The sequence below is a fragment of the Taurulus bubalis genome, assembly GCF_910589615.1.
Source record: "Taurulus bubalis genome assembly, chromosome: 4".
NCBI classification, from domain to species: domain Eukaryota; kingdom Metazoa; phylum Chordata; class Actinopteri; order Perciformes; family Cottidae; genus Taurulus; species Taurulus bubalis.
This window is the reverse complement of record NC_136592.1, coordinates 7737145-7809233: the sequence shown is the minus strand read 5'-3', so window position 1 is coordinate 7809233 and position 72089 is coordinate 7737145. Positions and strand designations below refer to the sequence as shown.

Sequence of the window (72089 nt, the reverse complement as noted above, 5' to 3'; positions counted from 1 at the left end):
GGCAGCTCATTCTATAAGAGTGGAAGGTGGAGCGTCTGGCAGCCTCATCTTCAGCCTCTGGTGCCTGTGGCAGCATGGCTATGGGATGTTTCATCAAAAACAAAAGTTCCAGATTGATGTAACACAATGTCCCTTATGGCTGTTCTGCTAAGTGGAAAGTAGCACACATGACTTTTAAGATTGGGTTTGTGTGTATACAAAGGGGCTGTACAAATGATGAGCATGTCATTTGATATTCAAGAAAGACATGTTTGACAGTCTGCCTAACTCCATACCTGCGATATTCTTTCCAAAAAAATCTTCCCAGGCGTACATCTTGATAAGCTTGACACTGTTGAGAATCTCATTCATCGTGCGAACACGGCCGTCTGTCATCAATATGGTTCTCCCTCTGAACGTGTTAATGAGCCTGGCCAAGCCAAACTGAAAGCGCAAACATTTGTGTCAATTGAAAACAAGCCGCAAAAAAAACAAAATACATTAGTGTTGTCCACATTGATGGCTAATTTAATTAGTTAGAAGGCTTAACATTTTACTTGATTTAAAAAAGGCATTTTTGTTTGTAAGCTTTGATTCTTGCAGTACCTTTTAAGCTCTGATTGTAATGTGGCTTTGAGTAAATCTGAATCTATTCATTGTACACTGCTCATGAAAATGTCGATTAATAACCGTTTGTGCGGTTTCTAACATACAGACCTGTGCTGGGATGAAGATGAGGAAAACGCTGACCCCAATGAGTGCGGTGTAGCCCAGAATATAGCAGGCATAGGCAATACACACAATAAAGAGTAATGGGCTGGACAGCACGAAGCTCCCAAACAATACTGCGTCAAATAATTTGTGGCCTTCGTTGGTCAAAACACCAATCATCTGGATGGAGAGAAGGAGAAAGACTGTTACTTTAACTAACGGACAACCAAGTGAATTCCACAGGATGTGTATGACAAACAGTTTGGCCTTGTAAAACATTCTCGAAAAAAAGGTTATGCAGGAAACGAGAACACATATACCCACAAGGGGCCAGTCCAGGACCCAGGGAACTGGCTGTGTGGCTTCAAAGTTGATCATGTATGCAGCCTTTCATAATTTCACAAAGTCTAACCAGTCATACGTTGTGACATTTAACCTGGTTTCAACAGCTTAATCAAAAATATCCAGTAAGTTTGGTGATATTCGGAAAAACTGTCATTGAGTCACGGCCATTTCTAATCCGATGTGGGTTGTGCCACGCTCATCTATTGCATTTGAAGCGCCACCTATAGTTTCAGTGTACGTTTCAGGTACTCCTGTAGACATACATACCTGTAGACATATCATCTTAACATAAGTTAAGATGATTGGCTAAAACATTTGCCGAGTTGTTGACTTAACAAGGTTTTGATCATTTCTTTTAGCTTGGTCCAATAATGAGCCACAGAAGCTTTGGTCGCAATCAGATAGATTTGACAAACATGCGTTTAAAAGATTTCTTGGAAGCGCATGCTGTCCAGTTTTTGGGGAAAGTTTATATTTCTCACATGGAATCCCTTTGGAGCTAGAACGCTAAACACGCAATAATAGCGACTAAAATGTTTGAGCAGCATACAGACTTAAGGTTTTATCGCTAGTTCCCCCCCAGCTAGAACATCCAGCTCAACATTTCCTTCCTCGAAGCACTGACGCTAGTCATTACGTCTGTGCGTCGCTCACTCTGAATATTGTTCACAACAGACACTTCATCTTGAATGCAACTGCCGTACCTCCACGATGAGTTTCAATAATCAAGAATTGTTCATTAAAAAGAAGTTTGGGCCGATTATGATTTCCAAAACAGGCGCTCAATCAGTAACTGTTGCTTAGTAACTGGTGAGCCATAGCTGGCTGATTTTATGCATATTTTGACCGATCCGTTACTTGTTTGCTCTTGCAGACAGGATAACTTGCCTCAGATCAGCCTGTTTCTCAAAAACAATCCAGTCACTTCCAATAGTTCCCTTTGAGACTAATGATCTGCACTGGTTTTTGTGAACTTGTGACTTTATGGGCTCTGTTCAAATATACCTGCAGATTAAATTCCTCATGGGGAAATGCTGATGAAGACCAAATACAAATTGCGTAATCTTTCCTTCTAGTCTGAGCAGGGAAATGTGCCACACAAACAAAAAAGAAACAATAGAAAGCCTTAATAACTATTATCCAGCAAACAGACAGCTCAACAATGTTAAAATGATACTTTCTGGAGTTTACTGCAACAGCTTAAACCTTTTGAGAACTTTTCTCAGGATGGTTGCTGTCATAGGGATTACCAAATCCCTCCTTGAATATCAAATTATTAATATTGATTATTTACTTGGAGTGAGCTTTGCTTGTAGGAGAGCAAGGGACATGTAGATACATTTTTATTTAAAAAAAACATGGTATTTATAGCCATACGGTTGTAAATTAAATAACTTTAACTGCATGTCAAATTTGGGGATTTAACTTCCTACATTAGGTCTTTTTATGCTCTTAATCACTCGGTCTCTCTGGCTCCTACTCCAGCAGACGACTATGAGCCATTTCCCAATCATACATGTACCGTCAAACTTGAAAGACCTGTTCTCGTATCTGCTGTCATTTCAGTACGAACCGATGAGACACTCCTCCTCATCGCATACGGTGGATTAAATATACATCCTATGTGTCTCTCACCTCCATTCACACGGAGCTCAGTCCTGTTACACATGCCACCATCTAGCTTCAGCCTGCGCCTCACTGCTAAAATAAGCTTAGAGTTGAAACCTTCAGCAGAGCTGTGCTAATCTTTCTCGGATTCAAACCCCTGGCTACGGATTACAAGAGTTAGTCACATGACAAGGACAACAGAATAGTTTGAGATGGGAGCAGAGCAGTAGATTGCGGCAGCTATGTTTTGTTGAAGCAGCTTCAATCCCTATTTTTGCATTTCATAATGACAATGCATCACACTTATCATGTAAAAGTGGTCGCCGGAAGTCATCATCCAACTCTGCATTTCCTCTGCGGCATTTTAGCTCATCGTTTTGATTTCCCGACCCATACAGACATGAGTGGTATTGAGCTTCTCAATGGACTCATCCAAAAAATAAAGACTATACCAAATTATTCCTTTAAACTACAAATTTAAAACGGAGGAATATTGAAAATATTTCTTTACACTATCGTCAACAGTTCACCAAGAGTAAGAGGACGGGCCAAGTGATTCTGATGTACGAGATCGCTCTGCTAGCCTTTTAAAGACCAATCCCTTCACTTTATCAAAGTCGAGCTTTGCAGACAGAATGTTCACATATTGAGCTATGATTTGGGTTAGAGTTAGACCTCACAGCTGCATCATTTCAAAGAAATAATCATTCTGAAAGGAATTTTTTTTCTAGGCGGACCTGAAACCTCTTCATTTTTTTCTGTGTGTCATCTTCATTTACTCTTAACCAGTAACATATAGACAGATATTTACACTTCTGAACAAAATCTCACATGTGTAGCCTTTTATTATAACACCAAAAGTATTCAAATAGCCCTAGTGGTTGAAGAAATACACGCTCTTTAGTTTGGGTATGCAATTTAAGGAAAGAGCCTAAAAATAGGTTGGTTTTTAAAAGGCTAGAGAAATGCAGGCACCCTGTATTAAAAAAGCATGAACTATATGTATTTAACTTTACCTCTCCCATTGAAATGCCGCTGTGCAGCCGAAGAGAGATGACTTTCTGAAAGGCCAATGAAGAGTAGGCTCCCTTCAGTCTGACTGCAGTGCGCAGGTTCAACGCCCACAACAAGGAAATCATGAAGGCTTTGGCGAACTCTGAGGTGAACAAAGCAAAGGACAGACCAACGCCGTAGGTAACGGTGGACTGCTCCGGCTCCTCAGCGTAGTTCAGCATCTCATAGACCAGAACGGCCTGAGAGGACAGACAAGTTTGGAACACACGAAAGAGGAGTAAATACTAAACAACCAATAATTATATCAACAATACCTTTCGGTTATTGGCCATTTTTCTGCATAATGAGAACTTTTACTCTTCAGTACTACCGGTACTGATATTCAGCTTAAAATGTATTTACCGGGCCCAAAAACGCTGCCACCATGGCAAGCATGCCAACAATGATGGACAGAATCAGCCTGGTTCTTTGAAAGCGAAGGAATACTCGACCCACAGAGGCCCTCTCCAGGCCCACCCTTGCCACCTCTTCCTCCCAGAGTCTGTTGAGCCTGTGCACAACGTCAGCCATATTCATTTATTGCTCCTCAGGTAAAACATTACACACGTTACCTCTTAATCATTTCCTAGCATTTTCAGTCCTAGTCCTTTTCCAGATTGAAAACAGAAGCTAGACTAGTCATATCTATAAATATCTGCAAATCTATAAATATACTGTCCTGTATTTAATTGCGTCAAATGACGGTAGAGAAATGTGAGTGCGTCCATAAATCAGCAGGAGTGTCAGACCTTTCTCCGCTGGTGTCGGCTATATCCAAAGGTGACAGGTTGAGAGAGCTCATGTCCATCTTATCCCTAAACATGGCCCACATCATGGGGATCATCCAGACAAAGGTTGCAAAGGAGAAGAAACCTGCATTGTCCAGAGGGTGGGCCCTAGAAACATCATATATATGCAATGTACAGTATCTGTTAACATGTAACCTCACATTTATCCATCAAATAAAATATAAGAGCATCAAAACAAATGATATCATTGATGACACTGACTCAGATGATGAGGTGCAGCGGAAGGGTTTGAGGGTCTGAAAGCTCTGGCTGTATTTTCCAAAAAGGGTCGGGTAGGATTTTCTTCTGTTGTCCAAATCAGTATGTTCTGGACTGGATTCCACAGATCCATTTCTCTGTCGGAAACCATTTTCCTGCTGAAGAGTCGTAAACACAAAGAGAAAGTATAAGTGAGAGAGCAAGAGAGAGAGCACCTATTGTCAATATTCCAGCTAAAGACTCTCAAAAAGTGGATCAAACAATTTACATCAAAAACACAGGATGCAGGAGAAACAATAGAAGAGGAAAAGATCTCAGGCAGTGAACGCTACATGTGAAGAGACCGGGGCTCTATGCCGTTTGTTCTAAACTTACATAAGAGGTTTCTTGACTGCCGTTCCTCTTTAGAGAATAGTCTTTCTTCATTTTGTCCTGTACCAAGGTAAACAAACATGCAGCATCAACACCATTTTAGATTTTAAGTAGAACTATATACATCCTATGTGCCTCTCACCTCCTTCACTGTGTCAAAGTTCCAACAGCCAAATTAAATGAGGGTGTACCAAATGAGTCCATGTGACCCTCGTTACCGCATGGTAAAAAACACACCTATGAAATATACTTCTGATCACGTGTAACATCACTGTGTGTAATCATTTATTACGAGGATGGTAGATCTAAAACCGCAAACTTCTAAACAAACACAAATCCACTGACAATCAAACCAACAGGGAACAGTATTGTTCCCTATTTCTTTGCTCCGACTACAAAACAAACCCTTGATACAAACTAGCATCTATTTGTAAAGAGGACTTTTTACGACCTCAAGCTTGAGAAACCCTTTAAATAGAGTAGTCCTCTCAGTCATCCGACTGGACACAATCAAGCTTTTGTGGCAGGCAATTTTCAAACTTTAGTGCATGTAAGAAAACAGAATATAAACTAAACTTGAATTAAACTAAAAAAATATTAGTTTAATTACACTAAAATACAAAGACTACAACCAAAACAAATTCAAACAGAGCCGAATGAAACAGTAAAGTAGCAAAATGAAACAATACCTCTGTGTGGAGGACAAAGATGACTTTCTGCAGCTGCTTGATACAGACTCTGACGCGCACACTGGAGCAACATTTTACTCTGCATTGCATAAGTCACATTTAAAGAGAGATCAAAGGTTGGCGTGTTCAGAGGTAAACGCCCTGCCTTACGGGGGAACTTGTTTACAAGCAGGTCTTGTGCAAAGCATGCATTGGGTGACTGGGGGAGTCAAATAGGATTTCATGACAGATTGTCAGGAGCAAACAGCGGGCGGTGACTTGATCGACCAGAAGGAACATTCCTCCTGCTTCCACCCCCCAAAAAGATATTGAGAGGAGGAGGACCAGTCCTGGATTCCATTGGAGAAATCTCCAATGGAATCCTGACGAGCCGTTTGACCCAATAACAAAAAACATTTAAACTCGGTGAGTCGGGAATAGTGCACGTCGACCTCTTTGATGAAAAAGGGGTCAAAGGAATACCAGGTACCTCCACCTGAAGGACCCAATGTCAGTCATGACGAATAAGTACGGAGAAATCAGCTGTCAACATCTAAATGAAATGGGTTAATAAATGTGTTTTTTTCTGGACAAGAATCTTTTAGTTTAGGACAAATCGAAAAAGTACAGGAACACTAAATAAATAAATATATAATTGGAAATCATAGAAAGTCACAAAGGGTGTTTGGAAAGATGAAGCAGAATGTAGGGAAAGTAGATGTGTAAAATGATGCCTAAAGAAGCCAAACAAAATAGGAACCACCACTAGGAGACAAAGTGGTCAACCAGCAATGACCAGTCAATCAGATTAGCCTAATGACAAAGACTGGGGATGATGGTGAATATTACATTTCTTTCCAACTTTTATTCTTAACTTCATGAAGTTTCACGTCATCAGTATGCTGTACCATAACTTGCGGTGCAGTTGTTAGATTACGTATTTTCTGAACGGTTATACCTCTTAAAAGATAAGTCTGTGCTGCATGTGTGAGCAGCTGGAAGAGACCGGCAGGAAGCAGACAGGAGAAGAAGGAATGCAACAGCTGTGTAATATACAGGTAAATGAAAAACCCAGATAAACTGCCGTCTGCTAACGAGGAGTCAGTAACTTACTGAGAGCTGGGGTGGCGTCACTGGGTTTGTAGCTGAAGGGTCACCAGGAATCATTTTTCTTTTCTGTCTGGAGAAAGATGTGATCACTAGGAGCAAAAGCAAATACTCACTAAATGTAAGCCAAATAGTTCAGCTTGAGGGGTTAACGAAACTGTCATATTTGAATATGTTATTCAAGGAAACTTAAGGAAACTTCAAGGAATGTTGAACTCCTCCCACATGTCAAACACCTCGTGAATATTTGTGATGTTACATTGGCTTACTTAACATAATATCATTCACGTTTAGTTTCTTGTGTCCCGTGTCTTTTGGTGTAGGGTTCAACTTTAAAAAGGTTTAATCCCTCCCATTGCAGTGATTTGATTGGTTAAACTGTCAAATTTGGGAGAGGTTAAATGATGATTGGATGCCAGCTTTGACCTTTGCATGTCATAATTTAGCTACCAGGCTTAAGTCATGACTCCTGCAATGGTAAAAGCATGACCCTCACTACTTTATCTCTGTTGGTACTTTGCCTTCGTTAGGTTTAGGCATGAGTAGTGGGAGCGGTTAGGGTTGCACTGTAAGTCCATTAAAACTGCTCAACATTAAAAGCCAAATAATGGTGCAGATTATAACAACCTCAACACAAACCACAAAATAAACCTTATGGAAAACCCAGTCCTGTTGTGAATGTGAAGCAATGGAAAAACCCACAAGCATAGACACAGCAAAGTTGAGTAAAGTCCAAAATCTTAAATTAAGTAAACAGGCTGAGGTCAAAAAAAGGCAAACAGATAAAGAAGGCAGACCAATCACGGTTGCAGGCATGGATGGATGGATGCAGGCAGGCATGGAGGCAGGCAGGCAGGCAGGCAGGCAGGCAGGCATGGATGGATGGATGCAGGCAGGCAGGCATGGATGGATGGATGCAGGCAGGCATGGAGGCAGGCAGGCAGGCATGGATGGATGGATGGAGGCAGGCAGGCATGGATGGATGCAGGGAGGCATGGAGGCAGGCAGGCAGGCAGGCATGGATGGATGGATGCAGGCAGGCATGGAGGCAGGCAGGCAGGCAGGCAGGCAGGCATGGATGGATGCAGGCAGGCATGGATGCAGGCAGGCAGGCAGGCAGGCAGGCATGGATGGATGCAGGCAGGCATGGATGGATGCAGGCAGGCATGGATGGATGCAGGCAGGCATGGATGGATGGATGGATGGATGGATGGATGCAGGCAGGATCAGACTAGGAATGCTGAATGCAAAAGACAACCTGGCAGTGGGCCGGTGTATATACTACTGGGGTCATCAGAGAAATGGAAAGCAGGTGAGTAAGTGGGGGGAGCAGTCAGGTGGGGAAATTGGCAGAAAATGGGTGTATTTAGCAGATGCTGTAGCATATAGAGCAGGTGGAAGTGGCTGTGTCCAAAATGTCAAGAGAAAGAGCAGGTAGGATCAATGACAGAGGTTGTATGTTATCGCTACATTCTCAGACGCATTTATGGAGAATTTAAGTTCAAGATGTTTTTTACTCTGTCTGGCAGATTTGGGCCTCAGCAAGGGTACATTTATATTGTTGGATAATTACCAGGATCCCATTTATGTGACAAAATAATGAATGACTAAAGAGGCAAAAATGTAAAACCATTAAATCTAACTGAAATACTGCTAACGATGCACCAATCCACCTTTCAATCTCGTATTGCATTTAACCCTCACTCAACCGTGACCCAGATATCTGGTCTTCCACCAATTTCCGGCAGAGAACCATGACCTCAGATTTGGAGGCATTAACTCTGGTCCCAACCAATTCACACTTGACTGCAAACCATCCCAGTGCATACTGCAGGTCCCGGTCTGGAGAACTCAGGGAAAATCTCATCTACAAATGGTGCCTTGCCGCTGAGGAGCTAACCAAATCCAAGGCCTTTGCCAGGGATATTCGTGAGGCTTCCCCTAAATCTTCAATCTCTGGTTGGTTCAAGATTAAGTAGGTAGGATTACCATGAAATGCGGATTATAAACCGCTACTTGTTTTTGTTTTTTTTCTCCACTTTGACCCATGCGGTTTAAATATCGGTGTGGCTGATTTGTGGATTTTTCCGATTCTAGATTTAGCAGAAGTTGCAGAGATATATGGTACAAAATTCACATGAAAATATCCTCCCCCGCCCCAAGGTGCCTCTCACCCAGCCACCCCACTTGGCTCTCAGCCGGCACCCACCGACGATGCCACCACTCACCTGGGGAAGCGCTGCAAAACAGGTCTGACGGCGAGGGACGTGAACCCCTGCCTCTCCCACCACTGGCACAGCGCGCGAGCTAGCGAGCTAGCAGCGCAACGGGCTAACGAGCTAGCTCTCCCACAAGTGTGGCTACACTGTTTGAGTAAACACTGAAAATTCAGCACAAAAATAAAAAAGTGTTGTCAGCGCTAAACGTATATTTAATGGCTGTTCATAACAAATAGTACATGTAGGGACTTAGGACCCAGGTGGGAAGCACAGCCAGTGACCGGGCTGCAGCGTCGCTAGGTCAGATCATGGCGGCCTGAGTTACAGTTGAGAGCAGTTTGTTCTCACATCTCATGTGTAGTTAAAACACGACAGCTAGCTCCCCAACAACCACCGAAAGGTAGCGGGACCAGCCCCGGCGGACAGGAGCAAGCAGCGGCTTATAGTCTCAAAGTCAGCTTTAATGTCAAATCTTCCATTTGTGCAAACATACAGAAGTGAATTGTAATAATAAAGTGCAAAAAAAGCTAAAAAAGAACATTTAGACAACATATAAATTAAGAAACTATAACTGCTGCAGTTCTTTTTGCAGTTTTAATGATTAAATACAACATTTTCTTTAAATTTAGTAGCGCCTTTATTTACATTTCATTTAGCTGACTCTTTTATCCAAAGCGCCTTACATTTTTGCTCTATACACACCGTAGACACAGCAACGGGGACCTATTCGGGGTTAAATTACTTGCTCAAGGACGCAAGAACTAGCGGAGCCAGGGCTTCGAACCACCGATCCTCTGACAGGCATGCTAACCACTGAGCCACAGTCACCCCTTATAACCCACATTTTACGGTAAATAGGGATTTATGTCCCTACAGTGATATTTAGCTGCAGAAGATCATTATATGGATTATTTTGATGACTAATCAAATGAAACATTATGCACGGAAAACATGGTGACAAAAGTGAATAAAACTAATTCAGTAATCTGCTCTTATAGTATATTTGACCTGCTGCTCTGATTTTAACTATATATTGCCGGTCCCAGTCATTAAACGTTCTCCACTGAGGAAAACTCGTCAGTATTCCCAAAGTGTCAGTGGGTCATGTTTAAAAAAGATGAGTATAGTGAATGCAAAAGGCCATGATTTTTAACAGCCTCTAACACACTCAGCTACAATGTATAATAATGAATTATTTTAGTCCCATTCCATTCTGCCAATGTTACAAAATTACCCAAAATATGCCTTTGATACATATCTTTGCGTTTCAATAAATCTGTTGCGCTGCTGGGCTTACCGTATGTACAACTGAGCTCTCTGTGTTCTCTATACGGGAGGTTGATCAGATGATCCTCAACCTGGAGCTGAACGCTCTTAAAACTGTGTTGTGGTGGAAAATCTTCTAGCCGCTTTGAGTGAGTCTTTTAGTGCTGAAATGAAGAATATCGAAACAGAGGTTGTCTTCGGAGTATTTATTCTTTGTGCAGAAAAAGTTCAATCATCAGACAGAATGCGAGCAGTCTGAGGGAGGATGAACAAAGTATACAGGAAACTCACTCTCTTTATACAGAAAGAGTGCAAAGGTGGGGGCCGATGGCCAAAGTTACACACATTTTATATCAAACTGCTTCAAACAACAGCCTTGGGCGTACAGAACCGTCACATTTATCTTTGCGCACAGGCAAGAGGAGAATTCTTCTTTTGCAACATCACAAAAGATACATGTGGGCATGTACACTAACACAGTGGAGGTCAACTGAGTTTAGAGCAAAAGTACAAGCACTTAAGCATTGACACAATATACTAAGTGTAAATTCACCATTACGGTATACTGTGGAAGTTTCTGGGATCCGCCATCTCCGGGGACCCCGAGTGGATTTCCAACATAGACACCATGAGGAAAAAGGCCCTGCAGAGGATGTACTTCCTGTGCCAGCTTAAGGACTGCTGATACACTTCAACCCTGTATTGATCCAGTCTGTTCTCTGCACATACATCGCTGTGGGGTTTGGATCACCCGCTAAACAAGACAGGAAGTGAAAAGACTGCAGAGAAAGTAATTGGTGCCAACCTGCCCTCTGTTCAAGATGTACAGGAAATGTGCAGGAAGCATCACTGCAGATCCTTCACCTGTTTCAGCTTCTCCCCTGTGGGTGGCGCTGCAGAACACTGTACGCCAAAACATCCAGACTCCAGAACAGTTTCTTCTTTCACCTGTCAGTATGTATGAATGAATGTACAGTAAATATTCATCCTGTTGTTTTATTTATAACTTAAAGAACATTTGACTTTTACATGAATGTTTTCCTTTTTATTTTATTATTGATAATTGGTGCTTTTTGTTTATATTGATTTCATATTTATATTCACATCATTGCTGTGTTAGCTCTAGAAATGTGACCAGGCTTTGCTGTCATTGTTGCAGAGTCGCCACAATCAGAGCTGCCTTCACAGCCATTACAAAAGAAGCGTATCAATATCAATATAGTATTTTGTACCATTCATGGGAGCAGCCAGGGCTTATGGTCCAGGGTGCTGGATGTGATTTCCGCCAGCCTCGCCTGCCGTCTCCTTTCTGTCAGGAAGTATTTGATCCACCGACAAAATACTTGCAAGCTGTAGTTGCAGGATGTCGTGCTGTCACTTGTTAACTGCATCATCCACTGACCTGACCGCCCTGGTCAATGGGGAGGGGGTGAGTGTGAATGCAGATGTTTGCTTTCATATTTTTTAAGGATTCAAGAGCCTATAATTATAATTTGAATGGCTTTTACGGGGTTATTTAGTTATTAGAAGGTAGTGGTTCCGTAGTCGTACTCGTTTTAAAAAGGTACATTTCTCTCAGTTTAATTCACTGCTTATGGTAAAAACATATTTACACTGCTGTACAATAACAACTTTGCAACAAACATTCCCTATTTCGAAGAGGAGATGGGCCTATTTTTCATGCTGGGTGGTGCTGAATGTTTTCATGGATATAGGCCCCATAACTTTATATTCCAGGGGCTGCAGAAGATGTTTAGATAATATCTGACATTCACTATGCTAAATTCATTCAACTTAGATCTTCATTCAATTTTACCCGATGAAGGGCAAAAGACCGAAATGTCACCAAAAGTGCAGGTGTGCAGGATCCTTCTCAGTCTTTTGGTGCTGTGCACCAAAAGTTCTTATAAGTTCTTATACAATCTGTGTTGTTAGAGATGAGCGTCAAAACTTTCTCAATTCTGTTAAATTAGTAAAGATTATATATTCTTGGATGTTTGGTAGATGTTTGATAGTCTCTTTGCTACATAACACTGCTTTTGTCGGGGCCAGAAACTCAACATACTTAAATATGTATGGTCGGCAGTCACTATGATGTTTGCACAACTTTACTGCGGATGACACTGTGGCTGAGAGGCACAATGCCATATTTGGGCTGTTTTGATTTGTTGGCAGGCTACCTGTTCTCCCAGTACACCAGGTGTTAGACGTGTCCCTCATCCCTTTACAGCCATCCTACGCGTCTGAGCCACTGCACCGCCGTCATGCTGGTCTGAGATCGTCAGCAGGGATTTGTGGTACGTCTCTATTCAGACAGCACTCTGCCTTGTGGTATCAGTCTCATGCAGCAGGGCTGTGGTGGTGACAGGTGATGTTATGTCATGTCATGACAGTTAGTGTGATGTCTGTACTCCCAACAATGTCCTCTGGGTTCGCTACCGTTTTGAATTGGAAAAAATAATTATCCTGAAACACACTATCCCGAGAAATATCACTTGGAGTCACTGCTACGGTGTCTAAAGCTGATTTAATTGCAAGTCAAAATTATTCGTTTACAAATTCATCTAAATCATGCCCCAACATATAATCTGATGGTTTGAAAAGGTAATAATAATAATAATAATAATAATGTGACACAAGAGCCAAGCAGGTATAATTATAAGTGCATTTATTTGTGTATAAACACTTTTATCTTAACACCTTTTCAGGATATGCTCTGAAATACAGTATTTTCTCCAGAAAAATCACTCAATGTCTTTTAGATCATTTTGAATATCCTACTTTCCCTTTAGCTTTTCCATGTCTACCTGGTCTGTACCGTGTAACATTGTCATATGTGCCCAGCAGGTGGCAACATTGGCTAAATTCTCTAAAATAGCCCTAATCAAGCTAAATAATGCAACTTTCTCCAATATTGGGTGTACTTGTTCATCTATTATACCAGTTGGCATGGTCTATAAAACCCTGAGACACATTTAAAAATACAAAACAGATACAAAATCTTTATAAAGATTATAAATCTTGGCTTTCTGACTATCCAGCCGGATGTCAGGCATATTTGGCCACGCTGTCAAAACTGCTTCGTTATGCTTTTATCTTTCACTGCAATCTTTGTGTCCAAACCAAGTTTCCTTGCAGGACAAACACATTTGAAGTGACCTTACCCAAACTACTATTGCCTCCCCTTCACTGTACATCCTGGCTTCTACCAGAGAAATGTGCTTACAAAGTAGTTCAATACAGATATGAGTTTGTTACAGAGGACGGTTCAAGTTTTAAGCTTTCATCTCCACAGTCTATCTTGCCATTATGAGTGAACACACCTATGGTTTATGGATTAAATAATCTTAACAATAGAAATCCAGCCCATGCTTATGCCTCTCGTCCAAGGGGTTGTTTTGGTGGTCTGAGTCCGACTTAAATATGGACCTTCTCTGGAGCCCGGGGCTTTGCTGAGAGGTGAAGACGAGAGGCCCGGAGCTGTGCGTTTGATGCCGGGTGGCTGCGGTGGCCTCTTCTGGAGCCCGGGAAGGCCGGCCAGGAGCGGCGCTGCCGTGGAGCTCCGCACTGAGCGTCGAGTCCAGAAGAGTCTCTCTCATCTGTTGGTTCTCCCTGGTTGCTGCCTGCCACACCACCTCCAAGTCTTCCTCTACTTCCCTGGAGGAGCAGAGGCAGGAGAGAAAAGGAGGAGTTAGTTAAGTCATGTGCAAGCTGATAGGGTGATGTAAAGGAAATAAAACATAAATACAAAACAGAAGAAAGTTCTGAGAAATTAAATTGAACAATTACGCAAAGAGAGAAAAAAACACTTATAACGTGTAGGCTGACAAATGTAGCTAAACCCAAATGAAAGGTGCTCTTGGGTTGAATAACAGGTGGCATGCAGCCTTGATGCCGTCATGGAGCTCATTCATACATCACTGCGGCTGCAGGACTGCCTAGTCCTCACTCCTCTTTATCAAAAACACTGAGCTCCTGGGAACACCGCTGCATGCGTCATCTCCTCTCCCAATTATTTCTTAAGTAGTGCCTGGAGCATTGTATATTTTTAAATGAAAGAGAGAAAGGCTCATATCAGCAATGGGCATCAGAATGTGATGGAGCACAATCATGGCTGTAGTTGCTTTGGTTACATTTCACAGTGGTGGGAATATGAAATGAAGAGTTGGTCGTGTGCAGTAAGATTGAAGGAGACTAAATCAAATGTATTCCTGTCATGTCAAAGTTGTTGAAGTACTGCAAGTACTACCAATCAAACTAACGGCCAGATTGGAAAGGGTTGTGCACCCCAGGGTTTCTACGCCTGGATTCCAGTGCGTCATTTATCCATGCACTTAAAGAAGCGTCAGTTCTGCATCGAAGCGTGATGGTGGGAAACTGAAAGGAGTCAAATATGAAGATCAGAAGACCTGAGTGACATTTGTAAGGATGTCACAGATGAACGATGCTTGTGTTCAAGCATCGTTCATCTGTGGCACTCTACCTAGAGCAGGCACTGCCAACGCTTGATGCTGCACTGATGCCTCGCAGTTTACACACCAGCTAAGTTGGGAGGAGATGCTCTTTTTTCTTCTTCTTTTTATATCTCTACCTGTGTGTTGCTGTCAGGGATATAAATCAACAAATTTAAACAAGATCAGACTGAAATGTCGCACCAGTTCCTTTGATTTCCTTCTGATAATCTGGGGTTTTCACCTCACTTTAGGGTCCATGCTTAAAAAAAAACTGTATTGAAACCTAGTAAAACAAACCCCATTTAGGATTAAACCTCATACATCTCTCACGACACAAAAACACATTCAATTGTGTCCAGAATAACCTGTTTCAATTAGGATTTATAGATTAAAACATTGTGGTTTTACATTCGACTGGCCACAACATTCACCCTCGCGTTAGTAAGGATCCTTGAGCTACCAGATGAACTGGCACAATGCAGGAACAAGTTAAGTGTTTCTAAATAAAGAAGCAATCAATGGGCTCTGCGAGGGTGTTACACCGCATCCAGATCATATGGGAATAATTGTCAGAGCGGTAGGACTTGGAAGCATCAAATGTTTTTTTTTTCTTCTTTGTTTTCTTTACTTTCCCTCAAGATCAGTTTCTTAACACTAAGAGGGACGAGGCTATTTCAGCATAATCAGCACATTGAGAGCTGTGATGACTTTTGAGTTCGTATCACCGTGGATTTAAAAGGGCCTGTGGTGATAAAAATAAAATCAAATCTGTGTTGCGTTTCCAAAAATGTGGCCTTAAGATTTTCGTTTCAACAGACCATTTTTATAAGTAATTTAACAACTTGACTGTTTAAATAGGCCATACCTCACCATAATTATGATCCCCAGCAAAACCTTTTTGTTATATTCTCAATTCTCTTGATAATGTCTATTTTAGAAAAAGGAACACTTTACTTGACACCATTACAGTAGTCGTATTATAAAGTAATACTTCTGTTCTGAGTCATGCTTTGGTTTTATTGAGGCCCCGTCAGACAGATGAAGCTATAGCGCAACTTCAGTCGGAACACCATACTCTTGCAAGCCCGTCATTTATTTCTCATACATCTGCCAACCACTTCTCACGCACGCTCACTCATTACTCACTTGCTCTCATTGTTCGGGCCGTCAATAACGACACCAGCTGTGTAGATCAGCTGGTCTCCTCTGACCAATAAGCACCACGAAACAATTATGTCCTTAGCCTGTCATCTTGCTGCTGTCTCTTTAGATATGACTGTCTCTCTACCTTCAGTTCATTCATGTTGCTGTTACACCCCTCCACCTCCCCATCTCCGCCCAGTCTTCATCAGATCAACTCATCATTCTATCAGCCATCATCATCATTATCATCATCACCAGGTCTGGACTCTGCGGGGGATTTATCTTGTTGCTGATCTTGTTGCCCTCAATTACAAATCTCCCTGCAGAGTCCAAGCGCCAAAGATTCTGAGACTTCATCATCATATATCATCTGTTAACAATAAACAATGATCCTTCATTCGACTGGTCTCTCCTGATTGAACTGTTGTTGCACTTTTTTTGTCCTCTACTTTTGCATACGATAGTCTAAATACTGTGTCCACCAGCTGCTGTAGGTTCTTCACCTTCACTATACCGACCACGACACATAATCCCCGTTTCAGAGTTTGAGCTTTTGCCACATTCTTGATAAGACTCTGCTGAATGTATTTCCAAACCAAGCACAGTGACAGGAACATAAACAACAGCCATGACAGTGATGCTGAACGACTTCAAGGTCCAGAAATGTGTCCATTCAACACATCAATCAAAACTCAGCTGGAATAAAAGCCGTGACTGAAGCCAATTAATATTTTTTTTTTTCCGACCAAAAGATCACGGTTTGACATTTCTCTGGCCATTTACAGACTACTGATAGATTACTTTGACCCTTTTCCCAGTTGACGCTGCCGCGCCTGTCGAGACCCGAGTTCCACACTTGACAACCGGGCCAATTCCCTGACAACTGAGCAAACTGTTCGCTAATTAAGGGCCGTGAGGTGCGTTGTAAAGCTTCAGGAAAAGCAAACTAAAGCACCGTAAACTGAGATTATTTATCACGGTCAAGATTGGACTAATATTGATATTCCACGTTAGTGTTGACATTTTAGTTAATTAACAACTCAAAAAAACAATGTTGGCCATGATCTTCTCATTATATGTACGCGTGTTGGTTTCACCAATCAACTGCCTGCTATTCACACAGAGACAAAAGGAGTGATAATGGCATACCAGCTCCATGGAGACAGCACTGCAATTACCTGTGTGTGCTGCTATTATTATAATGGCTGATGGATTAAAGCTCTTTCGTCACATGCAGTTGACGCGTCAGCAACTGAGGAGATCTCCTGCCGTGTCTGGACTCAGTTTGCCGCTTGTTACAGCGGAGGGAACATCAGCTTAACTGTACAACTCCAATATTGTTCATGTGCATTTGAAAGGAAGTGACAGGCGGAAGAGCCTCGTCTTCAAAGGAAGCGACGGACTTGTCTGTGTTTGCTGGCCAGCTGGTTGGAAGAGCATGAAACACTGCACCACCAACTTCTGGCTCAAAGCTAGAAGAGGGCAAAATTAAGATTAAACACGTGTTATTACTTTAGAGTAATGAATACATTTAGCTGGATGCAGCAGGTACACAGTAAAAACACACACAGGGGATTGGGGATATGCGTTTGTTGTTGTTTTTCTGTCTTAAAGCAGTGAAACATAAGACAACCCTAATAGTCTACAGCCACGCTAGCAGCTCTGCTAGGCTGTAACAACCGTAAAAAACATTTGGAAAAAAATAATTTAATCAGACACTTATTATGTTAATTCATTTCCAAGCATGCTGCTCAGAGTAAACACACCGACCGCCTCGTCTGCTTATAACAGAGCAAAGTGATGCGCATTGACTGTTGGATGGATTGACACCAGACATTCATGTACCTCTGAGCATGAATCCTGATCATTTTGGTGATCCCCTAACTTTTCATTCAATGCCATCATCAATTTGAGAGTTTGTGGGCAACACAGTATTATTTCAAGCCTCAGCTGCACTTTGTGTTCAGCGCTGATGAGAAAATGTTCACATGCGAACACGCTGAACTAAGATTGTATCAAATCAGAACCAGAGCCATTCATTGCCAGGTATGTTTCACATACGAGGAACTCTTGGTGGGTGGTGCATACATCAAACAAACAATCAATAACAATCAACACAGTGCAAGAAATAGAAACATATTCAATTTACAATAGAATATAAAATAAAGTGCACAGACAAACAGATAACAGTACTGTAAACAAGTGTACTGTGAGTGTGTGTGAAAGTGTAATGGGAAAATGTATTTAAATATGAATGAATGGTATCGGGATAAACCCTTTGAAATGTATCTTTTTGTTTTCTAGGGGGTCCCACTAGTACGTCACGAGGTAATAAGACATTTTTCTGTTCAGAATGTAAAATGACTGCTTGAACAGGGTCTCTAAAGTTTTTACAGGATGACAAAGGTAGTTTTCTAATCTATTCGAGTGGTTTCAGTGGCAGGTCAGGGAAGACTCATATGAATAGTTTATAATGGTCGAAGTGAAACCATGTATTTAGTTGTTTAGGTGTGGGGACCTGATCCTTAAAAACTCACAAGATTGATGTAGAGGGGGTTTGAAATAAAGTATTTTCGACTAAATCTAAAATCATCGAGTCACTCTGAGAGCCAGCTGTATCTTGAGCGCATTGACTCAACTATGTGGGGAAAAAAGGAGAAAAAAGCTCTCATTCTTCTACAATAACTAATGATGAATGTTTCTTTGAGGGACTAACAACACTTTACTCCATCATCTGCTACTTACCTCTAGCCCAAAAAGCATGCATATATATATATATATATATATATATATATATATATATATATATATATATATATATATATATATGTGTGTGTGTGTGTGTTACCCATGGCAACCACTCTGCATTTCTTCTTTTGCAGCTGCTCAGACAAAATAAAAAGATAAATCTTGGAGGTGGAAAATTAAACAGGAGTGTGTCTGTCGTGTGTAAGTGTGTTTTGCCGTGGTGACCAGTAGGTTGCACAGCTGCAATCGGACCCAAAAGGCTCAGCAGCAGCTCTTCTACCTCAGTACGTCTCCATTACAATTATAGCTTCAGGAAGCTGCAGCCATCTTAGGATTCGGTCTATCGCTCTGCAACAGAACTCCCCCTTCCACATCCTTGTCAACTCAGACACGAACATTATTCAATGTTATCTGAGCAGCGGGGTTTATAAGTCTGGCTGGGAGCAGAAACAGGGAGCCACATGAGACATGAGCGTGAGACAATCCGTCCTTAATTATCACTTCAATAAAAAGTCTTTGTCCTTCTGTTCCCGAACCGCAAAAGAAGTGTGTCATTTCGCAAATACACACAGAGAATGTAATAGCCCTCGAACCAGAGAGATACTGCAATGGTCAACTGTAACATTTACACGTCACCAGTTTTTCTAAATTCAATCTGGCTATTCTCAGATCCATATTTTAGGAGAGTTTTCAATGTGCCTTCCAGAGTGTGCTTTGGGTGGTACTCGGACATCTTTTTAATTTTTTTAAAAAAGAGGTCGTGGATATAATCTCCTTATGTCTTCTGTTTTATGAAGAAGAATAACTAATTTTGTAATTGTATTGCAAGCTATATTATATCGGAACATTATAAGCAACAGGTCACACTGTGGGTTATTTCAGTCGAAGTGAGAAATGGTATCTCGGTGCTGGTTGCAGCTCTACAAACGCATTATGGATTATATATGTGAGAGGAGTGCTGCTATTAGCAAAGTACTCCTACGACGTGCCAATGGCAGACTCCCCCCTGCACTTGATCACAAAACCAAGCTTCCAAAGAGAAGCTGGAGAGTCGCGGGTACAAAAGAAGAAAGCGGGAGCTCCTTGTGTAAAATGTGTCGAATCCATCAATGTCAATTCAATGCTTCCTTGGAGTACTTTTTAAAAGATGTTTACTTAAAACCGCTGAGCCATTATGAGGAAGCAGTTATAAAATACTTTGTCACAGCAAGTAAGGAACAAGTAACAAAGGGGGAAAGAGAGTGATTGCTCTGCTCCTCTGGACACAGAAACCCTCTTGAACCTGATGGGAAACCAAGGGATAATGAAATACTACTAAACAGGTTTATCTGCAATCATGGGCTTTTGCATTAAAGATGCATGAGGTTCCAAGTGTGTGCGCCATTAACATAAAAAGTCAGCGATTTACTCCGCTTGTTTTCCAGTGTGCGAAAAACAGGAGAATTAAGTCTGCAGCGGCCACAAGCGCCGACCCACTTGTAAGGAGGAAGGCTGAATTTAAGTCTGAGCTACAACTAAACGAGTGTTTCACCAAGCTGACACAATATACAAGTAAACACAAGCTGCATTTAACCTGCATTTAATAGTCCAGTTCTGTACCCTGGAATGGAATCAACACATATTGTACACAAAAATATACATACTTACTCTCGACAAATCCATTCTCCACCAATTCTCATTGCATTCTTAAATCATCAACCAATTTCAACCAATTTATTGTGTCCTCATTCCCCCCAAAACAATCTAAATGTAGTGTGAAGGAATTATATTATCAGGTGAAAGAAATGTAATGAAAGCAGAACTATTTGTCAAAATGCGAAAATCCACGAGAGACTTCAGCGACCTTTGTCCTGGTCCGTCTTTGCTCATACGTGGCTGGACGTGGGGAGACAGGACTGCCTTTAGAGGAGGGGGAGTGATCCTGGAAGTCTCAGGCAGTGCTGCCTTCCTCTCCCTCCCCCACTCCCTCTTCCTCTCAACAGAACAGAAGCAAGCAGGGAATAATCGCAACCTGTTGCTGAAAATAGGGAGACCTTTCATCTCTGTGGAGGTGAGAAGTTTGACTTCAGCTGAGTGGATTGCTACCCGGGTGAACTCCTCAAGCTCTCGCTGAGAACAGGGGACAGCTGGTTACTCCATGACGCTATGTACACTAATAGTTTCACTTTCCTGCTGGGGCTGGTAGTCGATGACTCACAGCATACTGGGTACAGAGCACATGTTTGGCGAGTCTGCTGGTAAATGCAGTTTCACAAGGCCAGCAGGACAGCGGTTTGCAGTGACGTAAAGCCGGCGCAAGTGCTGTGAGAGATATGTTTGGTAGTGTGTGTGCGTGCGTGTGCATGTGTGTGTGTGTGTGTGTGTGTGAGATTTGTCATTACGATGCCCTCAGGGCCGAGCAGGACAGGATCTTCTCACAATCTGATTAGCTAGCTTTCATTTGATAGCAGCGGGCAGCAGGCCCAGGGACAGAGCTAAAAACAGACACGTCAATGAGGGAATAAAGGGGAAGTGGGAGATTGTTTCAGGAGCAACACAGTACCGGGAGAGTTTTTCACGGCTGTCACACTGTAGCAGTAAGAAGATCGTAAAAATGTCTTCCTGAAAACCAGACCCAACTCAGATGATTGTCCACTTTTTTCCATATAACCACCCTGTGACTTTGCCTGTCGTTTCAGTTATTTTGGTTATTACAATACTTCCCCCACCAGGACAATTCAATTAGCTTAATGGACTACGACTATCATTTACAAACAGCCTTCATTTACAAGATTGCTATTCTCTTCTTCTCTTCTGAAATCCTAGCAGTAAATATTTCAAATAAAGTCAATAATTTATATGTACACAAGAAACACACAGTATAGATTTACATAATACTTACAATATGAAACACATACTTAAGTTTGCATTTACACCAATGATTACCCACCACCCTATGCTGTTTGCCACAGTCCTAGGTATTTCTGTGTCATTCTAAAATAAAAGGCTTCAGGCAATATGCAAATCCTGGAAAAGAAAAAAAGAAAATTCAGGTAGGCTTGTTTCACCCCCAGCCAGCTGGCATCTGTAAATGATCTCACCCAGTGGCGATCGGAGGGCTGGTAGTAGCAGACGGTCCTCAGGGGGTTGACTGATTTAGTGTGCAGAGAGAATTTCAGAAGAGCTGCGTGAGCCGGCGTGTGCAGCGGTTTACAGGGATGTCAGCGTCTGCATCTATATATTATATTGTATATAGAGAATACATAGATACACAGTAGCAAAAGAGACTCCGTCTTGCTTTTGTAAAGTGGTGACTTTTGATGCATTATCAGGTTGTATTGTCGTCCTGTTGTGTGAAACCAAATGGCTACGGGCGGTCAAGGTTAATATAAATAATGATATTTGAGATAAAAAAATATAAATCATGATATTATTTCAATATTTGTTACTGGAACGAAAAACCCGACATAAACAAAAATGTTGTCCCTTAATGCCGGAGATATAGTTTAACCACACACTCGTATAGACAACCTGCTGCGCCCTGAGCGGAGTGGTTCACATACTTCCCTATTTACTACATGTGTTGCTGAAGGATTCAAGTGGAGGAGGTTGTTGTTAAATTGTTCATTCTGACATCACGGCAATTCAGTCAACAAGCATCATAGTTGGTATGTGAGGCCCCCGAAATCAAGGACGTCGACTTCTAAAATGGATCGGCTGGCGGATATTTTCAGCAGCATTTTTCTCAGTGACACATTTTACAGATGTGTGTAACTGCGGGCTTCTTCAACAGATTTTTGTGTCCACTTGAGGGCAGTGCAACAAGCAAATTATTGGCATATTATCACTATGTGCAGTTGATATGGTGAATGGGTTTGCAAACAGCTGCTTATTTAAACAGAGGCACAGAGAACCAGGACCAGGACCGAGCGGAGCAGACTGTAAAACGAGAGGTTTTCCAAAGGGGACTCTGGTGCTCATACAAACTACAGCTTTTGTCCAATGGGACCACACAAATCAACATATGTAGTAGCTTTAAAGTCTTGTGACCAAGGTATATACATCAATGCAAAAGGCATTTGAGTCAGTGCTCTCTGGTGGACAGACCATGGAAACACTTTCCCCTGAATTACCTCAAAGTCATGCATGACTGTACTGTACTGTCCCTGTGATTTTTAACTCAATGATAAGCAAAACCAGATGATAATCGGCCTGACTTATTCTTTTTGAGGGAAACAATGGAAGAAAAAGACGAGATGATTAACAAAAAGGCTGACACCGATCTGTTCGTCTAGACACCTCCATCTGTTTCTTGCCAGTAATTGTCTTGTTGATGTGACCGGCTCTGCCTTCGTGCTCACCTTACGGCTGCCTCTCGGTGTCTCTGCCCTCCCTCCCACGACACACACCGTCTCCTCTCTCTTTCTCCTCCTCCTTTCATTCACACATTCTCTCCCTGTCCTCCCTTTTTCCACTTGCCCGCCCCCGACCGTTTCTCTCTCTCTCTCTCTCTCTCTCTCTCTCTCTCTCTCTCTCTCTCTCTCTCTCTCTCTTCCCCACTCCCCTCCTACCGTTTGGACTGCAGCAGTCTCTCCTCAGCCTCCTGTCTTTCTTTGAGCAGCCTCTGCAGGTGAAGGATCTCCCTCTGGTAAGAAGCTGTCCTTCCCTCCGCAGCCTCCTCCAACACTGCCAGTCTGGTTGACGCCTGCCTCCGGTACACCTGCACATACACGTAAACACACACACACACACACACACACACACACACACAGAGGAATGAGATGTGGAGTGTTGCTATGAAGGAGGCGGATTTACATGAAGGACAGCGCAGCAGAGACAACTGGGGTGGAGGAGGGGGAGTCACACACATTGGGACAAGGTGAGGAACCACACACACACACACACACACACACACACACACACACACACACACACACACACACACACACACACACACACACACACACACACACACACGTGTACTTCTATTGCATTTGTTGTGTTTATTGTTTGGATCTTTGTGACTAGAGCATTATAGTTCTGCTTTAGACCAACATCTAAGCGGCTGTTGAGCTGTGGACAGTTGAGAACTGCTGCAGGTGGTGCAGCACACCCACACCCACACACACACCCACACACACACCCACACCATGCATGTTTATCATGATGAACAACTAGAGTCATGGCAATAAAGCAAAAAAGAGAGCAAGTAAAGTAAAGAAAGAATCAATGAAAGAAAACACTGTAAGGGAGCAGGAGAGGCAGAGCAAAATGCAAATTCCCCAAAAAGATACTGTGGGTTGCTGCTCTGTGCTCTGCAGTTGGATATTTAGTGAGGAGAAAAACAAGGTCTGTATTAGGACACACACTATTTGAGTGTGCATGTTTGTCCGCTATTTGTGTGTGTGCATTGGAGTTTATTACTCTGTCTGATTGATAAAGGGTCAATCAAACAAGTAGTTGTTGTTTTTACCCTTACACTCTGTGTAGTCTGGAATTGGTTGTGAGGCATTTTTTATTTTACAGGAGTAGAAAAAGGTGTTTTAATGTGGTAAATACGGTACAAGATAAGAGGACTGGTGAGTTGTAATTATCTAAACACAATGTGTTTAGATAACACAAAGCATATTGTACCCCCAACTGCTCCTGCCTATTGAACACAGACGGCAACAGAGAGCAACCTTGGCTTCTCTTCAGTAAAGTGACAACAGACGTCAAATGCCTTTGCCAGCCAATTCCAACCACGGAGATAATTGCGTCTCTCCGAACAACAGAAACATGTTTTAAGTACATGTGGGAAATTTGTTCATTGTAATGAGTAGAACAGCGAGCTGAGGGATCATACAACAGAGCCTCATGACTCTTGTAAAAAACGAGGAGTGAAATTGCTTTTCTCAGCTTAGCACTGTATTAGTGCTGTGTGTGTGTATGTGTGTGTGTGTGTCTTTAAAGCAATACTATTTCACATTTCCTCTGAGTCGTTCTATGGTTGCGGTTTTGAATATTTTGGACATTTCTGCACATTTTCCCCTTTATCTTTTGGTGTTACTGTGTGACTGTTTGGACCTCGCTTTAGAAAGATCATTTGCGCTCGAAGAGATGATGAAAAGTTTGAGAGAAAAAAATATTAATTGCCTGGGATGGACTTGAGAGCTAAGAGACGGAGTCTCTGGCTCTGGGTAAAAAGGACTTTGGGTCCAATTAAGTTTGACAGTTGCAGAGTCTCTCTATTCCCATAGCCAAATGTGACCGTTTCTTCCACATGGCTAGAAACTGTTGCACAAATGGGATAGCACCTCTTCCATGAACAAATAAATAAAATCACATTATTTCCAGACCAATAGTCCACAGAGGTAATATAGTCCATACAGAAGAAAACAGATCATCATCATTGTCACTCATTTTCATAAATAATAATAAACCGCCTACATCAGAGTCTACACAATGGGGATTAACCCCAAAACACATCATGTAGCTTTCTACCTTATCGTAACACATAATATAGAGAATACAGAATATAAACAGAGCCATGAAAGAGTAACACAACGCTGAGGAGCAAGGCGAGACACATAGTGGAGAGGTTTGTTCAGCGGTAAGTAAATTGAAACTGCCCATTGTTAAATCAATGTATGAATGATGTTCAAATACTGATAACAGTATCATTTGCCCCTGAGTTTATTGGGATTATTTTCTGACTGGTCCTGATGTGCCCTGACATCTATTGGGCACATGTGCATTTTACACATACGGGCGTTTACCCTTACCCGCAGCATATGATTTATAACGTTGTCATTTCATACCATCCATTAAATCATCTGTGACAGGCTTAGATACGTCTCTTGAAGACAAAGGATGCCATTTTTCCCAAAAAGCTTCTCAGCCATGAGGCAGCTTGTTTTTTTAAATCGCAGACACTTTGCTTTATATGGAACAAATGTGTTACATGACACAACCGGGATTGTTTTTGATTCCTCTTTTTAGGAAAAGCTCTAGATGACACCGACTAGTACCGATACTGAAACTGGTATCTTGAACTGTTTTGTCACTGAAAGCTTTGAGTGTCTTTCTTTTAGCAATCAAGCATCAATAGTTTTAAGCAATACATATAATCTCATCATCAGACCAATGATTGAAAACCTTTTTACTCAACCTTCTTTGTAGCTGTCTGTCAGTGTGCCTGCATGAGCCGCTGCAGTGCTACTGGTTAGGTAACAAAACAACTTGGCTAGGTTTAGGTAAAGATCGTGATTTTGGTTGAAATGTGAAAGCTTTTACGTGAAACACATATATTGGTTAGGTAACTTATGTAAGTGCTTAAATTACGTAACAAAAAGTCAACACTGACTTGGTTTCACATGGGACACAAACAGAAGTCTGCTGGGTGAAAGTCCTGTGTTTGTTTGACCTCACCTGACTTCCTTAGAGACAGCCCTGCTGCCTGTCGTGGCTCACAAATATAAGTGTGATATACATGTGCAAACACAGAATGAGCACAGCACTACAATAGTGTTGCAAGTACTGTGTCTGATTGATTAAGCATCTGACCTGCCTTTCATTTACTGACAACTTGCCACTGAGTGCAGGCTGGTGTGTAACGTGTGTGTGTGTGTGTGTTTAATTACTTGTGGGGTAATAAATCATGGCCAGCAGAATGCACAGCGTATAGCTAATCGCATAGCAGAGCATTATTATTTGTTATTTGTCTGATATTTGAATAAAAACTAAGTGGGTACACCCTTAATTATGCATAACTTTAAGCCTTTATATCATTTAAATGGGTGAATTATACAAAAATTCCCCTCCAGTTGTCATGAACAGGACATTAGCTATGGAGAGGAGGAGCTTGCCCGCTTAATCCTACAGCGGTGACGCACCAGTGGCCGCTTCTCCTCAGAAGAAGGTCTAGGTGGTTATTAGGTGGCAGCAGATGTCATCAGCCACCACCCTGCCATAGTCTGACGTACGTAGCGGCCAGCAACATCGACCGGCTATTTTCCCTTCGCGATGTCACAGCCAAAGAAAGTCATTGAGTACTGAATCCAACCACAACCGACAATAATTTAACCAGCTGTTTTACAATGTTTTGATGTATGCAGTTATATAAAAATAACCGAAAAATGTATCAATATAGTGCAACTTTAATTTAAATGGTCAATCCTTCGATGGTGTCACTGTGTCAACTGCCAATTAAATCATATGATTCATATTTTTTACATAATCATGTATGCATCAGTTTGTTGTAGTTTGCTAAAGGACAATGATGTCACCAGTCGATGATGTGTAGTCTACAGAGGGTATTGTCCGTGCACAAAAAGAGAAGAAGACATGTGTTGGCTCGTGATATCAAACATCTTTACACGTTCAAGAAGCACTCAACAGTCTTGGTCCTTTCTTAGCAGGGTTGCTACAAGGCCCCGCTAACATGTGTGCCTTCAAAATATTCATCTGAAACACATCTGGATCTGTTCCCTTCATATACTAGTGTAATGGACACTTGGCCCGGCCAGTTGAGAGCTCTAGCCGTGAATATGACCCTAGCTCTCGTCCCAACCAACATGCAATTTCCCACTTGTGCTCAGTAATGATTGGAGTAGGTATTTTCTGGTGGAGAACTTTAACCTGGAAAGCAGGAATGTCTCCAAAGCTTGCCCTGAATCTCCATCAACCCCCTGGGGAGGCAGCATGGGAACAGCATCAGCCCAGCTGAGGCGGTGACATTTAGCCCTCATAACAAGCTGAGCTGAGCAACGCCCAAACCAATACACTCCCCTCCTAGCTGTGGCTCAGAGGCTGGCTGACCTTCTCCACACAGTAATAACAAAAGAAAGAAAAAAAGAAATTCATGGCAGAAAAGTATTTGCCATACTACAATTCAGTGGGCAATTGTAGTTGTATATACATATGTTCTTTTAGTATTGTTTATACATTTCTTCATATCAATTGTTTATTCACTGACGTTTCCACAAAGCTCAAATTAGAACACACACACACACACACACACACACACACACACACACACACACACACACACACACACACACACACACACACACCCCTCTGAACTGCTCAGTTGTGTTTTTTTCTGTTGGGACTGAGATTTGATGTCAGTCTGAAAGCTTCGAGTCACAATTGTGGCTTATTATATTTTGAGTGTGAGCAATATTAGCTTTCCGTGTGCATGTATTACATTCCCCTGTACATTTGAGCACTGGCTTTCAAAATCATTGAAAGTACATTTCAGTCAGTCAACTCACGTTTCATGGATTTTTATGTGAAAATAGATTAATATGTATATGGCGTCCAGACTCAGACCTGGCAATAATAACTTTCCCTGGGGCAACCCAGAGCCTACTGATGGATGTTGTGGGAGAGCGCTTGATATACTGCATGTTGCAGTGGCTCGCACTACTACACTGACGCTTTCCGCTTGAACTTGCTCTCAAGCTTTATTTTCTAAAATGACCAGTCATCTGGTTCTTTTGTTTATCTGTAGGAAATGCCGTTTCAAACTTGATCCTCTGGGTCCTACCACCTGTTTGAAACCAACCATGTATCAGCGCTGCCATATGTCCTGCCTCGCACTGAAAAACTATTTGTGCTGCAGCCGATAACTGCTGCTACAGTCATAGTCTGACTGCAGAGTAAATCTTGGGCTTGTGTTAAAGGCTACTGTGTATACATAATTTTATCAGTCAACCTGCCATTATTCAAATCAACACCTCATAACCACACCATACCCTTTTATACGATTCATCAATTCACAAGTCAAAATGTTTAAATTCCCTACGGCAATGCCTCCATTCTCTCAGCTATAAAGCATCAGTGCATGAGTAAACAAACTGACCTTTTCTTGCTGAAATTGGCTGTCTTGTGTCATTAGCTAATGAAGCAGTTCAATAGGGCAGGAAGACTACATGATACCGTACTCTACACCCGATCTTGCTGCATCTAATAAATAGGATAAATCGGAGCATAGTGAGGGAGAAAAAAGGAAAGTTGTCCCCGAGGGAAGACGCAAGTTACTGTCACATTTCCAATGCATGGTTCGACAGGGCTCTACTCAACTTCACTTGCCGTTTTCTTCTTGTTTTACATGAGCAAAGGTTATGGATAGTACCTGGTGTTTTTTGATACCGACCTAGATTTAAATTAAAAAAATGGCACCCTACAAAACTACACTGTACACTAGGTAAGCCTAGACTACGTTGTACAATTGAACAAAGTGCGAGTGTTGCGTTGAAGATGATGGCACGACAGAGGATCACGCATACACTGAGGGGGTTACTATCAACGGTGGAATGTGAAAATAGACTCAACGACTTGGTACCAAAGAAAAAAGAGGCAATCGTTTCCTACTGTACTGGCTGTTGACTGGACAGATTCCAGTGGTAGATAATGCAAGACTCTGGTTGCAATTCTAAGCTCCCAGGGGCCTGGTTGGCTCCCAGTGGCTAGCCAATGGCTTAAACTAAGCTATTGGCTACCAGTGGCTGACAGGAGAACCCTGTGTGTTTCTGTGCAGCTCTGACATGTGAATACTGTATATATAACTTCCCGAATGGGAAGCAGGTCGGTCAGGTATCCTCTCCTGGTTCAGTAAAGGTTAGAAAGGATGACATTTCTCCTTCTAAACTACTGATGTACAGCATAACATGTCTCAATGTCAAGGAAGATCTCATGGGCCACCTATCACAACCTGCTGTCATGCCCTTTTGGTTAAAAATCTCTGACCTTTGCCGGGAAGTGAAGCTCTGGTTGTATGGGGCAGTCCACCGGTGTGAGGATGTTGGCTCGCAACGGCAAAGGATAGCTACAGTATGGGGTTAGCGTAATGACAGGAGTCATTACGCTAACCCCTACTGCTCGGTTTTTGTCTGCTGGGTTTTTAAAAAGTTCAGAGCGTGAGGATGTTGGAGCAGCATTTCTGCCAACAACACACACGAACACATGCACACACACACACACGCACACAAATGCTTTTCCCTTGGTTAAGAACTGGGAAGACAACGCAGCCAACAGCTCATCAGATTAACTGAGCTCTCCTTCTCAGGTGTGTAACAATCAATGTCACAACTAGTTCTGGCTCCAACGGCAGGAGAATTAGCAAAAGCTACATTTCAAATTCCAAACATGCACATAACATATACTTGGGCACATAACACATGATTTTGAGTGCTTTTCCTTGTAGGTAGAGCAATATAAGCTCAATGGAATCGTTCAGTGGTTAAGGTGGAATTACAATGGGAATCTTTTTACATTCGTCTTACATGTATGTAATGTATATTTATGTGAACGTTATAGCGACTGTATTGTCGTTGCAGCAAATTCTGTCCATTAGTGCTCAATTTTGTCCCTTACCTTACGTGCCTGCGTTTTATGGCAAGGACTGAGCCACATCCCGAGACATACAGTAATTGCTGTTTATGACTAAGTACACTGACAGAACATTGTAAGTGTCAGATAGATCATTTTAGGTCCACACATTTGCTCTTGTAACTGCCAAGGACTGGCGAGAAATGTCTGACTATCTGTCGAAATGAGAGCGGCTCAAAAGTTTCACAGGTCAATGTGCAGAATGCGGAGTAGGGAGGCCACGATTTACTCTTATTTTTAAGCCTCACCCTCCCCGCTGCTACTCCGTCATTCTGTCAGAGCTACCAGAGAGTCCACACTGTCACTAATTACACTCCCTGCATAAATATCATTTTATTTTTGGAAAATGTAAAAGATTATTCAGAGAGCAGCAGACAGCATGCATTTGAAGGATATAAACCTAATTCGGGAGCAAAAAACAGTTTAAAATGATAGATAGAGGCTGAAGCCTACAGATCGCTGTGTAAAGGTGAACCACCACATCACCTGGAGATTAAGACAGAAGACAATAACATTAAAGTACAACACTGTTCCTGTAAAACTATCTTACCATAGAAATAAATAGCTGAAGTAGATCAAACAACTTATACGGTACAGTTAGCTAAAAAAGTGATTTTATTTTTTTATTTAATGTTTTTATTTAATGTTTGTTGTTGTTTTTTTAATGAGGGAAGATTACCAAGAGACTGGTCTGTGTTTACACCTATTTGTTGTGAACAAGGATGAAATATCTGCCAACGGCAGCATGAACTTAATCTTCTGGCTCAATTGTATAATTGAGAGGGGCCACACCAAACAGATATTCTGACAGCAAAGGTCAAAACTATCATCAACAATCCACACGGAAAGGAGGAGGCAGGGGAGCAGAGAACATATTCCATATACAGTATAAAGGGAGGTTTTACAAATTGCAAGCTACACACGCACAGGAGTTTAAAATGGTGGGTGTTTCAGGGGCTTCCTTATGTGGTTGGTATGTGTTGTGGGATTCCTGCTGTAAGTCTGTGAGTCAAAATGCCGTCGGAGGTAGATCCTCCACATAAGACTGTAAACCTAAACCCACCACGTAGTACTTGCCAGCTAAAAAACATTTTTCCTGTAGAAGAGAGCATAGATCTACTATCTCCCCCTTGTTATTTGCTATAAATGCAGTAAACATTGTGTTTCATCGAATTTGTCCTGCCAAGATCCATGCAGAATATTGATTGCTTTGTAATTCTGGCTGGAATGGTGCAGGTGCAACAGAGCGCCTGGAGCCCAATGTCGTACTACACTTCTGCTGCAGTGATAACCCAGCTCAGGCTTTGCTTTCATCTTGGTGATCAAAGTCTTTCATTATTATGCGAGAAAATTCGTTGATCAAAGCACTTTTTGCTTTCTACAAATATTGACTTGTTGTTGATAGTCAAGGTGAGTCTTATTGATTTCCCCATGGGTAAGTTCTTCTCTGGTTCAGCCTCCTGTGGGAGCTCAGGGTCAGCCACAAAACGGCACGAATGGAGCTGGTAGGGATTCAAAGGCAGAGGTACATGATGTTCAAACCAACTTGTCCGCCATATTGAATGACAAATTGTGTTGTTTGTAATTATCCTTAAGAAGGACATATTTTCCCATCATCCCCCAACTGGCAGGACAGCATAATATGTCAGCGCCCATTGAAACAGTTACAAATCATTGTTGACAAATACATCTGTTTTACGATGTGACAGCGCTATGATTAAGGTTTAGGCAAAGATTGGAATTGGTTAAAAAAAAAGCACTTTGTCAAGGTATGAGAAATATGCTGGTTTGGGGGGGAAATTACATTTGTTGTCCACATTGGTGCGGTTAGGCAACGAGGTTACCTGAAAACTGTTGGAATCCACCCAAACCTCCTCTCTACACGGAATTTTTCGGTCTATAGCTATAGGGCTTTGCTGCTTGTTCTACAAGCACGCGTCGTTTTGGGGCACATGCTGACGGATGCTTCCTGAAATGCACCTCTCGTTTTTACTGCATGTGTGTAATTGGCATTTGATTTAATGTGTAAACAGACAATTATGCAGGAGTGCCCCAATGGAGGGGGAGACAGACATACACAGAGCAACTGGTCCAACAGATGCTCAATTGGGAATCAGACGGCAATGACACGACTGATGAATCCCCTGGTAGTTGCATCCTAATGCACACTTGTAGGCTACAAACAATTGTTGGGCTGCACAAAGGCTATAATGTTATATCGTCACCTTCCTAAAATAATGGCCAAAGTAATTTTTTCAGGTTTTTCAGAAAACATCAAAAACTTGATCAAATGTAACAGGGGTGCACAAGCCGCCTCTAGACACTGCACAACAGGCATCCTGTAATACCGGTCAAATTATGTTATGATTACTAATATTATGTTCGAGTGAGATTTTCATTGGCAAAAATGCTAACTACGGTAAATTGGCTCAGCTTTACGTTGAATCTGAATTCTTATTGTTGTTTAATGGTTAAACTGTTAATAAGTGCAATGAGCACTTAGGAGGGCGTCCAAACTTAGCTTCCAGTTTTCTGTCTAAATGCAAATCCGAGATGTAAGATGTGAGATGTTTAGTGAAGCTGGACCTCTGTTTCTTGCTCAAGGACACTTTAAACCACTCTCTTGGTAAAGAGTAGGAATCAATCTACAGAACAGGTTACTAAAATTACAATATAATAAAGAGTACATTCTCCAGTGTTTTCCACAGAGCAATGAAATAACCCATACGTGTGCCAAAGTATGATATAACAGGATCTATACTTGCTCTGGAGAACAATAACACAATTTTATCTATTTAAGCATCCCTCAACTCTCTTCCAATCAGATCCCAAATGTAAAGTGTCAGCTTCAGTCCACCTGCTCCCGTGTTATTCCTCCACCAGTCCACAGTGGAGCTACATAACCGTTTTCAAATCAATGTTTCACCTTTCAAAGTGGACATATTCACCGTGGAGACCAGCTAATCAGTCAGTCAATCTGTCGATAAGTCAGTCAACCAAACACTTAACTAGTCTGTCAGACAGCAAACCGATCGGTCAGTCAGAGACCACATATTCATACATGATGCAAGACTAGGAGGCTGTTGTGCCTTCTTCCTTCACTCTCTATGTGGAGCTTATAACACTGCTGTGACTACACAGATGAAGAGTGGTTGATTTGTTGATCAACCACACACAGCTATCACTCCTTTGGTTGCCAGCTGCCGTTCCCTAAATGGCTGCGAGCAGTAATCCCAAATGCAAGCCTCAAAACATCCCTTCAGAGAACTATGAGCAACCTCTCCGATGCAGTGTGCGTTTTGCCCCAGTCTATTTCCCACAGGCGACACAGCTCCCATTTAAGTTGTTCTTTTCTTTGGAGCTATGAGACGGATTCCTCATGGGTATCATGTGGAGTGTGTTCATATACCATCCAATGGCGAGCTGAAAACAATTTCAAGGTTGAGAAATTGGAAGGATCTGGCAGCATAGAAACAATGGAAAATCACGGTAGTCTTTTGAACCAGAGCAGCCCAGTGGAAACGTTTGTTCCCCAGAATGGCAACGTAATTATTCAACTCAAAACGTCTCCCAACCAAAGCAAATGACAACTTTTGGAAGTATAACATTTTGTATGACACAGAATCTATCTCTCTCTCTCTCTCTCTCTGTCTAATTAATTGATGAATGGGACCTGGCATCAAACAAATGATTGAGAGCGTGACATGCACAGGTTTGATTGGTTTGTACACAGTTTTACTCGAGGTGTGAAATGGATAAAACAGCTGTGGCGCTAATGGGAACTCCAATTTACATTTATGGCAACTGCAGAGCGGTTTTGCACACTGACAGTAGTGTACTGTGGCAGCAATGTGCCATTAAAAAGTATGAACCGATAAAAGAGCAAAAACAAAGAATAAAATAAGCTGATGCAATCAATATTGTTGATGCTTCAAAACGTAAAAAATAAGATGTTTCATGAGATAAGAAAGACATTGCGAGGCTTCAAGAACACACCATTTTTTCTGGTCAAAGAGATGAATGTTTGTGTACATTTAACTCCACAAGACAGCTTTGTAACCTTCATGTTTAAATTCATGTTGCGTGACAAGAAGCTGGATTTTCTCTTGCATGATCCCAGTACAGTGTCCTATTATTACTGCATTTATCTGTCCAGGACGTCTGGGGGAAACTGGGGGAAAATCTGCTCCTGGGATGGATGCAGCTAGTTCTTTCTGACATCTTTCTGACATGTTTCAGAAGGCGTTTTAACGCAACAGACTGCTGGCTGAAATATTTAACAGTCAGCAAGTCACAGAGAGGCCTGCTTGGCAACTGCCAGTGCAACATCCACCTAATCAATGTATATTTCATGGTCATGAATGAATGAATGACTGTTTTTTCTTTATATAGCATCTTCCCGACGGGAGGGGGACTCTCTAATGACGAGGTGAAGTAAGTAAAGTAAGACGTAACAGGAATGAGGTAACTGCAGATGGAGCTTGTGGAAGCACTCTGGGGTTTCTATGTTTTTACACAACCTTTTTTTTTATTGAATCATACATCATTTGAAAAAAATAAACCTGGACAAAGACTGTAAAGCCTGTTTCAGACTCAGCTGCGACCCCGGTCCTTGCTGATTGTCTCGTCTGGTGGATAGGCGACAGAATGCACGTCCCTCACCATCTCAGCAGGCATTAAAAAAAGAAAAGAAAATACATAAATTCTACTCACGGGCAGCTTGACCGACGTTGCTGTCATGGAGCGAGAATTCATGGACACTTCCTGCTACTACGTCTGTTGACTGAGCTGCAGACACAGCTCCTGCTCATTAATCTGACATAACAAGAAAATTAGTCAGTTAAAAAAAAAAGAAACCACTGTATTTGTCTCCCTGTAGGAAATTGGGATTCATAATCCCCCTTTTGCTCAAGGCTATTTCAAGAGAAGAGGCCATTAAAATGAATTCATTTCCTTGTAAAGATCCGTGCCTCATTTAGTTAATAGCTCTGTATAAAACACAAAGCATACAACTATATGATGTACAGCAATAAGAGGCTTAATTAAATAGCGCATGTAGCACAGTGCACTGTGGATTGATGTCACTTGCTGGAGCGAAGAGCGTCTCTCTTTCAGTCTCCTGAGTCATATTTTATAAGTTGACTTGGGGATAAGTAATGCTGATTTGAAAATTACCGATCTGCTGCTTGAGCATCCCATCCCTTATGTGTGATCCCACCTATTTCACAGCCCTCGGGGGCATTATAAGAAATCCACAGCGTGGCTTTCCTAAAGAATCGAGGTAGCAAGCACATCCTGGCTCAGGTATAGCGTGAATGATAAGCGAAAACTAAAATGTGACAGTAATTGGTGGAAATGGGTTTAGTCGCTCAATCACGACAGCATGTTTGACTGGTTATTGGTTTGTATCGTGTCTTGATATCCTCTAATCTCTGCACGTTTGGTCCCCCGTTGTCAGAGCTGGGATTTTAAATCGCTGCTTCTGTGCTTTGTGCTCAAACCATTGCAAACCACAGGTATTTGTCATACTGTATGCAAGCCTTAACCTCTACATCACAAACTGAGGATGATTCAGGGTTCTAGCAATAGTAAGTATGGTATCTTGGTTCTTTCAATATCATGGCTACTTGTGTTGTTGTAGTAGAGTAATCAAAGTCAGCTTTATTTGTCAATTTCTCGACATGTACCAAACATACAGAGGAATTGAAAAAAACGTTTCTCTCCAGTCCAACATATAAAGTGAATACAGATAATAAAGTGCAAATAGATTTGAAAAAAAAACATTGAGGCAACATATATATTAAGAAAAACTATCATTCTGTATTTAGCAGCAGTCAGACATAGGAGTCTGATGGAGGGGAGGGAGTGGGAGGGTGAGGAGAGAGTTCAGCTTCCTGACAGCCTGGTGGACGAAGCTGTTTGAGAGTCTGGTGGTGCGAGCATGGAGGCTCCGGTATCTTCTCCCAGAGGGCAGGAGGCTGAAGAGACCGTGTGAGGGGCGGCAGGAGTCGCTCATAATCATGATCACTTTGTGGGTGAGGCGGGTGTCATATATGTCCTGCAGGGAAGGGAGTGAGTCACCAATGAAAAATAAAATGTAAATGTAAAGTAAAATGTGCACATGATGGGGGGTGGGGTGGGGGGTTGCTTTCTTTAGTTTGTGGAAAAAGTAGAGGCGGATCTGGGCTTTCTTTGCCAGTGATGTTGAGTTGACCGTCCACGAAAGGTCCTCACTGATGTCCACCCCCAGGAATTTGGTGCTGCTCGCTCTCTCTATATCAGTACTATTGATGGTCAGTGGTGGATGTTGGGTGTGGCCTCTCCAGAAGTAAGTCAACAACAACCTTCTTGGTCTTGCCGTTATTCAGAAGGAGGTTGTTGTCTGCGCACCACGTGGTCAGAAGGCTGACCTCCTTCCTACAGTGGTTCTCAAATAGGGGTACGTTAAGGCACTCCAGGGGGTACGTGTGATACAGAAATATATATAAGATTAGCATCCATTCCAAATATTCAATAAAAGTACAAGTTCATGAAGAGAATTGTATACATTATACAGACACTGATGGCAAAGCGCTGTGGATTACATCTTTTTTTTCAACCAAAAATGATTTTGCACTGGTACTTGGCTGAAAATATTTCACAGGGGGTACATCACTGAAAAAAGGTTGAAACCACTCATCGTCTCATCATCGTTGTCGATGAGACCCACCAGAGTTGTGTCACCTGCAAATTTGACCATGTGATTGGTGCTGTAGGTGGTTGTGCAGTCGTGTGTCAGCCACGTGAAGCGCAGTGGGGAATGGATTTGATAAGTCACTTCATGATTATGGGGGTCAGTGCCACCGGATGATAGTCATTAAAGCAGGACGGAGTGGATTTCTTTGGCACAGGTATGATGGTGGTGGCCTTGAAGCATGATGGAACAACAGCTTGTCTCAGAGAAGTATTAAAAACATCCGTGAAGACGTCTTTAAGCTCCTCTGCGCAGTCCTTCAACACACGACCAGGGATGTTGTCTGGACCTGTTGCCTTGCGGGTGTTGAGTGGAGTGTCCTCTCCACGCTGGCAGCAGACAGGCACAGAGCCCGATCCTGGGGAGGGGCGGAGTCTTGTGTGGAAATGTGCTGTTCTGTGTTTCAAACCGTGCAAAGAAGCTGTTGATGTTATTTGCCTGATGAGCTGCTTTCAGGAGCTTTTGTCAAGTCCTATTTCCTGTTACTTCAAGTGTTTCTCTCTCATCAGGCTGTGTAAGGGCAGATGTAGGCCACTTGTCAGAGAGCATGCGTCTGTGTGGTTTGTAAGCTTTTTTGTGGGTTGGCGTTGGATCTACATGTTGTGGTACGGCATTTCAAGCAAAAACAAACATTTCTGCGCAATACCAGTGTTTACATATACTGGGCTAACCGTGTAGAGAGGTATGAGAGTTGTTTTTTACAACTGAAAAGTCATAAGCAGTAAGTTACAACTTTGTTCACATAGCATCACTAAAACACTGTATAACTATCGCTCACAAGATTACATTCAACCCCATCAACACATTTCGATGATACCAACAAACATTTTCCTATTTCACCACTTAGCACACTGCTGTGAAATATTAGTCACTTAACAAGAATGACACACATATTAAGTTCAATTAATGAAACTACACGTTCCCCAAAGTTCATGTTTACTATTGCAAGTCCAAACAACGCATCGTCACATCTCTTCTCCACGGAATTTAGTTTCACACTCAAAAGCTTCAAAACATGACTCTGTAAATCTAATACCTGTTTTTTTTTTAATCAAAGAGTAGGCAACGTAAAATAGCAGTTTAAAAAAAATGTAAATACTTAAATTAATCATTGTATTCATTTTGAGAAGTTATTGTATTTTCACATTATGAAACCGTTGAAATCTTAAATGGTGTTTTTTTGTACCTGAAGATGACTGATCTCATCGGTGCCACAGTGAAGGTTTGTAGTACAGACGCTGCTCCTTAACCTCATTCCTATTCATGCTAGGTGTCTGTGGATTCATGCTTGCAGCTATTTGACATTATTATGCTGATTTCTCCAGGGAGGAAACGGATCATTGGAATTGTCTCGTGTCAGCCGTTAATTAAGCAACTCAAGAGATACATGCTCATTTTTGGGGCTTACATCTGTAATATCTGATCAATAATAATGCCTCTATTATTCCACTGTATATACATTTTCTTTTACTTTGTAAAAAGTATCTTATCTAATTTCCTATGTGAAGACTCTTTTGAAAAACACAAACATGAAATTGGTATATATTGGTATAGACTTGGGTTGCATCACTGAGTCATTAATGGCCAATGATGGTTTTTAAGTTGTATTTATTTATTTATTTTTCACTCAACAATTGCCACCCATAATCTGTGGGTTTTTCTTCCAACAGTTTTGTAATAATAATATTTGACCTTAATAAATTCAACAGGTAATGACAACTAAAGCCCTCAGTGCTCAGTATTAACAGAAGGAGCAATTGGCTTTTAATTAAGACATGTCATTTCTCTAGAGTTGCGTATCCTAACAGATCAAATAGAAACCTACAAAAAATGTTTTTCATCCAAAGGATAATTTCAAGGGTATTCTACACCAAATTACTGAGCCAACAGGAAATGTTGGAGGAGCAGCTCTCCTCAAAGATCAATAGCATTCCTGGCTATGTCTATGTCACAGAGGGCTCTGGGATCATATCCTGATCCAACTCCCAAACCATAAATCATTCATCACCAGCACGTACAGAGAACACTCGCAGCCAGAGAAGAAGGCAGACCCTGACCTTTTCCCTGCTGGGTAGAGATACAGCAGATCACAGTAGCTAGAAACATCAACTTGTTCCAAAGGGAATTTCCATTCTACTTAAAGTCACATGTAATGCTGGACTGTATACCATTTTCCTTCCAAATCTCTTTTCATAATGTGTCTCTGCCTCTGTATTTCTCCCGCCTTCCCCAGAACATGACTTGAAGATGAGCGGGGCTCAGGCTGAGATAGAGGAGAAGGACTGTCCTCCTCCAGAGGAACTGGAGTGTAAAATCTGTTACCAACGCTACAATGCCCACAACCGCAAGCCTAAGATCCTGGACTGCCTGCACCGGGTCTGCGTCCGCTGCCTCGTCAAGATCTTGGACATCGCCGACGGGACGGGCTTCATCTCCTGCCCCTTTTGCCGACACCAGACTGAGGTCACAGAGTATGAGGTGTCAGCCCTCCCCGATGATGCGATCATCATGTCCCACTTGGCAATGCGGGACAAATCCTGGAGCTCCGACCACAACAGGGAGGTGCTCCTGACTCCCACGAGCTTCTCCTCCTCCAGCCCGTCTCACGAATCCTCCAACTGCCTGGTCATCACGATAATGGAAGTGCAGGGGGACTCACGGCACTCCCCGAGCCGAAACGGCAGCTCTGACGTCTACGCCGAGCAGAGCCTGGACTCGGTATCGATGGGCTCCAATGGGCCGGTTGATCAGGACGCCCTGTCCAAGTTCTGTAATCATGTCCCGCGCATCCTGGTCTGGCTACTGGGTTTCTTATACTTTGGCTCACTGCCTCTAGGAATCTACTTGTTGGTGATCCAGAGAGTGACAATGGGCATTGTGTGTGTTAGCTTGGTGCCATCGAGCCTGACAGTTTGCCTGGTCTACGGGTTCTGCCAGTGTCTGTGCCAGGGCATGTGTGACTGTTCCTCCAGGGGCTGATGGGACGGGCTAAAGTCAGCTGCAGTAAACAGGTATTTGATGCGTTTTTACCCAAAAAGGTGAAGATGATACGCTTTCCGACAAAGACTAATAATAACGAAAAATAATTGGCCAGTACAGAGGCCTCAGACCGCCTTCAGTCTTGGTCCGCTGCAACTCAGAAACCCGTTAGTCCAGCAGGAACAGAGCCCTGACAAGACGTGTTGGTTGGAGCGGCGCCTATACCTACATTTCTGTAACCCATATTAGTTCTGTGCTGTGTGTATGAATTTGTTTGACCTAACATTTGAGAGCAGACCTTTCATTTTTGACTGGCATAATGACAGCACTGATAGAGTCCTTAGCCCTCATTTATCAACACTGTGTGCCGCCAAAAATCTTTCATGCAATCGTTTTGAAGTGACATGTCGGGTTAATATTAACATTATTAACTTGGCTCTCCCAGAATGCATTTCAGCATTACTGGATAATTGTGAGTTACAAATGACAAAAAGGGAAGGAAAGCAAAGTCCAGACCAGTTAAAATCAAAAAGGCACCTCTTAGACACTGATTGAATCACATTTTTTCGTGAGTGTTCTTTAGGTCCATAAGCCAGCAATCATGGCACTACATGTTACCAAAGATTTCCCCCCTCTGTTCATTGTGATACTGGTCTTGCCATCAGCTCAAAACAATGCATGGAGGAAACGCATCGGCGCACTGACATCTACGGTTTGAAGCTGTTGAAGTACTGTCGGTCTGTTATATCCTGGTTGAAACACAACTCTTCCAGCCGAATGCAGTTGACAGGTTCTGAATGAGCAACTGCGAAAATAGCGCTTTTCCAATTTCAGTCTACTGTTAGACAATGCATGGAATATTACAGGAAAAGGCTTTATGGATGTTAGTATGTAATGCACACCTCAGTGAAGCCTAAACACAAATAACCCAATCAACTGTGAATTGGCCGGAAATATTTGATATTTGACCCACCCCCCCTCAACCTTCCCATTCAGTTCCTTGTCGGGTTGAAAATTGCACAGGCTGCTCAGTCGTATTTTGTGGTACTGGCTGTAAAAAGCTACAAAAGGTAGAGTTTATGGCGATGGGAGTCCTCCGTTACCGTCACGCTGTAAGTCACATCCTGCCATACGTAAGCCATGTGGATTTGTTGTTGTGTGGCATCTCAAGGTTGCGTGCATTATTTATGTGTCATCTTGGTTTTCTTTTGCATGCAAGGCAAACGCTCCCCTACGCGTCACAATTTCGGCATATGGATTTCAGGAAGAAAGGAAACAATAAACTACGATGCCGTTTTAACAATAATTATCATTTATAGTTTTAATAATATTTAATTTCACATGGAGTTTTTTTAAAGTTACTTCTGTGGGTACTAAAAAGTAGTTTTCCTTATCGCTCTGTGACCAAAACATACATTTCAGTGTTTTAGAATCTCCTGAGACATCTTGAGCTGCTGCAGTCGTACCCAGCAACGGTGTGTTTAATTTGGGTCATTCGCGCCTGAAAGGGGGCGTCTCATCTCCGTGGCTTATCTCCGTCAAAACAGTTACCTTTTCCACCATTCACCATTGAAATAACCCCTAGTTCTGCTTTATACTTGTTGTGGAAATTCCACAAATGTCAGAACATCAAACGCCATGATGTCTGGGTTCATAGTATTGTCCGTAGGCGCACACAGCTCCAGGAACAGCGTCTGAATGAAGCCGCTTCCAGCGCTACTTCCGGCGGACCAGCCGCAGTTTGATTCAGCAACGGCAGGATGGCAGTGATGACGGGAAGAGTATCTCAGCGCTGATTGGCTTTTTTCGCAACTCAGCGTCACGTTGGAAAATCTAAAAAAATTTCGCAACTTTGCAAACGCGTCATTCGCGCAGCCCAGCGGAAATTCGCGTTGTTCCCAACCATTCGCGTCTGTGCATTGACTTTGCATGCAATCTCTTGCTTTTGGTGTGAACGCAGCATAAGACTATAAATTGAGTGTTTCAAGTCACACTACTTTTGGGGGGTGCTCAGAGCATTTATGCACAAGTAAAAATTACCAACTTTCTTGTACTCATTCTACATTGTACTCGGAGTCAACCTTTTCTGTGCAATGTTGATACCTGAGGGCCGTGGACTGAACAAATGTAGATAGAAATAAACAAACTTCAGGTAATTATATTTCTCATCAAAATGGATATGTAGAATTTGGGTGGGGTAATTGTGTGCTAAACCCTTCCTCGACAGTATAATGTCCAGTTAGTCCCGTTCATTCTCTAATGTGTGGTTCTACATTTTCCCTTCTTACCCTTGTCAACTATCACTGCTTCTCTAGCTGTCTCTGTAGCCACTCCCTCCATGTTTTCCTGCATTTCTTCTACAGACTGCAGCTCTCAGCTTAGTGCCACACTTTTGATTACAGAAGCTACTAGACAATGAAATAAATGGAGAATTATTTTCTATATGTTGCTTGTGTACTTATTTCTATGTCTGCTGCCTGCTGATTCAGTCCATAACATCAACATTGCCATCAACCACAACGAGGCAGGATGCTGTTGTTATACTTCAAACCAACAAAATCACAAAAGTGCTTAATTATAATTTTACATAAAAAAGGGGGGCATTTTAATCTCCAATCCACTGGATTTGTAAAGTCTATTTTCTTTTTTTACAAGACTCTTCAAACCGTCACAAGATTGATGAGATGGAGGTCTGGCTGTGTCACCAAAATAGCGATAGCTCAAAAGCGAGAGATAACAAAAGAACAATTTCTTTCACGTATAATGTTGGTAACTCAGCACGATAGTATTTCTAACTCCAAAAAGATGGATCAGCTTCTCGTTTTTTTTTTTTAGGTCAATGACAGTCAAAGATAATAACGCAATCAAGTGCTGAGGCTGGTTTATACAGTTAGAGACAGACACGATTAGGAGCAACAGAAAAAATAAAAGAAAGAAATTAGAGCTGAGAGACATCTGCGGCAGGTCAGACAGTAGAAAGAGATTTAATTTTCTGCCTGAGTGGGCAGAGCAGGAGGACAGAGTGCTTGTCACTGGAGCGTTTGCCCTCCCGGTTGTGCTGTCTGACATCTACAGGACTCTGCTTTCATTTTTCTGAACTGAGTGGCATGTTTTTTATTTTTATTTTTTTAAACCTCCCCCTCATCTGGGAAGAGAATAACACATTGGTCCAAATATAAGAGGACATTGAACATGAGATACTCAGGATATACCACAGACCTCACCTAACATATACATATGTTACATATATATTTGCATATGGACTCTTTCTCTCATGGCTTAAATTACACAATGTTTGCAGTAGAAGTATAGTTTGTCGAGGACAAGTTGTGAAGATAAATAATCCTTGAAAATTCAACTCATTTCCTGGTTTTCAGCTTTCAAATAGAAGCCAGAAATAGTGCCTGTAAACACGTTTTTTTACCAAGCTTTGGCCAACACAATTAGATAAATTGATTAAAAGGAGGGAAGTGGAAGAATCCTTAATTTCTTCAATGAATCACAAACACTAAAGATGAGGTCAAGGGTCGCAACACCCTGACAATAGAAGGAGCAAACATCGATGCGATCCTATGATTATGTGAGATCGCCGTTATGTGAAGGGGAAATAAATGCTATTTTGATTGGGAAGACAAGTCCCCCGCTAGCATCAAGCCACATGGTTCACGCAAACCTGCGACCTGGCTATATTTATACACACAGTCACTAAAATATTCAACAATTTCAGGTGTTTTAAGGAGATGGAGGAGCATGAATTTTAATTACACATGAATAATGTAGTCGCAATCTGCTTTTTCTCTTTATAGCTCACACTTAACACACAATTCATAAGGTGGCAACATGCACTCCAATCACGATAGAATCAAATGAGAGCGAGGGTTTTAGCTGGTCTCTCAAAAGAAAGCTGCCGGGATGTGGTAGCATTTCAGGTTGGTAATGAGGGCCATAACTTTATAAACGAACATGCACATCTCAGAATGAATCACCTGCTGCTGCCCCTATGAGCTGCAGTGGACTACAAACGGGACTGTGCTTTGGGAAAATCTGACTGAAGCAGGGAAATAGATAAGGAATGTAATCAGTGAGCTTTGAATTGTAACATTTGTGAAAATGTGCACCCATCATGTTGAGGACTACTATTGTCAGATCTGATGGGAAGATGCTGACTGGCGCTTCAAACCAAACCAAACCAAACCAAACTCGTTTGGATGGAATTATATACATGAGCATGACAGATGGACTGTTAATGGACACATTATTTCCACAAACAATGTCAAAAAAAAAGTGATCTTTTAACCGTCATCACTGACATAACTGGCTTTTTGTGGTATGTTTTTTTTCCCAAGCAGCACATTCATGCATGTTTTCTCATTATGGAAAAGTACCTGGTTATTTGGTGACTAAACTCCACCACCACATGAGGCAAATGTATGAATGACTATGTTAAAATGACTAGCTAAATCTAAACTAATGTGAGCATAACTTTCTTTTTCCTTTTCAGGACGTTCACAGCCTTAATGTCCGATGGAATTCATAGATAATCCCACTAATGTGCTTGTTTTAGTGTCTTCCTCTGATGAGGAAAACTCAGACTTTTGAAAAAGGTGGTGGGCCAGATGTCATTTTAAAAAAAATTGACAAAATAGCATAAAAGTAAGAAATCAGTCTAATCATGTATTCAAGCAAAAGAAGGCAGAGGATCAAAGAATGACACAATTTAGACTTCTTTTTTTTAAAATCACAGGCTCTGGTGCAGTAAAGATGTCCTCCTCGCTATGCCTGTAAATGATTACCGAAAAATTACAAAGGAATCAATGATGACAATAATCTTCAGGAGTTCGTTTCTAATGAAGACGCTTCACTTCCTGACGATGCATGACTCGTTTATTGTGTTTTAGCTGATCTATGCCAGTAAATCTAACTACAGTGGATGGAGTCTGTCCTTCAATGTTCTCATTCACTGTTTATCGGATTGACTTCACGCATGGTGGCTGTATAGATGAGGACTCAGGGAAGTGTCGTGTTGAGTGAGAGGTTTTTGGGATTAACGGTTCTCAAAAAACCTGCAACTTTCGAATAGGCACATTTTGAACGGGCACTGCAATAGTGGTTCATAATTTGTGTTAGAAACAATTCCTGTGTCATCAACACCACTATAACCAGTATAACCACTGCAGCACCTTGAAGGAGAAGTAACTTAACACCTTTAAGAGTTATTCTTTGTTAATATATTGTTAGGCTGGCAGGGAACAAGGAAGTAGTCTCAGGACAATAGTGCCGTAAAACATTTCTTTAACAAGCTCTAGTCGACACAATTAGTTAAATCGATTAAAGGAGGGAAGTGGAAGAATCGCACCTTTCTTCAATTAATCACAACCACTAAAGATGATAAGGTTGCGAGAGCCCAGTGGTGGAAGAGGTACTCAGATCTTTTACTAAAAGTAAAAGTAGTAAAACCACAGAGTAAAAATGCTCTGTTAGACCTACAAGGCGAAAAGTTCTGCATTCAAAATCTTAGTACAGTACTTGACTAGCCTTAATGTACTTAGCTTCATCACCACTGCTGGGCCACAACCTTGTTTACAAGTTCTACATCAATGTCACCTCTTCATTTTGCTCTCATATTCCCAGGGGAGCGTGTACCAGGACCCCCCTAGAAGCATTGAATGAAATCTAAAATGAGGAAGGGAATACTTTTCCTTCGACACATCTAACATGTATAGCTCTTCTCTTTCAATGGTCTAATTACCACCAATAGAAATCACGTTCACACACACACACACACACACACACACACACACACACACACACACACACACACACACACACACACACACACACACACACACACACACACACACACACACCCTCTCTCTGGGCTGTTGCTATAGAGACACAAATAAAATTGTCAGCCCCACTGAGATGTTTTTCCCTGATGTGGCTTGAATGACAAGCGCTGCTGACAGCTGGAACACAGAGCGCTGGCCCTCCAGCAAGGCACCAACACCGCCAGACGAATGCCACGTTCACGTTTAGCATGACGAACAAACCAATAATGACAGGCTGTACCAGTTGGCGTCGCGGCACACCCGTCATCACAGCGGTAATATTCAAACTATGATGGCATTTAGACAGATGTAGAAACGGTTGCCATGGTGATTTGCTGGAATAGTCTGTTTTGTATTTTTTTCCTCTAGAAAAAGATGCAATCCATGCAGTTCTTGTCACAAAACAGATAGGGAGAAACAAAAGTTGTTCTTTCATCCTGTCCACAATCGGCCATGATGACCAAACCTCTATTAAAGCCTCCAGATACCTAAAAAAAACAAACATTCAAGTTCAATAACACTAAAATTTTAAAAATTAAACCTTTTTTAATTAATACATAGTGAGGTGATAATAAACAGACAAGTGTTTCTTTTTTTAATCGCTATGACAGGTCTGAACAAAGTGGCGACAGAACATTGTAACTAGAAATCAATTAAATTATTGGCTTCATTTGAAGCAGGAAGCTTTACATCCAATCACACTAATTACCAGACAATAATCTAGTATCTTTGTCTGAGACCGCAACAGGACTGGGACCTTCAGAAAGGTGTCTTGAGACCGGTCAGCAGACATCAGACAGTAATGAGCAGCAGGAATACAGCACATGTAGCATTATTGCCACAGATATTAGCAAGTAAGCGCCATAAGCTACTCGCAGTGTCACAGAGATACTCAAGAGATCAATGGGCCAAAGTCAACGAGACCGGCACACACAGCAACACTGTCATTGATGATTTTCTCTGTAAGTTTGACATGCCGACTGTGTGCTGTTGATTCGACACTTTATTAAAAGATAGGAAAATGAAGTGCGAGAAAGTCAATGAGTGTTCGTCAATGTATGCATTCTGAGTGGTGGAGAACAGATACTAGATGGATTATCAAGTGGAGTGGGCTGATCGATAGGAAATAGATTGGACCGTTAGAGGACCAAGTGGGCTTCAGATAAAATCCTGCTTCAAGTGTGGACTGTTGAGGCACGAGCTGAACCAAAGATGTCGGCGCACATGCTCCTCTCACATCAGGGGTTAAAATCAGATTAACCTGCCTGTGCAGCGGGGTAGTTTCAGGTATAGGTCCGTGGCAACGATGGTCGTGTGAAAGTGACGTTTTGAATAAAGGAACTTACTTTGACGTCTTCCTGTAGCTTTCCGAATCGTATTGTGCCGTTCAGGATCCTGCTGACGAATCCCTCCTTTTCCTGCTGAAGAACCGAAGCCTGGGGAGGTAGAGAAGGAAGACAGAGGGTTACTGATCTAAGATGGGGGGAAGGGGACACACACACAATTGGATGGAGGAAGTAAGGGTGATGGAAAGGGACGATGAAGGAAAAGAATGAAAGAGTGTTGAAACAGTTGCCAATCAACAGTAGTCCTGTGTGAGGTGTACAAACACTGCCGCACAATACCTACTTTCTCTTTAATAGAACCAATCAAAGGTTGTAGGTGTGCAGAAAAATGAGAAGGATACAAATAAAAATACAGCATCAAAACAATGGTGAAGAATCTGTCAGCCTACAAAGCACAGCTAGTGCTGCGCCAATGCATCATGAAAGATCTTTAACTCAAGCTTGTGCTGTAAAATTAAACTAAGTTACAGCTAATTGATTGCACATTGCAATTTAAGTTTTTAACTGTTGTTAAAAGCTGCTCCCAAAGTCATTTTTTGGGAGTGCAATTTGAATAAGTGAGCATGTTTTTGTTTTGCATATCAATACTTATACGTTTCTCAGGTCGGACAAATTCATCCAAAATAATAATAAATAATGTTTTGTTTTTTTTAAACAGTTCCTGAATTGAAAAATGAAAGATCTTTTGTATTGTGCCGAGAACATCAGATGGTGTCTTGGATATTAACATAAATGCAGTAACCCTGAAGGTCGCAGGCAGACACTGAAGACGACGACAACGAGCCAGTCCTCTTTAAATCTGCTCCTAGAAACAGACGCTCCTAATGTGATCTAGCCGCAACACAGAAAATAACCAATAATATTGTATGTGCGCATGCACAGACACACACATTAATTGTAGTCATTGTGTTCTCTTCCAGACAAATTGGTTCTTGTTAGCTTTAGACCCGCTACCTCTAATATGGTGTCAGTCTGACCTTCCACACATGATGGGCTCTGGCTTTCGAGACATGGCAGAGTCCCTGAATCTATTAACATTTACAAGAAATGTACCTTTCTCAGTTCCTCTGCCACACACTCAGCCAACTGAGCCAAGTTCTATTTGTATCAGATTAGCAGGTATTTGTGTTTGGTTTGTCATGGCTTTGACCATATGTTCTATTCTCTATATATTCATCAGCATGGCAGAGCAACTCCTCTGCCATGTTGGAATTATAACCACAAAAAAATACTCCTTCAGTTCAGTATCAAGGCTCTGAAAGAACAAGAAGTCATATGAGTCTTTTGTTAATCTATACAATGCTCAACAGCGAGAAAGACATGTTCTTACATGTTAACTTTTCTATGATTTCATGCCTAAATTATTTCTTGCTGAAAATAGATCAAATCACTAACTAGTGCACTCAGTGGAGTACAGATAATAATAATAATTGTTTGATTTATATAGCGCTTTTTTGAATACTCAAAGACGCTTTACATAGGAATCATTCACCCACTGATGAGAGGAGCTACCATGCAAGGTGCCACATCAGGACAATCTAACATGCATACACCGTAGGCACAACTACGGGAGCAATTTAGGGTTAAGTGTCTAGCTCAAGGACACATCGACACAGGCTGGCGGAGCTGGGGATCGAGCCGTCGATCTTCTGATTGGAGGACGACCCTGCTCACCACTGCGCCACGGTCGCCCTAGATGTCAGCCAAAACTCAGCACTGAGGAGGTGGGATTCTGTTTTGAAAAGGAAACTTCACTTGAATTGTAAAGCCTGTTTTCTATCTTTTATAAATAATGAAGCACTGTACCCTGGACCAAATGGTTATTAATTACACGGGTGCTTTTCCAGGTAGGACATGCCAAAATGTCTGCTGTAAAAGTGTCCAAATTCTGTGCAATGTTTAATCCGTCCTACTTATCATATTCCCCACCCTGATTTGCAGTATCATCCCTGCGTCTCACGGCTGTGGTGACATGGAGAGTGTGCCTCAGGAGGCAAGAAACTGCCCTGCTTGATAAATGACAAACACACAAAAACAAAAGGATCCTGAGATCTGCCCTCAGACTTTTCTGCCTCTGCTGACCAACCGCCATCAGCCACATGCTGCACGGCTGCTCGGTGTTACTCAATAGCCTAAACTGAGTAATACAGCGCGAGTTGCCATTTTACTATTTGTGAATATGGAACATTGCAACAAATTAAAAGGTATTACTATACATACATTAACAGTTAATATAGTATAAAACAGTACAGTAGAATATAGGGTTGGATATAAAATATTAAGTGAAGTCACTACACTTAATGCTATGTTCTATATCCCATACTACATTATGCTAAACTATTTATGACATTATGTATGCTATTATATTCATATATTAATACAGACAAACACTCAGGATCATTACTCAATCATATTATGTATTATTCTGGTGTACACTGTTATAGTAGATGACATCTCACTCTTGCATATACTATATTTTGCTGACTTTGCATCTACTAATCACACCACCATGTAATTTCCCTTAAGACAGTACTGCACTATTAGCTGAAGTACAACACTGGGTACTCTACGCGTACTGATTGCCTTGCAATTTTGAGTTAAACTGCTCTTGATTAGTCCCCTATGGGGATCAATACAGGCTTGAATTAAATTGATGCAAAAATGATGGTTGTCGGTCTGACAACAATATAGCCTTTGGGGGCAAATACATTTCTGGGCTTCAGGTTTTTAAAAAGGCTAAATCGTCGTCAGATGACAGCAGGTGGGTTTACGAGATCGTTTACCTTTACCTCAAACATGATTGTAGTCCGAGTAGCATTGACCAAGCGGAAAACAGAACGCTTCTGAAACCAACATCTTGTTCCATGGCATTCATATGCAGCTATCAGTTTATAGCGAGTGTCTGAATTAATACCCAGACTTTCTGCAGTGTCAACATGTAAATGTGTAGTCCCTTGTTTCCCTACAGCCATAGAGGCGTTAGGGATATCACTTGTACGTACACACATGGTCTCACTAGGGTGTCAGCAGCGCTGCTACTCCACGTGAATCATGTGTACCATGAGGTGTACATAATCTTTCAACACGATGAGTAGCATTAGTCGTACCATTTGTAATAGTTGGTCTCTCTCCAGGGAAATGTGCTCAGCCACAGAAATGACAGCTCCCATGTGTTGCCGAGTCTTTTCCTCTTTCAACACGCAGTCTTCCTTCTGTCTCTTCAGTACACTCATCCTCCTCTCAGCTTTCCTGGATGATGGAGAGACGGGAGAGAAGGAAGATAATGAAACAGAATTTAAGAAAACAGATGGGGGGGGAAGAAAAACAATGAGACAAAAAAGGTAAAAGGAAGATGGACGAATAAAGTGGCTAAGGGAAGAGATTCAGAAAAGGACGTTGGTGGGAAAGATGTCTCAGGGAAACAAACGGTAGAACGGTTGAAAACAGGAAATACAAAGAGTTAACTGGATAATATCTTGAGACCCTGCCTACATGATGCGAGGCGCGGTGAAAAAACACTGTTGGCTAATCAAACATCTTCTGACAATCTTCACACTTCAGAATGAGAAAGTCCACATCAGCTCAGGGTCTGCCGGAAGCAGAGGATGGTGCCAGAGACCAGAACACATTTTAAAACAGCTGTAATCCCTGACCAAAATAAATGATGTCTTGTTGGAAAATAACCTGATGTGAACTGTGGTAAGATGTGAAATACTGCTGAAAAGTCACTCGGGCAGCTTCAATTTATGTCTGTACAGATTGTTAAATAAGTCTCTCGCACTAAGACGTCATTTTGGTTGTACTTTTTGGGTGGATGGGGAATGTTTTTTAATAATATGGGATAAAACACTGAACAAAAAAGAGGTTCTGAGATTTCTCTAGTTCTCACACCGCTGACCTTTCCAGCAACCAGAGATCAAGCTACCAGCTCAAATCTCACTTCAGCATTAAGTGGGAGGGCTAATTCGTGGTTTAATTTAGTGGTTGGCGATTTGATTTAAGGAGGACTTTATGTTTTTTTAGAGTTAAACTAAACTCTCTGGGTCACACTTTAATTCAATAATTACGAGGCAACATTGAATAACCATTTTAGGTTATCGAGGTCGAGTCGAACAAAGCTACGCTGAAAATGATGGGAGGTCACTAAACGCCATGTTACTAATAAGAATAATTGAGGCGTAAGCTTCCATGTTCCACAAGAGACGGAGGGAGGTGTCTATACAACGGTTTGTACATGACCGCACATTCCTGAGGCTCCAGTCTAGCAAAATAAGCGAAAACACCTGTGTGGGTGGACAATAGGTGTGATGGGGCTTTAAATAATCACAGTCATCTATGTTTACTGTGTACTAAAGACAAACAGATGTTTATATATTCCGTTGCTTTGGGCTGAACAACAGATAACAAAACATGCCAATGATATTATCTGGACTAGTAGACGGCACACCTTAGTCTCAGGAACAGCATTAGTAGCAAGAGCAGTATTCACGGGGACAGTAGCAGTACACTGTCAAAATAAAGCGTCAAACATTTCTTTGAGGAGACTGGCATGTGTAAGATGATATATATATAAAAAAAGGGTTTATTTGTGTATTTAGTACCTGTTGGCTTGTTTGGTGAGATCCTGCTCAGCCTCCATATTCTTTATGTCAGCAGTCAGGTTGGCCTTGTCCAGAGCCAGACTCCTTTTCTCCTCTTGCAGGCTGGACAATCTGAGAAGTAACTCAGCCATCTCTCTCTTATTCTGACTCTCCTGCTGCTCCAGTTGTCTGCGAGCCAAGAGCAGATTGCACGGAACATTGTAACAACACTTTTCAACAAAGAATATTGGACATAATAAATTGTACAAACCTACATACCAACTACTTGTTTTGATTAACTTTTTAAAATCGGGGTTTTCTGGCTCACTTTCCCACCTCCATCAAACATAACTAATGTCACTACAGCAAGGATTACAGATTAAGGACGTACGACATTTGTCACTTTCCAGTCTACTGCAATATACAGTGCAACGCTTCAGGTGCTGCTGAAGGTGTTTGTCTCTACTTGTTCTTGTTTTGTCTTCGACAAATCCAACTAATCAAATTTTAAACTGAATAAATAATAAACTGAACTAACTGAACTTGCCTTTTGGACAATATCAAGGACACTGTACTCTTTTTCTAACATACAGTGAGCGAGAGTGTTTGTCACGACGCCTCAATGTGTGTCACTAATACAAACTACTAACAGTTCATTTCTTGTCCTCCTTGTTTTTACCGCGCAAAACGAAAAATAACTGTGTCCCAGTTAAGAAGAAGAGCCTTTTCTAAAACCGACTGATTACTCTTTTAGAGAAAGAAATGTTTGATAAAATGAGACATTGTAGCCGTACCGCCTGAGTTTCCCAGCTATGTTGCAGTGTTCGTCCCAGGTGACGCCGTCCTTGAGACGGGCCTGCAGCACTTGGACCTCCCTTCCAATTTTCTGCAACTCTCTCCTGCTCTCTTCCTGGTCCTCCTGCAGATGCTGATTTTCCGCTTCTAACAACATCAGCTTCTTAGACATCTTGGACACTACAAAGTGAGGGAAGAGAAGTAGAATTCTGCTTGTTTACGCGGAACAATGTTGTTGTCGTTGATTGTTGTCTCGTCTAATGTTATGCATCTTCCACCAAGAAAAAAAATCCTCGTTTGTGTAAACATTCTTGCTAAATAAACGGTTTCTGATTCTGACATTAATTCTGTGCCTGTTCCTTAGGAGGCTTCCTTTTCAACTTAAAAAAAAAACTGCAGTTCATCTTTCCATTTCAAGCCAACACTGCTGTGTCACATTCTAAGGTCTAAAGTAACTGTTAAAAACATGAAATACTGCAGAATTGTAACTGAAATCGGATCAAAACTTCTTCACCAAGCTATTCTTGTTATTTGCTTGTATACTCATTGTTATATTGTTGAAAAATACACAAAATCTGCTCTGGGCTACAGATCTGTGGTGCTGTGTGTTCGCGCTGTGCCACTCTGCACCTCCCAGCTGCTGCGCTCGGAGACACCAACGAAGTCGCCACGGATGTGCGGCTTTGAGGTTGTCTTTGTACCTTCAGAATGGTGTCTGCTGTGGCTGGCTCTGGCCTTAACGTGCTGAGCCTCGAGCTGATCAATCAGAACCTGGTTCTCCTGCAATACCAGAAGGGCCTGTTGTTGTAGCTGATGACTTAGAGAGGGGAAGAGAGAGAGAGAGAGGGGGGGAGAGAGAGAGAGAGAGAGAGAGAAATATTATGTCTATAGCACAAAAGCTGGTATAATATGGCTCCATGAATAATCACACGCTTGCCTTATTGGTACTGAATAGGTTGTACCTTTTTTGGAAATATAAATCCCTTTTATTTTAAAAGCCAAAGTGACTCAACTCGAGGCATCACACGTTAATTGAACAATATAAAAGAGCCAAAACCACCAGACACAGGAACAGCTTCTTTCCACTGGCCGTCACTCTGATGAACAGTTAATCAGACTCTTCCATCTGCACTATCTGCACTTTTTTGACTACTGTCTTTAATGTCTTTTTATATCTTTTCTATATTTATCTTGTTTACTGTATATTGTGTGTGTATAAGTACGAAGAGCAAAATGAAACCAGAGTCAAATTCCATGCATGTGCAAACTTACATGGCCATTAAAGCGGATTCTGATTCAGTATCTCTTTCTAAGCACTCGTAATATTGACAATAACTTTGATTTCTTTAGCGCTTTTCTAGAACTCAAAGTCGCTTTGCACTGAAGAGCGGTGGTGAAACAAAGATGAAAAGGTCATGGAGAAGAGATGGGTCTTGAGGCGGCATTGGAATACATTTTTTTCAATATAATTTCAATATGTACACTGGTAATTTTCATCTTTATGTGTTGTTGCTGCACATATGTGTACGCTGTGACTTATTCATCCTCATAACCACTATAATGCACATTTTGAAGGAAACTGAAACCGTACTGTTAGTTTCTTCATAATGAGATGGATAATTTGCGTGGTGTTGTTCTTCGCGACTACTCCTGTATGCAGCAGTGCTTTGGAGTACAATCAATGGTCTCTTGAGTGAAATCAGGGATTTTTATGGAAACTGATGAACTGTAAACGGCTCCTAACACTTTGTCTCACATGGTAAGCACAATAGGACACATCATGTATTGTACTCTAGTCTACAGTAAAAAAAGCATTTAAACGCACATGACTGATGTCTTAATGAATCTTTGCATCGTTCTTGAGTTGATACACAATTTAAAAACAGGTTGAAATGTCTCCATCTGACTATATCTGACATGTCAGAGCTATTCACAATTACAGTAAATTGTAGGAGTCAGCATTCAGCAACAGTACAAGCCAAAATACAGAGTAGTGATGGGGAAGATATAGGAGCACAGCAGAAGAGATAACGGTTTTACTACTTTTATGTCATCCTTTCACACTATATAACCTTTACGTACAGACCCAGAGACAGGCAAGCAGTGGTGCAGAAGAGAATAAAAAGGAGGTATTTAATTTTCACTACATCAGAGAAATTAATGGTGACGGCCAAGCAAGTGCTGATGGTGCCGAACAAATACACATGCACAGAGAGAATATTTATTCTTACCAGTTCTTCTGGCTGACCCCTTCGGTCTTTGCAATTTCACCATGGAGTCTTTCATTTTCCTTGATTACAGCCTCTACATGAACACGCAACCTCTTCACCTCCTCCTGTGGCAAGCAGACAAAGACATATGGATCTCTGATTTTGAAGGACAACCAACAAATAAATCCTCTACTGTGCTACCAAACCTCTGCTAAGGATCAAGGGTCTTCCAAGACAAAAGCCTTGAAAGCAACTACAGCTGGGTTAGCCAGCTATCTTTTAGATTAGATTAGAAAACTTTATTAATCCCCAGCGGGGAAACTCATTTGCCACCAAATCAACTCGGACAGACAACAATAGACATAGTTTCCAAAGTGCACAACAGACCTAAACACCATAAAATGCCATTTGAGACATGAACAACATCAGAAAGATGCTAAATTTAAAAACCACATCTAAATTAAATAATAAAAAACGGACTGCTGCTGGAACAAAAGACCTTCTGAGTCGTTCAGTGAAGCAACTGAATGAGCTTCTGAGTCCATTAAAAACACATTGTAATGGATGGCTTTCAAAACACACGATCGGTTTTAATTTGTCCCTTGTTCTCTTTTCTACAGGGACCTCAAGGGAGTCTGGGGTGAGACAAATCAATGAACCAGCCTTTCTGATCATCTTATTGATCCTGTTTTTATCAGTGATGCAGTCTCCCTGCAGCAAAGAACACGATAGAAAAGGATACAAGCTAAGATGACCGGATATAAAAAAAAAACATGAAGAAGCTTTGTGCTGATATCAAACTTCCTCAAGAAGGAAAGGCTTGACTGAGCCTTTGTCAATTAAATGTACTGTCCAGGTAGACACCAAGATATTTACATGACTGGACAAATCTGCTGACCCTTAATTATCACTGGGGAGACCTCCTATTTGGACTTAACTAGCATAGTTGTCCAGTACGATAAGCAGGCTCACTTCTCACAGGGGCCGTTGGAAATATCATAATTCAATTTTGATGAATAATTGAAAATATAACCGACACCCTCTGTTGTCTTTTACGATGAAAATATTCCACACGCTGTTAAACAGCTTCACTGAAAACAAATGTGACATTTCAGTCAGATAAATCTGTGTGTTGCAGGTTTTGATCCCATGTAATACACATCTCAAAAGGCAGCACATTAACCGTTTGCTGCTTATGTCTCTGATAACACAAAACATTCTCCTAAATGATCAGATGACCTTACTACTGTTTATTGTTATTTATATTACTTGATTGTTTTTTTACTATGTGTCTCTCTTGTATGCAAGGCTGCTGTAATCCTGCAATTTCCCCACTGCGGGACTAATAAAGGATTATCTTATTTTATAATAGCAGATAATAATAATAAGAAACACACACACACATATCTTCTCTCACATACACTTTACCTCAGTGGTTTGCAGAAGTGCATCGTTCTCATTGATCCTGTCTTCATAGGCCAGCACCAAAGGAGATAAATACTTCATGTCAAGCTAAAAAAAAAAAAAAGGACAAAGAGAAATTATTCAAATTGACCACAACATCAAAAAATTTGATCTATTCGAAGGAAGGAAAATCCTTTTCCAGCCCACCAGTCACAGTGGTCGGTAAATCTGAACGACACAAGGTGCAAATGGGCTTTATTGTCTTGATCTATCCAGCAGGGTTCCAGTCACTGTGGACACATAGTGAACAACCTGGCTTTCTGCTTTGAGTGGTAAAGCACATTCTCTTCCTTCTGCAATGTTTTACTGAAGCTGAGCTTCCAAACTATCAGACCCGTTATGGTTCACCAGACCGAGCATGTATGATTACACATGTTAAATCCACATCAATCTGCTGAATAAACAACTTGCCTATTAAACTAGCAGGCTTAAACAGATTGATTTGCTAATGTTGACTATTAACCAGCCATACGGTTAGAATCCTGCCCTGCCATATTAAAAGTAATGTACTTCACAGCTATATAAAGATACTGACCAGCCAGGGAGGCGGAGACCCTGTCTTTGGTAAGCCACTGATTCTTGAGCTCTGGATGAAACACAGTAAGAAAGTTAGTCATCATACAATCGTATCCATGGTTGATATGGCAGCTTTAAATGTTGTCCTTCACACAAAGTCTTTTTTTTTTTTTTTAAATGGTGATAGAGGATTAAAGTCTGGCGCTAAACTAAGCCAACATGTTCTATCGCAAATAACATTATAGTATATAACTACAGAACAAACTGGAAATCAAAAGTAAATGGCAGTGTTAATGTGGTGTATGGAAGCGAACAAAGTTAAATTCTAGCTTGGCCAATTTAACAAATCCAGATTCATCCCATCTCCAGTTGTAATTCTCAGATAAAACTATTTCCTAATCTTTTCCTTCATCTCTTCCTTTCACCAGCCGTCATTATTGAGGGCTAGCAGAGACATCCAGCAACAGCAGAAGCAAACTGGTGCAGATGAGAGCAGAGATCTCTTGGTGTGAAGACACAGCATGAGGTGGCCATGATTAAAGCCACAGGCCAGCTTTCTTCTGCAGTGTAAAACACACACTGAACCAGAATGGACACACACCCACAGACGGGACCAAGTGACTCCTTTAGTGCCAGAAATCAGATGAAAGGACAGACAAAAATAAGCCGTGTTTAGCTCAGCGGGGATTCAGATCAAGGCAGATTTCTGTCTTGAAGGCTTGCTGTGGAAATAAAGTGATGTACTGGTCATAGATTTGGTATAAAAGCTGATTAAATTAGACTGAGGAGAGAGGATCGCATTACAAAATACATGTTCTCCTGTCGGTGAAGAGAGCAGAGGACGACACTAGAACACATACTCCTGTTGTCATTTAATTCTGGCAACGTGAGCCGGAGTGGTAGGGGCTGATTGGGCTCTGGTATCATGAGGAACCGTTCTACAGGCAAGCTTTTTAAGGCTGCCTCACATTGGCCTTCTACCAGAAGTCTCTCATGCAAGGCGTGAGTTAATAACTGTTTCACAGGGCCTACAATCAGGTTGCAGGAGGTCTCATTCATAAATTGTCAATTTGGGAAACAGAGATGAGGTCCGACTCGAAAAGCAGAAGGTGTTACGTTGTAGATAGCCATACCTCCTGTTTGGACAGCGGTCTGAAGAGGGTTTGGTAGCGGCTCAGCTCCACATTCAGACGGTGGACTGTCAATTTGAGGGCGTCATTTTCATCCACCAGCTCCTGAGCGTGTTGCCTCAGATTCAGTAGCTCCGCCTGGCTGCCTGTAAGCACAGCTGATCCGGTTATACATATTTTTGAGATGTGCTCTTATTCAGAGTGCCATGAGAACTGAAAAGATTACACTCGATTGAATCAGAAATTTTAAATAATATTTATCGCAAACAAGAAAAGTCGAGGGCTTAGTGGCCTAACTATTCATACAATACCCCTATTTCGTTATTATAGTTTCAGGAAGAAGGGAACAGAGAGGGCTGGTGTTATCTAAACTAAAGACTATAGTGATGCTTTGGTCTTTCTTCAGCATGGCGTTGACTCTCCATGCTGACTGATCCTGAACTCTTCACCCTCGGGGTATAATAAAGAGAACATAATGAACGCTTCACTAGCAGAGAGGGAATAGTACTTTTCCATGCTGCATCTTTCTGCCCAAAAGGAGGTCAGAGTCTCGAACCACCGAGCCAACCTGCTACCCATTTAAACTGCCAATTTTCCACCCTTCTTTGAACTCTACATGATTTTTATATTTTCTTTCCTTTTCGTGTTTTATTACTCCCTCACCCTCTATACGTCTCATCATGCTCAGGAGATGCTGTGGAGCTCAAGGGTCAGAGCCACATCTACCATATCTCCAGTTGCCCCTTCCCTGACTCACTGCTTCACACTCTCTCCCTTTCCTCCCCTCTATTACTCCTTATTCCACTCTATTGATTCTCTTTCTCCCTCACGTCATTCTCTTCTGTCCGTCCCCCTGTCTGTCTCCAGCGGCTCGTCCACTCTACCTGCAGATGACCTCGGGTTGGAGGAGGCTTGGCCGTGATTGATCTCCTGCTCCAGCCGTTGCAGTCGCTCCTCCAGTATCTTTTTCTCATCTACCATCCGTGTGTCCTCCACTGGCGAGGCCCGCGCTACCTCCCTCTGCACCTCAATGCAAGCCTTGCTGAGCTTTGGAGACGGCTGGGTGGGGTGTTTCGGGGTTTTGGCTTGGCTGGGTGGGTCGGTGGTTAGGATGGGTAGCTCAGCTGTAATAGGGAGGGTCAATACTTTGAGTGGCAGTACACAAACATATTCTCAATGGAATAACATGTGAAAATATACTGTATTCCTAAAAAAAAAAAATATCCATACACAAGCATCTCACACATCAACAGAGAAATGTGTGTATGGAGCAGCACATTTCTTGAACCGTTTTAGATTAAAGTAATCTGACAGTGGCAGTGGCTTAAACTAAAGTTAAAACTAACTCTATAAAAATACAATAACCATAAATATAAACATTAGTAATAACCTAACCAACAGAGGGCATATTTACATCAGACAGCACTGCTCAGTTGTCACATGACAGACTACAAAAAGGGAAAAATATTTATGATCTAAAGCAAGCCATGTTTTTATGTGCAATAAATCAAAAGCTGGATAGTATTCAGCAAAAGGAAGAAACACATAATTGTCAAAATGGCAAGAAGACACAGCAGGCCTCTTTGGGACTTACACCCACACGGCACATCTCCCCAACTTCCAGGGCTCCTCCTGACAGAGGCTTTCTTCTTGGTAGAATCACCACAGTGGACACTGCTTTCATCAGGAAGATCTGAGAGATAAGAGGAAAATCAGAAACGATACAAAAAGGCAGTGCCAACAGGTTGAGTGCTGGATCGAAGAAATATCTCGTAATGAATCACTGCTAGATAATAAAAATAATGGCATCATTAAATGCCTGCAGAATAAGTGATGGTTCCTGTGTGCTTCACTATAGAACCCAATTTTACCATGAAATGCAGGTTGTTCTGTAAAAGTGACTTTCTGCATAGCTTGAATGTGCTACTTTAAAAACACAGCCAGCCTGTGTGTGTAGCAAACACAATTTAGTTGTTAAACGCAGAAGAATTTTAGGGACACATAAAACATTTTCGATTAGCACCGGGGAAAGCCTGAGGCCAGCTTTGGTAACAACAACTGTATAATGAGGCTCTCCATTCAGCTTTTAATGATGTAAGGTACATTATGTCTGCTGTGAAACTACATTTTGGTTGACTTAGAGTTGTATCTTTGTCGTCCTCTCAAGCCTGAGGAGGAACCATATAAAGAGTAGCAGAGTCACAATTTTTTGTATTTTTCCTTGTATGGAAGAAAATGCCGAAATCCAATTGCACGTCTCTTTATATATCATCCGTTACATTTATTTTGCTGCATGTTGTACGAATAATTTTCATGGATCATTTGCTACTTTATAAGAGTTCATCCGGTCTGTTCACAATTTATAATTAGAAGCATTCCAACTACTCAGTGTACTACCGGAGGCTGCTGATAGATATTGCCGTCTACTTACTGACACCGCCACAATATTGTCTGTTGAAGGTATTCGTCTTTTCCCACCAGTGGTCACAACCAGCAGGAGTACCAACTGATATGCTTTTAATGTGAACGTAATGTGTAAACTGAGTAGACCCTAAAGATTTAGAAAAGTCATTCCCTGTCAGAGGCAGTATGTTTGCTCGTGACTATATATAAATACAGCAACACAAATTTTGTCAAATGCATCACAAAATCTTGAGTAATTCTTACACTACTGTAAATCTACAGTATGTATATATTGACATTTGAAGTTGCTTTATTGGGCTGTAAGGTTACGGCTCAGGTAAATGTACAATGGATTGCATCATTAAACTATACACAGCATTTGCTCTCATTATAGGTTGGGCTATTTTGCCACTACTGACAGATTATGAGTAATTACCTGGAGAAGGTGTTCTTCTGCTCGACATCTGAATGAGCTGGGGTGTACTGGTCTGAAAGACAGACAGGCCAAACCAACAGACAGGCAGTCAGAGATGGATAATGAGAAAGTCTTTTCAAAAGAGATTTCCAAAGCCCTGCTGCTCGGACCACTATGCCCATTATGGCCATTGTCAAAATGTGGAAAATAAAATCTTGTTAGTGCGTTTACAGCATTGTTGCCAATCCCCAGAGACACATTAAGGCCATGTGCAGTAAGAAAATAAAGAATGTGGCAGACCGAACAGTGTCATCTACTGATTGGTTCAAGGCATAATGCTCAAGTGATTCGAAAATAAACTATATTCATACGCTGAGCTGGCTGTTTATTAACTCACTGAGGTAATTTTCTCGATTTTACATAATTTCTTAAATTCACCTTTTAAAAAGGCACTTGCATATGAGATACATACCCATTTTTTATATATCAATAATTGCAGAGCAATAAACAATAAACTATATTCATACGCTGAGCTGGCTGTTTATTAAGATTCAAGATGTTTTTCACTGTCATATGCACAGATAAGAGTTATTCTATACAATGAAATGCTTATTTTGCTGGGTCCTCCTAACACACAGAATTAGAATAAACTTAAGGTAAAAAATAAATAAAAATAAGGCACGAAATATAAAAGATATAACAGTATTGCACAAAAAAATAATATAATAATAATATATAATAATGAATATAAATATATATAATATGCATATTAACTATAATAATAATTAATTAATACAATAATAAAATATAATAATAATACAAATATGATAATAGTATTAGTATTGTTCAGTGTATAAAGTGCACTATGCATTGCTACAATGTTAAGTACATTTGATGGGGTTTAATTCAACAGTCTTGCAATAATAAAGCTACCTTCATGAAAGTTATTCAGAGGTGCTGATTCGACTGTATGGTCACATTGGAGGCTGCAGTCTGTGGTGCTGCTGAACCGCATGCTTTAAACAGAGATGTGCCTCTGTTATTCTGTTACCTTCGTTAATATAAAGGGGATGGATAAAATAATAGAAACGCCTGTTAGTTTGGGTGCTCGCCTTGGATTATGGTACAAAGGAAAGAAAGATAGTTTACTCTGTGCTGCTAAAATGTTTTCAGCTTACTCTAACTGGTGAATAAAGCAGCAGGCAGCTAGACCCTGAGAGCCTGAGCAGGCAACTAGCACAGGGAACAGACCCCAGTGGGACCATTAGAGGTTAGCAACCCAATGTAGCGATATATAGGACAATAACATGAATGGAATAGAAAAATATGCTGTGAGAGAAGACTCTTGGGATATAACCATTTCACAGGTAAAATGTATAGACACAGAGCATGGAGTTGGGGTAATTATGAGTAGGTAAAGAGAGACATTTCAGGTGTGTGGTTCGCTACCCACTTCTAATACCCTGTTGTAAGGGACAACCTCACAATTACAAAGTCAGTTTTCAACACAGGTTGCAGGTTTAGAGGAGGACCAATTTGTTTGTAGCCACCTGAACTGTCAGAGGCAAACGATGCAGATTTATCTTACGGGGCAAAGGGAGAAGTCTCAGCAAGTAAATAAAGCACGTGCCAAAGGTAGGAACCCTGCAATGGCATATACAAAATAGCTTTGCAGAGGAACAGTAGCCATGAGTAGTGATTAGACACTGAAAGGATATCTCAACACTCTCTGCAAGCTTGATAAATCTTCTCAACAGTTTAAGACTCAATGGATCATGTTACCTTAATTCTATGTGAAAATGTGCCCCCTAGTGGATCAGACTGGTATCATGAACAACCCAGACTTGGCTTCAGACAAATCACAACCTGAACCACTTATTATTTGAAAAAGGATAATTATCTTCCCTCAACGCAAAATTTCCAAAAGCAGATATTCTGAATTGTGATAGCAGGAAAGGAGCCGGTGTTACTAATAACATTAGCAAGGCCTCAGCGGGACATTCCAATGGACACACCTGAATATAATGCAAATCATTATTGATCACAACTGCGCCATTCCTGCTCCAACGTGTCACAATCTGGGACTGTGCGTTCCCATACCCAGACTACCGTACTATTTAGTATGTCCCAATATACAGTATGCCAAAAATGCCAGGATGTCCTACCGCATCCGGTGACATTTTGCAGTATGCAAGCCAGCATGCTTTTCTGGTCATTCTGACCCACAATCCTCTGCGCTGCGGATATATGTGCAGAAGTGTCACTGTGCAATGTTATGATGGAAGTATTATGTCCCAATTAAATGCATCCTGCATGCAACAGTATGTACTTCATAAAGACAGCTGCCGTATGTACTAAAAGTAAAAAATATGCAATTGGGAAAGCAGCTTGACATAAAACTGGTCTACAGGCCCTCTTATTATGGTCCCATTCTATTTAGTGTGTCACAACGATTCCAGTGAGCCAGCATGCACAATACCAGACACACATAAATGGAACAGGGCCATCATAAATGTTATTTAGTATACCCATGTTTATCCTGCAATGAAATGCCAAAATGGCTGATGTGAAAAAGGTCTGATGGATCTAGTCCTCTGCTGGCCACCAAGCAACTCCAGCTGGAGGTTCACTCATTTGCTAAAACAATCTTAAACAGCAGTTATTTATGTTGAGAAGAATGTTTTCCTTTGTCTTTTTAGAACTAGTAAGAAACTTGCTTACACCTAACAATGAGGGGTTGTACTGTAGAGTCTCACCTCAGGTTTTAGTGGCACAGAATAGATGGGTTCTGTGATTGAACAATTCACCTCTCTGCCAAGAGTTTGGTAAACATGTTCCTCCTTGTCCTCTTCACTCTCCACCTCCTCTTCCTCGTCTTCCAACTCCTCCTCTGAGTGGTCAGGGGAGGACAGGCGCGGTCGGCTGCCCAAATCCTCTGACCATCTGTCCCTGAGGAAGGTAAGAAAGCAATATTTTTCATTTTTAAAAAGGTCACACCTCACATTTTACAGACATCTCTTTTGCTTCATTTCTCTCAAATGTCCTATTTGAGGAAGCTCAAACAATACATTTACTGCTACTCCTTAAAAGTAGGCCCAATCACGTCCCCATGAGGCCCATTTTTCTACTGTGACACGCTAGATAAATACAGCCCCAGGTAAGGTTTAAACTTAGAGAGTCACCTCTTGGAATTGGAATAATTTGTCACAAAGCTTGTGATAATACTGATGTATTTGCCAGAGAGAGTTTTTACCTGATGAAAAGTTCTGTACTGATGTTTGGCTCAGCTGTGAAGGACTCTGATTGGCCACTTTCAGAGAAAGACCTCGGCCGGAAGGGGGGGATGGCCCATGTCTGCCCAGTGAGCGACGAAGACCAGATGGCTGCTGCTAAGGCCGATCTGAAGATGGAAATACGTAATTCATATGAGGAGGGACACAAGAAATGCTGCTAATCATGTCAAAATGTCAATACTTTATTATTTCTAATGTTGATATTGACGTGATACATTGTTTGGTAAATGTATGATGAAGCTTAGTGATGAATACATTAGTCATGGTAACAGTCTTCTGAATTGCAGTGGCAATAACAGTGGAAGATATTACAGGATGAGACCAGAATACATCTCTTCTACAGCATTTCATTAATAGTTAAATGTTTGAGGACAGCATGAAGGCTTTCCGCTTTTACTTCACAGAGTTACGTTAATAAAGAAGGAGTTGCATTTATTGTCTCAGAGTTTCATCTCAAAGTAAGGAAAAGGATCTATGATGAATCACTGGCTAGTTCCCAGGACAGTCATACAAGGAGGAGGAGAAGGAAACACAATGAAAGGATGTTGGAGGTGATGGAGGTTGTTAGGTACCTGGGTCTCTCAGGTGAGGGGTTTGGGCTGCGTGGGGGCGGGGTACGAGGCACAGCAGGCTTAGGGGCAATGGAGGCAGCAGGGATCAAACCATGTGCTATATGCTTCTACACAACACGCACAGAGAAGGGTTAGAGAGGGTTAGCGTCACATGGACACACAACACACACCGTTTAAATGTTTGGTCAACAACATGATACCATTACACCACTTGACGTGACAAACCCGGTGTTGTCAAACGCTAGTTTAAAAACGTCTAAAATATCTATACAACCGAAGTTATCTAGCAGTTAACAGCTAACTTAACTAAGTTAGCTAACTAGTTAGGTTAAGTAAACGCTAGGTTGGTGTTAGCTAAGTTAAGCCCCCACAATAATCATTTAAACTAGCTTAGACGTTTAGCTAAAAATGAAACACGGTGAACGTTTTCATAAAAGACGCGAAACTTACAAATTCGTTGTCTTTCTCCCTCCTGAAGTTGAATTTTAACATAGTGGAAAAGTGCCGACTTTTTCTTCAATAACGTTAGCCTGACGTTATGCTTCAGTTTAGGAGAACAGCTTGACTTGGGTGCCGACCATTCTTTAAGTCGAATAACAGGAGAAAGGGCTTCGACTCGTTGCCATTGTGTTTCAAAGTATCTGTCCTATTTCGCCCTCAAACGATAAAGAAATAAAAGCAAGCTAGCAGCGTTCAACAGGCTGCTGTTTGCAGAAGATTTCTCGTATCTAGACGCTTCACCGCAGGACGGCACCTTCCTACAAAAGCAGCGCTGATTGGTTAAACGTGAGGAGCGGAGCCAATCAGCGACGAAAACGATTCACCTAGCAACGACGTCCTTACCGACCAGCGGCCAGGCCGACAGGGGGCGTTGTCGTTCCATTAAAAAATAAATATTTATTTATTTGTCCATAAAGCAATAATAGAATGTATTATGAATACAATATACAGCATACTTTAAATGTAATGTGTGCACAAAAATTAAAGAAGTACCCTTTTAAAGCATACCTCACATGACACCAAAAGTCAACAGATTTGATTCCTGCAATATACATTTTTCCTGTGAAAACAAATCTAAATACAGGAGAGAATTGTACTTTTGGGGAACTCATTTTCAAAGTGCAAAGCTCTGAGAATAAACAATAGGTTCAATCTAAATACCCTGCCACACACAGATACGTGACAAGCTATTGCCCAAAGATCATGAATGTATGGGTGATTACAGCGCTGATGAGTAAAACTTAATCACATGTTGTTTCCATGCAGGCAGATTAGGATGTCATCATAGCAGGTTCAGTATGGGTGCAACACAGCACTGGATACAGCCATACTTGGCCTAATATGCATACTGCACGATGCTTGCAGACTGTAAAACGTCTGCAGCCAGCTCAGTAGAGGGCACTCTCGTTGTAGGAGCTGGAGCTGGGGAACGAGGGACAGGGCTTATTCCAGGGAAGGGAACTGGAGTGGTCTGCTGGCGCTCTTCAGGCGGTTCTTCAGACCGAAGCTGAGGAAGGATGACTTCTTGGTGACTTTGCGGGACTTTGCGGGTCGTCGTAGGCCAGACAGATCATGGAGTAGGTCTTAAGCAGATTTCCGCAGAAGGTGACACTCATGGTTGGCTGGACTAAGAGATTGACAGTGAAATAATTATCCACTGTTCGTTTAATCAGAGACAGCCTCAATCGATGTATGGGGCCCATAGGTTAGTTCAATGTTTTTCAACCTTTTTTGAACCGAGGCACATTTTCTACAATAATAAAAAATCCCGCGACACACCAACAACTAAAAAAGTTACAAAATGTCACATTGTAGCATAATATGGTAGGTCATTATTGCGCTACCTGCTGGCATGGAAGAGTATTTCATTACTAGGCCAGCCATGATATGGATCAGACTCAACAATGGAAAATTATTTGTGGCAACTAAATAATATTTTTTTGGACCGATTAAGTGAAATTGGACATTTTCCCACGGCACACCGTGATTGAAAATCACTGGGTTAGTTGGTAATTTTCTTACTCTTTTAACCCGACCCTCTCTTTCCATCTCACAATAAACAATCTGTAAAGTCATATCACTATTAGCGTGGTCTTTGTGAGCGATTATATATATATATATATATATATGTATATATATATATATATACATATATATATATATATATATATAGAAATGATATCAAACGTCATTGAGTGAAAAATAAAAAACTAAGTCTCAGGGTACATGAAAACGGTTAATTTATTTAGTGCACATGTAGGGCAGAAGGGCACAGGTTATACAATGAGGTTTTGACCAACCGGTGCAAAAGAACTGTTTTTTTTTCTTTTGGCAACTCTGACGCTGTGGCCCATGCCTTTTTTGGTCTTTTTTGCAACAACGGCAACTGTGCTGACAACAGTTTTTTTTTCCCCCTCATTTAATCGTTTCTTTATTTGCAAGCAGAGTCTCTCGATATCGTCCTCGACAATATCTCAACGACACAAGCCGCCACCGCTGTCTTTGTTACGCTGTCACCTCCTGCCTCCTTCTCACAACACAAATGATCCACGACAAAAAAGTAATGCCAAAAGCAGAATTCACTATTCAGGCGATCTTTAATGACCCAGCCAAAAACCCACATTAATTATTGGTTTCAACGAGAGCAGTTCCCGCTGCTGCTGCTGCCGCAGTCGTCGCGTTGCCTTGCAACAGTGGTCGTTGTCGTCGCGTCGTCCTCTGCTGGGTAAAGAAAGTGTCACGGCCTGCCTCACAACACAAATGATCCATGGCAAAAGTAATGCCAAAAGCAGAATTCGCTATTCAGGCGATCTTTAACAACCCAGCCAAAAACCCATATTAATTATTTGTTACAATCACCTTTTCGACGTCAAGAGTAGTCGTCATGGCGGCCTTGCGAGCGTAGATATAGTCCTCGTTGTCGATGTAGTCATCGTCGTTGAGTAGGCGTTTCCGGCATCCCCGGCTGGGTAAAGAAAGTGTCACCGCCTGCCTCCTTCTCACAACACAAATGAGCGCTGCCCACTCAATACACGGCGCGTTGCCCACTCAATGCATCGCACGAATCGACCAGTCAGTGGCCTACTTGGAAAAATACCCACACACTTATACTGCTGCCGGCTCACGCTCAAAAACGACTTCATCTTCGAGCGACTGACGCAAGAGTTGAATAGGCGAGAGTAATTGACATTTAATAACACCTAAAACAAAGTTAGACTGACGGAAGAGATTAGATGAGTAAAGAAGATGGAAAGCATGAGTGTGAATACAGATCGCGAGTATCAATGTCAGTCAGGGATTATTGACTTTAGGTATTAGAGTGAATTTAACTTGTTCTGTGAAGCGTAGAATATAGTCGGGCCGGTGATGTCAAAGGGAGGGCCGGTTGCTGATGGAGGTGGGTCGGTATTGGACCAGCCCACCCCTGGTGCTCGGGCCCTAATAATAACTAGAACATTTCGCAAGAGATTTTGATGGTGTGGCGACTTCCTACGTTTTGATAAACAATTGTGAAAGAGTGAAAATTGTGGGACTAAAGGCAAAATACGTTGTTTCTGTTGCTGCCCCTCACTCTGGCAGTTGGCTCTCCACTCTAGCTCTGAACATTCCGTGCCATACACACCCATTATAAACTCTGAAACGGTCCTAAAATGTTCCTGAAACTTGAACAGTGGTTATGTGAAAACTGTGCTAGCTATGAAAATGCCCAATTGGGAAAATAAACTCCAGACTTTTGGTAACGTTTTAAACTTTAAATCATTTCTCTACATTCAATTATGGCGAGTCACTATGAGCACAAAGATGTGCTTGTTTTTGCTCTCTTCACGCCGAAACCCCATCCAAGTGAATGGGACAATTCCGCACCGTTTTTCACGGCTTTCGGGGAAACGGCCGGGCGAATCTCGTAGCACAAGATTCCCGATGCAGGCCGCACATTTTGATGCATTTTGACGGATGTGCTGGCAACGCCACGCAATAAGTTGTGGTCCAAAGTTTAAGAAAAAGGAGAATGAACCGGGTTAGGGTTAGGGTTAAGATGAAGATTTTGAAAAAAATAGCAGAAAATACAGAAAAGGGAAACTACATGCTGAAAAGTGTTGAAGCCCAAAAGCATTTGACCTAACTGCTGAAAATCCTTGTTGTTTAAATGTATAATTGGAAAAGTTGGAAGCAAAACTGCATCATTTAATTCTAAATAATCAAAGAGAGAGAAAAAAAGAAATTGAGACATAGAAACAGAAAGAGAGAGGTATAGAATGAGAGAGAGTGACTCTGTGGGTCAAGTACAGACATAGGTACAGACAAATAGAGGTAGAGAAAGAGAGAGACTGAGAGGTACAGCCAGACAGAGAAAAGAGAGAAAAAGGACAGATATAGACAGTAGTAGTCGACTATGCTCTCACTGACATGGACGCCTCCACTATCAGTGCGTTCACTGTCAGGCAGCAATCCCCCCTCTCGGACCAAAACCAAATAAATACTTTAAAACCTCGAACCAACTCAACCCACCAATAAGGAGTCCAGTAAGCTGTACAAACTCAACATACAGATGGGCTCAAGACAACAGTGACAAATTATTCATGTCGCTAAATTCCCCTGATCTAATTAGTAAAATACTGGAATTCAGGGTAAATCAGTACGACACGACCACAGTTGGTGTTAACATGGCCACTGCTGACGTCAATACACTATGTCCTCGCCAAGTGTCCACGGCGTCTCAACCACAGCCTCACAAACAGGTAGTGCATTTTACAGTAAACTGTTCCGTTTATATTATATGTCGTAGTCTACTAAAATTCAAACATTTTTACTGTACCAATTAGGAGATTCTTCAAAGTAAAAATCCTACCTTTGTACATTAAAAAAACACATTTTCTAATAGTTCAGGTGCCATAAACATACTTTTTGACACAGGTCAGTCAGTTGTCCAGTTTATACGGAATTACGGAAATACCATGGTTTCTTCGTTTTCTGTTTCAAACCAAAAACGGGAAAACGGAAAACCACTTCCGTTTCTCGTTTCTGGCGTCTGAATCCGAAAACGAGAAAACCAAACTCAGTGTTTAAACAGTGTTTAACTATCACGTTCTATGACTTTACTACGGAAGCGCATTGCGTTCACTGGATAAAAAAAAAAAGACCCCTTTTCTCGTAATTACGACATCCTGATCTCATAATTACGAGATCTTTTCTCGTAATTACGAGATCTTTTCTGGTAATTACGACATCCTGATCTCGTAATTACGAGATCTTTTCTCGTAATTACGACATCCTGATCTCGTAATTACGAGATCCTGACCTGATTACGAAAGGTGCCATACTGGCCAGTGTATGCGTGTATGTGTACAGGCGTCTTCTTAGACGGTTCCGTTACCTTGAGGATCTAGGATTTTTAACAGGTGCCGCACAATTCTTTGAGTCACTGCACCATCCTCGGCAGAATTATAGTCTGGAGTCTTTAAGTGATGGTTCGTAAAGGTTTATTGAATTCACCGTAAGAAATATGAAGAAAAACAGAAGTAGCAGTTGGTTAGCTTAAGCTCTGACACAGACAAAAAACGTAGCCATCTAAAACAATATTTTCTCAAAAAATGAACTTGAACAGGTGCAAACCTTGTGCCCATATCAGCCAGGTGCTAAACTAATACATCCGTAACCTTTTTATCACTGTTTTCCGTTGTTATGACCCGTTTCTTACTTCCGTTTTTTGTACCTTCAAAATAAGAGCACAACCGGAAATGCACCAACTGCAGTAACAAAACGGACTAAAATAAAGGACAAAAAAAAAAAAGAACAAACTATTACAATACTTTAAACTCTCAGAGGTCCGTTACAGTCACTACCAAACCAGATTGGATGCATGAATTTGTATCCATGAAGCATCCCGTGTTGGTTCAACTGCTCCTGCAGAAACAGAGCGACATCCAGCACGTCAGACTGGGCTTTCCGCCTGAACAATCCTAACGCCTTGAGATGCCTGCGCAGTGTTGACATACTCAATTTAATACCATCCTCATTTTTTAGAAACATCAGTATTTCCCAGTGTCTCAAACCGAGAAGGTAATAATAGCAGATTAACTGCGATAGCGCCATAATTGCCACTGAGAGAGGATTTACAGACGTTTCCTTTTTCTTTTTCTTTTCTTGTAATTACGAGATCAGGATGTAAGAGAAAAGATCTCGTAATTACAAGATCAGGATGTCGTAATTACGAGAAAAGATCTCGTAATTACGAGATCAGGATGTTGTAATTCCGAGAAAAGATCTCGTAATTACGAGATCAGGATGTCGTAATTACGAGAAAAGGGGTCTATTTTTTTTTTATCCAGTGAATGCAATGCGCTTCTGTAAATAACCACTAGTTCTGCTTTATACTTGTTGAGGAAGTCCCACACACGTCGGAACATCAACCACCCCCGTGTCTGGGTTCATAACATTATCCGTAGTCACACACAGCTCCGACTCCTCCAGGACGAGTGTGTGAATGAAGCCGTTTCCAGCGCTCCTTCAGCGGGCCAGCAGTTTCATTCAGTAACGGCGGTGATGCCGGGCGGAGCTTCTCAACGCTGATTGGCTTTCGCAACTCCGCGTCATGCGAATTATTCGCTGGAGTTGAAATATTTGAACGCCAGCGAAAAAGCGAAAAAGCGGAAAAGCGGCGTTGCGACGCTGTTTCGCCTCTATCGCGACGCCCGGCGAAAAATTTGCTTTTCCGCAACCTAACGCGGCTGTGCATTGACTTAACATGTAATCTGGACGCGCGAATATTTCGCAACTGTTTTGGTGTGAACACGGCATAAGATGTCCCCAGCAGTCTAGGCCTGGAGCAGCAAATCTAGGGATGAACACAGTTGTTACATTTTTAAATCCACAAATATAAAAATGACATCATCGCGATCAGCAGTCTTTTCTCACTGTGGATAATAGTATTTTGGTGATTGGACTTGTTTTTGCAGCATGTCAAGCAGCAGCTTTCTTGCTGACTATTAATAGTGTCAGTTTTAATCTCTACAATCATTTGATTGTAGAGCGTCTTTTAAAAGGCTGTTCTGACTACTTCTGTGTTATTTGGCCGTTTCATAGTCGAGAGCAATGGCAGGTATTTAGTAAATTATTAATTTATATAATAATAATAATAATACTTACATTTTATATAGCGCTTTTCAAAATGCTCAAATACTTTCAGTGATGGCAGAGGACAAGGAGGGCCGGAGGCGTGCAATGTTCCTGAGGTGAAAGAAGGTAACGTTTGGTAACGTGGTTGGCGTGGAGTAGGAAAGAGAGGGTGAGGTCAAGGATGATGCCGAGGTTGCGGTTCTGGGTGGAGCCATCAATGTTCAGAGAGAAGGTCTGGGCTAAGCAGTTGAGTTTAAGAAAATTCTTTCCAGATGAATAATCTTTCTCAAAGAAAAATCTAACTAAATTAATGACAATATGTTTCTTAATTTCTAGAATTATACAAATCATCATCAAAAAATAACACAAGCTTTGTTTTCTGCAGAATCTGAACTTCCATTTCAGCTCATAAAACCTTGTTAGAGAGATTCTAAAGGAACAACATGGAGACATGAAAGTGACGCTGAGACGAGTTCACTCATTGACACGATTTGATCCAAACTGGTTTCATTTATTTTAAGAACGATAATATGATCTGAAGTGAACGCTGCTGTTCATTTCCTGCTCGTTACATTTCGTAGGCAGACTTCTGTCACTATGTTGTTAAAAAATACCTGAGATGGCGCAAGTTCAAACCAGAGTTTGACCTTTGACCTTCTCACTAATAAATCTCATTC

The 72089-nt window shown here is 41.5% G+C and overlaps 3 protein-coding genes across 3 annotated transcripts in view; 1 reads left to right on the top strand and 2 right to left on the bottom strand.

Annotated features, from left to right (window-relative positions):
- abcc12 (ATP-binding cassette, sub-family C (CFTR/MRP), member 12) overlaps nt 1-5129 on the bottom strand; it is a gene marked incomplete at both ends in the record, with an annotated part of 16227 nt that extends 11098 nt beyond the window's left edge. The window contains 7 exons of the mRNA XM_079217479.1: nt 276-423; nt 697-870; nt 3660-3896; nt 4060-4207; nt 4446-4592; nt 4701-4861; nt 5079-5129. Of these exons, the coding sequence (XP_079073605.1) occupies nt 276-423; nt 697-870; nt 3660-3896; nt 4060-4207; nt 4446-4592; nt 4701-4861; nt 5079-5129 (1066 nt within the window). The remainder of the gene's footprint in view (nt 1-275; nt 424-696; nt 871-3659; nt 3897-4059; nt 4208-4445; nt 4593-4700; nt 4862-5078) is intronic.
- Nucleotides 5130-13264: 8135 nt separating this feature from the next.
- Nucleotides 13265-64788, bottom strand: cep89 (centrosomal protein 89; the record flags this gene model as incomplete). Its single annotated transcript, XM_079216634.1, has 18 exons — nt 13265-13992; nt 23231-23379; nt 46919-47008; nt 50026-50167; nt 51520-51687; nt 52293-52473; nt 52995-53110; nt 54525-54628; nt 55932-56015; nt 56503-56553; nt 57617-57759; nt 58498-58737; nt 59214-59306; nt 60453-60504; nt 63188-63380; nt 63685-63831; nt 64297-64403; nt 64747-64788. 18 exons carry the CDS (start codon nt 64786-64788, stop codon nt 13683-13685), a joined length of 2412 nt encoding a protein of 803 aa, XP_079072760.1. The 3' UTR covers nt 13265-13682.
- LOC306735185 (E3 ubiquitin-protein ligase RNF182) lies at nt 23475-39744 on the top strand (the record flags this gene model as incomplete). Its single annotated transcript, XM_079216635.1, has 2 exons — nt 23475-23538; nt 38999-39744. The coding sequence occupies 2 exons, from the start codon at nt 23475-23477 to the stop codon at nt 39742-39744; spliced, it is 810 nt and encodes a 269-aa protein (XP_079072761.1).
- Nucleotides 64789-72089: the final 7301 nt, after the last annotated feature.